The sequence below is a fragment of the Amborella trichopoda genome, chromosome 6 (assembly GCF_054954075.1).
Source record: "Amborella trichopoda isolate Santa Cruz 75 chromosome 6, AtrichopodaSantaCruz75HAP2 v2.0, whole genome shotgun sequence".
Lineage (NCBI taxonomy): Eukaryota > Viridiplantae > Streptophyta > Magnoliopsida > Amborellales > Amborellaceae > Amborella > Amborella trichopoda.
The window spans coordinates 10,703,565-10,775,653 of NC_142341.1; the positions used below are offsets into that span (position 1 = coordinate 10,703,565).

A 72,089-nucleotide genomic window follows, 5' to 3' on the forward strand; every position below is an offset into this window, starting at 1 on the left:
GTGTAGTCCCCAGGTGTATCTATAATTTAAACATAAAATATAAGCATGTATACTCCCAAGGGATTGTAATATTTTTTACTAAAATATTCCATGTTCTTTTCTTGAGCCAAACCAGCTTTGGTTCCACCAGGTTCAGGATATCTTAAACCGTCAATCCAAATATTGTGGGTTTTAACTTCATAGAGACTCAATTTCCAGAAAAACAAACAGAGAGAGAGATACTGAATGGCTCCCACGCTAGGTAGTTTCACAGAAGAGAGAGAAACCATGACGATGGCTACACAAAAAAAACAAAAGAAAGCAGGGAGAAACACCAGAAAGTGAAACATTTAAACAACCGAATCCATCTTCCATTTCCTCGTGGGAAAAATATATTAAAGATTACATTGGCTGCTAAGCTTTAAACTCAAAAAGGCAATAACCAAAAATGAACTGAATCCAAATAGCAATGGCTAAAGCCTAAACCAAATAGAACCTGCAACTAGTCCACCTACAAGCAAAAATTCCTCAGGATACTACAAATTAGACAAAGAAAGCAAATAAGAATTGCATATAGCAATCTCTAACATAAAAATGGGGACACCAGTAAGTAAGAGGGAAAGAGAGGAGCTCATTTATTTGGGTTTGGTGGGGGCTCCATTGGCAACTTCTTGGGGTTTAGAGGCAGAGCCCGCAGGTGGGTTGAGCTCATCCCAAGCTTCAATCCAAGTGACCATGGCTTCACTGAGCTTGATAAAATAGGGATCGACAGGTCCAAGCTTCTCTTTGACTTGCTTTGAGAGCTCAATGTAACATTTTTGAACAGTGGTGCAATCTTTAGGGAGAGTTGCAGATTGAAAGAAAGGGATGATCTCCTCTTGCCAAAATATGCCCTTGTATTCCTTTTTCAGGTTCACAAATGGGTTGCTTGCTTTGCTGTGCCAAATGTATGGCAACCCTGTCTTAACCCCAAGACCAAGATGGTCACAGATCACCTGTCAAATAAAACAGCCACCCATGAGAGAGAGAGCACATTTTCTAATGTATTCATGAAGGAAACAGTTATGAGCCACCCATGTGAGGGTTAGGTCTTAGTTATTTTTCAAAGGAAAAGGTGGCACAGAGAATCCCTGGTAATCATTCATATAGTAAAAGTTTGGGTATGATAAATGGGAAAGGGTAGGTCAAAAGAGTTCATGATCTTTCCTTTGTAGAATGATCAAGATACTGATTTTGAAATCGACTAAGATATAGAGAAACCAAATAAAAAAGAAAAAGAACCACAACTCTCAAATAGAGAGAGAGAAAAGAAACTTTATTTCCTCAAAGAGGAAGTATTATGTACAGATAAGAGAAAACTATGCCAGATGAATACAAGAGAGATAAAACCAAGTAACTCAAAAAGATCCAGATGTAAACAAGAGAGAGAAAACCAACAAGTAACTGAAGAAGATCCAGATGAAAACAAGAGATAAAACTAACAAGTAACTGAACAAGATCCAGATGAAAACAAGAGATAAAACCAACAAGTAACTGAACAAGATCTATGGAGAAATGAAGAAATTCTAAATCAGATTTGAAAACAAATCTATAAGAAAAAATACGGAGCAAAATTAGTTCAATTCTAATAAAAATCAAAATGCAGGTTCCACGATCAGATTTGCAATAGGAAATAGCAAATATGGTATAGTTGATCACAGATCAGATAAAAAAAGGCAATTTTTTTTCTAACAATTCAAGATTATATTACCTTGCAACACCAGCCAGCCCACATATCGTCATAACGACCAATGGGTTGGCCATCTCCCATCAAACCAAAATACATGGCAGCGCCAATGAGCTCCCTGTTAAATCCTAAATTCATCCCACACATTGGGAACAACGTGCCCTTTGGGATGGTGAGAACCGCATCAACATACCTTTAAATCACAAAAAAGGCAAAAATTAGATCATGAGAGAGAAACCAGCAAGATCTAAACCATTGAACACATAATGCCATAACGCAGATTTACATATTATAAGATGTGAATCTTCTGCGGGGGAGAGAGAGAGAGAAAACCTATTTGCATAATAAAAACACAGCGAGAGAAACTCAATTCTTATCAAGACAGAGAGAAGAAAGAAATAGATGAGCCAATTCATTTTAAAACACAGACATGAGAGGGACCGAACTGCATCCAAAAAGTTTAGAATTTATTTACACACAGAAAGACGATTTGTATCCCCACACACAAAGACCCAATTTGTATCAAAAAAGAGAGATACCAAATCCAAATTATATAACAAAGAAAACAGAGACATGATACAGAGAAAGAGAGAGACCTGGTGTTGCGTTCGAGGGGTTTGACGAGCTGAGTGGGTGCATCATAGTCAGGGATGTTGAGCCAGAGGCCATGAGAGATAGCAGTGGGGGCACCCTCCCTCAAGCTAAATGGGTAACCTCGAACGAAATCAGCACCTTCTCTATATGGATCATAGAGGGTGTTGAAGAAGAAAGGGGTTGAGGGAGTCAACAAGTTCTGAATATGTTGAGCCAAAGCATTGATCTCCTTCCCACTTGGATCCTTGGCCACCTGTAACATATTCCCAAATTAGAAAGAGAACAATGTGTATCAGAGATCAGAAAAAAGAGAGAAAAAAAAGTAGCCTCAAATGATATGCAAAAACACAGAGATCCAAAATCACAGAGAGAGACCCGAAGCGCCCCAAAAATAAAACCAAATCAAAGAGAGCGCAGAAAGTAGAACACAAAAGAGATAATAGAAGTGACCCAAATGCACCAGAAAAAAAAAAGAAGAGACCCAAAGAAATATTTACAAGAACACAAAAATATCCCAAATTGTAAATAAATAAAAAAGTGGGAAAACCCAACCAAAAAATCAGGCAGTATAAAAACCCAATAATTCAATCCAGTGAGAGAACAAAATAATGCAAATTGCACAAAAAAAAAAAAAAAAAAAGATAAAAAGAGAGGCAGTGACTGAAAATTCAAAATGAAAAGAGAAGAGAAGAGAAGAGAAGAGAGAGAGATCCAGTAGAAAATCGCCTGTAGTACAAAATCAACAAAATCCCCACTCAAAGCAAACCAAGCTATTTACAGGTTCAAAATCCCAAACTGTATCAAAACACCCAGATCAATGAGATATAGTCCATAAACTATAGCTCAAATACTGAATAAATCTTAATGAACCCAAAATCCCCAACTTGTACAAGATCCCAATTCTCCAGAAACCCCAATTGACAAAAAGATCCCAATTCTCCAAAAACCCCAATTCACAAGAAGAGATGTAGCAGAGACAACCCAATTAGATCTAAATAGAGAAGAGTAAGTAGGATCTTACAAAGCAATCATCATCAATGGTGAAGATGTACTTCTTCTTCGAAACCATGTATCCGAAGCACCGACACGCCGAATCCTTGAAGGAGATGCACGACGCCTTGGGTCCAAGGATTCGATTGATATCATTGCGATTATAGAGCTCGTAATCGAAACCTTCCGGGACCTTAATGACCTTTGATGGATCACCATCCTGAACTATGATCAGGTGATATGGTTGGAAATATGGCCGCCACATCTCCAAGAAATCAAGGTTTCTAATGGTGGGGATCACAATGTCAAGCTCATCAGCAAGACGAGGCTTCACAGGAGTTGGGTTTGCCATTGCTAGGCTGTAGAGAGAGAAAGAAGAGAGAGAAAGATGAGGGGCAGATGTAAGTTTTCTGTTGAGAGAGGGAGTTCCATTCAGAGGGTATTTATAGAGAGAGAAAGGAGGTTTGACCATTGAGAATAGCGCGGGATTTGTAAGAGGGAGGAAATTGGGCAGTAATTATTTTCCTTACAAAATTAAATATTCATTAAATACTACTGATGATATTATGGGGGTTTGTGATTTCTATAAGGCTGAAGCCATAAACAATCAAAATAAGGCGTATCTTCAAAGAGTGTAGAAAACTTCGTGATGGCCTTACAAATTTATTTTTATCTTTAATTATAAAAGTTAAAACTTTAACTACAGTGCATCTAAAAATATTTAAAAATCTTAAAAATTAACTGTCTAAAAAATGTGTTACGAGATATATTATTTTCAAGATTTAAAATTTATTTTTCTCATGTCCGTACATTTTAAGGATTTGTTAGGAGAAATTATAAAACATTTTTCCTATTTTATGTGACCTATAGTAATTAGGAAAAAGTTTACATAAAGATGCTACTTTATAATGTACAACTACGATGCCCTTCAAAAATCCATCGAAAAAGGTAGTTTTAATGTTAAAAAACCCTTTGATTGATCATCTCGACAACGAGATGTATCACTATGAAAATAAAAAGATTTCAAGTCTTAAAAATAGTACATTTTACAATATATTATCTACACCATCCATTTTCAATATTATCATATATTCGTAGATATATTTAATTTTAATTAGTTTTAAAATTTTATAATTTTATAATTAATTATAAAAATAGATTTTGAGAATATTTTACATCAAAATTATATACCATGATAAAATTTGAAGGTGCACCATACATGTATATATATATATATATATATATAGGTCCATATGGACGCTGCACCCATTATTTATTACCCCTTTTTCACCTGCTCGTGTCTATCTCTTTTCCTCTCCTCTTTTATATGCTCCTGCGGGAGTAATTAACTCTCGGGTAAAATCTCTTTCGGCAAATGATCATGTGGTCCCGCGTGAACAATTAACTAGCTCTCAATCCAATTGGGAGTACCAGCATCTTTTGCTGCCCCAATTTTGTGTGCTCGAATATTGGTACTAACATTAATACTTAAGCATGCCTTAAGAAATAGCGGAATATTCTTTTCTGAACTCGAGAGAAAAAATAATATCTCGATATCCAAAATTTAATAAGCACATATAGTATGCTCCCTCGGGAGGATAGTTTACTCCTACTTTCTTGGTGACATGATCATATCAAATTTGGAAAGCATTTAAAAATTACTAAGTGGTTATTCTAAATCGAAAAAAATTAAAATTTTGAGTTTTCTAACACTTATGTGTCAAGGATTTTATATTATGAGACTATTCATTTTTAGTACAAAAATGTCACAATTTTTTTCAACCATTAGATGTGAAATCTAACATATTAAAATGTATCATAATTTTTTAGAAAATTTGTTTCAGACTTTATGCTCAATAAGTGAGACATCACCACTCATCCCATTTCACATCCAAAGGTTGACAATGATTGTAATATTCTTGTATCAAAGTAAATGGTCTCGTCATATATATTTTCTATATCTCACATCAAAAAATTGGATGGTCTCTACTCAATCTCAACACATTATTTTTTTCAAGTACATAAAAGGTTCAATTAAGAAATTTTTCTTATTGACGGTAATCTATGGGCCAAAGAGATTATAACCCCAAAGTTTAGATTCCTAAAATTAATTATAGGTGCGGTTTTTACCCCGGGGAGTAAATGGGCATTGCATCCATTTAGAACCCGAATATCTTTTGGAAATTTAAATTTTTTACTTTAGAAACTCGAAATCCAAAATTTTCGGTATAGAAAATTCACTTAAAATTTGGTATTTTGCTTGAGGGAGTAGCTATACAAAATACTCTCCTATTAGCTTTTGGTTATTTTAGGGTAAGCTCTGTATTTTTATTAGTCACTATTGTCTTGCTACTGGAGCAAAGCAGAATGGCGGATTAGGATTTATACAACCAGGCTTAAATAGTTAAGAAAAATTATGATGATAATGGTGTATGGCCATCTTTCTCCAAATAGTTTTAAAATAGAGACAATGATGATGATGCAGTATTGATATCTTTATTTTTTAAAGGATAAAGTTTCTATAAGGTCTAGGTTTTATGAAAACAAAATAAAATCTCACTTCAAATCGTCATCTGAAAAGCACTTTAGGCATCAAAAATCTTCATGATAGCTCTAAAATCAATTTCCAAAATTTGAAACTAAAAAACTAATACATATCTTGCGAATTTGTTAATACTTATTTTTAAGAGAAAAATAGATGATTTGTTGTAATATATACTATTTTTAAAACTTGAAATCTAAATTTTTTTTCACAACTATAATTTTCAAATTGACATGGCTTTTCAACCCTTGAATTGTAATTTTTTATAAGTTATAAGGTGAAGCTTTACTTATTTTGACACACCAATCAACCCATATTTCCTTTTTAAGAGGTGATGGCTTTGCTGCATCGATTTCCTATCTAGCAAACACGCGTCATTCAATCCGGTTTTGGTGGGCAGGGTGTGGTGCTTCACTCTTTGAACGCCCGCTAAACGACGCCTCCCCCTCCGTCCACACATTCGAAATTGGAGCTACTAAGGTGGTCTCGCGTGACCGCCACTTCTTTTATTTTCTAAACAAGGTACTTGCCTTGAAATTAGGGTATCTTTTTTTTTAGAAAAAGTTTATATAAGGTCTCACGAACTACTTTTTTTTTTTTTTTTAAATAAGTTTATATAAGGTCTCAACATTATATTGTACAGGCACGATACACCAAAATAACCCACTAATGAAAGTTGTTTTTATGTTGAAAGCTCTTAAATCAATCATCTCAACCTTGAGATTCGTAAACATGAAAAATAAAATAAAATTTTTAGTTTTAAAAATAGTTCATCTTCTAATACATCCAAATTTCAAAATTTTCAAATGTTTATATATTTGCTTGCTCGTCTCTATTTTTGGAACTCTAAATTTCATAATTAGGAGTGGTAATGGTTGGGTCCTACAAACCCGGATCTGAATAGTCTTTGGGTCCAAAATTTGGATCCATACCCACACCCATCAGATCCTGGTTCTACCTGTCGGGTCCCAAGCCTCCGGATCCCAAGCCTTGTCGGATCCATTGCCACCCTATGACTGCGATGTTTTCTATTTTTTACTTTTTTTTTACCATCATATATCCTATAGTTATGAGCTTATTTTTATTTGTCAATAATACTATAAATATTATCAATATTGGGACAATATGAACACCGAACACCTAGTGAGCACTTAAAAGACATGATTGCCATCATATATCCTATGATTATTGACCTATACCCGAATAGTATTCTGGTTCAAATTTAGACTCATGCCTGGACCCGAGATCCGGTCTACCTATTGGCTCCCGGGGTTTGAACCCAAATCCTCAACTGATCCGAATTTGAATTGCCAACCCTGATTAGCTCAGTCGGTGACTGAATCTACCCGATCTGCGTTTTGAAACGTCAAAGAACATTGTTTGCTAGAGAGTGACGACTACTGGTCAGTTTGGACGTCTTCCTAAGGGTAGGTCCACTAACTCGGTCTTCTTTTTCAAGGAAAAGGCCAACACTTCGGTGCCTCAAGATCCCAACTCCACTAATCTTTTCTCTCTCTTTCTCAACCTCAACGTGTTTTTCATACCCTTTTCCCAAGAAGCCGTAAAATAACAAAACAGCAAACCGAACATTAGAAAATACTTTAATTTGTTGTGACCCTCATCCCACGGTTAGGGGTGGCAATGGACTTGGACCTAACCCGAGACCCGTTGGGTATACCCGATAAGGTCCAGATACGGGTCAAACATTTAAACCCGACAGGTCGAGTCCAAGTCCAAAACTTGGGCCCGAATACTATTTGGGTCCAGGTCCTGTTGTACCAGATGAAGATAAAATACCTCAAGCCTTATTGTATTGGGTGTTATTAATGATTGTATACAATAAGAACTCTTAATCATCTTTAGCTACTAAATGACAGATCACACATCTTGAAATCTAATGGCGGGAGATTGTGTCTTTGTTGTCAATAATATAGGTATATGATGGTAAAAGAAAAATACAAAAAAAAAAAGAAAAAATAAGCTCATAGTGAGGCTGGCAATGGACCCGACCAGACCCAGGACCCGACGGGTACGAGAATGGGTCCAACTTTTGGACCCCACAGGTCGGTCTGGGTCCAAAACCTAGACCCGAATACTATTTAAATCCAAGTCCGAGTCCAGCCGGACCCAACCCGCTGCAACCCCTATGGGCAATAGACCAGGTGGCCCAGCTTGGTCAGGTCCAGCTGGTCTAGCCCTAAAATACTAGGGTTTGAGCCACAAAATGTGGCCCAAGGGCTAGGTCATAGCTGAGCAACCACATCTGCGGGGTAGGGTTGGGTCGGGCTTAAGTTGTCCCTGATCAGCCCAGTACGACTCTCTCTTTTCTATTTTTTGCTTTTTATTTCATTTTATTTGGCCAAGATAGAGTCAGGTCCGGGCCAAGGCCAAGCTTCTATGGCCCAGTTAGGTCTAAGCCAGGCTAAGCCTAGGGCGGCCCTATGGGGAATAGGGCTGGGTCTGACCGACATCATTCCCGCCCCGGACGAGCCCATTGCTAGCCCTACTAGAGTGCACCACGCGGAGACAGCAGAATAAGTCAAATTTAAACGTGAATCGAATCATAGTTTTGAAAAAAGTCTTTCCCTATTTGCATGACTCGCCAACTCTCCCCTTCCACGAACACGGTTTCACGTAGACATTTCGATGCCCGGGCCCACTCCAGCTGCCCATTCTATGCTTTTGATTCCCTTCTAATAATATTATTATTTCATCTCATTAAAAAAAATTCACACCATAAATCAAACACTCTCATTGTGATTTTTAATGTTTAATCATTGAATTTTTTTTATCAGTAAAACACCCTTTACTATTTTTTTGAATGGTAATAAAACACCCTTTACTCTTGATGAATAATTATCCAAAGGGTGTGGTTTGTATAAGATTGCGAAACAATCCAATTAAGGTGCGCCTCCAAATTTTATTCAAAGATGTAATTTTAGTATCAAAAGTTCTTAAGATGACATTATAATCCCTTTCTATATTCAATTATGAATTTTTAAACTCTAAAAATGGTTAAAATCAAGTAGATCCATAAATACATGAAAATCTTAAAAATAGACGGTCTAGATAAATGTTTGTAAGATGCACTTTATTTGCCCTTGAAATCTTTATTTTTTCACATATTCATGCATCCGATATCACGATATCGAGATAATCAATTAAAGGGGTTTTCAACATCAAAACAACCTTTGTCGATAGATTTTTGAGGTGCACTTTAATTCTACATTTTAAAGTTGCCATATTATATAAACTTTTTCCTTCTTCAAACTGCCCCGTAAAATCAATAGTGATCATACTCTGTTTCTAATGACCCCTTTTTGAATGTCGATACTACCATCTTACTAAGTGAGACCAATAGGAAAAAAGTCTCGGCTTAATTGGTCAGCGCTTAACGATTTGCAACGCTATGTCTCAATTCCTACAAGGTAAGAGCCCTCTCCCCACTTACTCACCAAAAAAAAAAAAAAACAGACCACAAAAACTTGCTTCGTTCCAATTTTGTTGTTTGAGGAATATGCTTTTGAGAATGTTCGCAATGTCCCCTTGGGCAAAAGATTCATCTAGAATGGATCGCGCTCCGATCTGGAATGCATCACACCCCTACCCATCTAGATTGGATCGTACTCCCTGCATTAGGACTTCAACAACATGAAGTCTAGACCAAAATTTTTTATTTCTCTGAAGATAGATAAAGGAATTTAAATTACCCGAAATTCATACTAAAATTGGATCTAATGAATATAATAGAAAATTAAGCTATTCAATCCCCCAATATTATTACCATATAATCGTAACATTGCATCATGATCTAAAAATATAGGAAACACTTCTATATTATAAGATTATATTTTATAAGTCCTTATAAATTCCGGTTTATAACATTAAAAAACAATCTTTAAGGGAAATGATTTTACCTGGAATTTTGAAATTATATACATTAAATTCTTTTTATTAATAACAAATGAAAAAATATTGATTCATACATCATAGGTATAGATAAACTATATGCATAAAAACCCCTAATTTTTTTTAGTAAAATCTGTAAAATGGCGGATTTGTTTAAACTATGGAAAAAAAAAGGCCCCAAATTCGATAGATTCCTAACATTCCTATGCAACAAAAATTCATAGAAAAAAATAAGAAATAAGAAATAAATATACTTGCTTTATCGGGTTCTTAAAATTTCTATTGGCATCTTGATTTCCAGCAATAATATTTTGTGCAAAGATAGAGCAGTAATCTTCATCTAATCACAGAAATAAACACAATAATCTTGCGTAGGACTTGATTTCCTTCAAAATGAACCAAATTTCAAACAAAATAGTTGTGAATCAAAGCTGAAATCCGCACAATGGCAGATTTGTTTAAACTATGAAAACAGGCCCAACTTCGCTGGAACCCTAGCATTGCTATGCAATAAAAATTTTTATGGAAAAAAAAAAGAAAATAAATGATAAATGGTGATATTTCTTTAACCAACAAAGCTATGGAGATAAAAAAGCACGCCTTAATTTGATCGAAATTGAGCTGAAAATTATCAGGTTCTTAAAATGTTTATGGACGTCATGCTTTTCAACTACATCTTCGGGCATAGATCGAACAATAATCTTCGTTTAATCAAAAAAACAAACACAACAATCTTGTGAAGGACTTAATTTCCTTCAAAATAAACTAAATTTCAGGCAAAATAGTTACGAATCAAAGATAAATCCGCAAAATAGTGGATCCGTTAAAACAAAGATAAAAAGACCCCAAATTCGGCAGAAAACTTTTTTGATGAATTTTTCATTTGTGGGTTGCGCTCCCATAATTCAGAATTTGAAAACCTTATGAACTAGGGAAACCGGATCCACGAATCTAATGAATGAGCACTGAGATAAGTAGGGATTGAGATTCCTGTGCTCATCGGATTGAGAGTCTGAGCAAAGGGAACCGAGATCCCATGAAAAAAAAGATACCCACCATATTTGATAACGGAAAAGTTTATATACGGTTGCAACTTTAAAATGTAGAATCATAGATGCGTCTCAAAAATCTATCGGAAATGTTGTTTTAATATTGAAAAAATCAATCATCTCGACATCGAGATGTATGAATATAAAGAAAAAGGTTTTTGAGTCTCGAAAATAGTGCATCTTGCAACACATTATCTAGATCGTCCATTTTCAAGATTTTTATATATGTATAGATCTACTTAATTTTAACTATTTTTGGAAATTAAAATTTTCTACTTAGGTATGAAAATAGATTTTAAGATAATACTAAGAATTTTTTACAACAAAATTACATGTTATGATAAAATTTTAAGATGCGCCTTAATTGATTGTTTAAGGTTGCAACCTTATAGAAACCGCAACCACATATAAATCCCTAATATAAGGGATATCACACCCCTAATAATAGAGAACTCTTAGTATCTATCAAACTCTTAGTATCTATCAAATAGCTTTCCTATTTATTATAGGAACATTACTTCGCATACTTAACAATTATTTTTTTTTGGGTAAGTAAAACTCGGAAGTTAGTGGGGATTTGGACCCTACATTTTGGTGAGAATGGACTTAGAGAACGTACTTAACAAGCTGAAGCACAATGCTAATAAAATAAAAATAAAAATAAAACTAACTGAAGTACAATAACCGTTCTACTAACAACAGATTGAGCCCGATTAAACTCGAGTTTCGATCAGACATGCAGGTTCAACACATTTTACGCACTCTTAACTAAAATGCACTCTATAAATTCAATTAAAATTGCTTTGGTACACCTATAGACTTATATCAACGCAACCTTAAAATTAGTTTTAGTTCTGTTGTTTGAGTTATTTATGTTTGAAATGTCTATGCTTCTCTCAAATCTAGATTGTAAGCAAAAATTGCCATGATTTCTTTAACCCAATGCTTAAAAAATCCTGATACAAATTGGAAAGTGGAGATATGGACCGGATCAGCAAGAGAATAACTGGGTTCCAGTTTTGGGAGTCAATCCAATTTAGAGGGATCCCCTCTTCTAAGACCTGGTTCCCATCCAATTTATTTTTTTCATTTTCTTAGAAAAATAATATATATATATATATATATATATATATATATATATATATATATATATATAGAGAGAGAGAGAGAGGAAAATACTATGCAATGCCTATAGGCAAAAATGAACAATGATTTCGCCCACTCCTATCACTCTCCAAAGTTCATCGCACGGTCACGATTAATTTTATTTTTCATTTTTTTTTTACAAATCAGAATGACCTGAAATTTGGAGCGTGTATTCATAAAAAATAGGGGAATATTCAAAAATTATATAGAAAAATATTTTACATGAAAAATTTGACTAAAATACCCGCGAAAAGTTTTGAGGGTATTTTGGTCAATTTATTTTTCACGGATAAGTTTTTTAATATATTTTTATTAGATGCGCCTCAATAAGATGTATATATCCTCCAAATTTCAGGTCATTCCGATTTGTAAAAAAAAAAATGAAAACTAAAACACTACCGGACAATCATGACCACGCGATTAAATTTGGACGGTGATGTGGGTAGGTAAAATCACTATTTATTTTCACCTGCATTGAAAAGACTTTTCCATATATATATATATATATATATATATATATATATATATATATATATATATATACACACCGTTATATTTATTGTTATTATGGGATTACCTTCAAGTTTTTGTTATTACATTTATACCTGTTTTTTCAACTTCATAATATTTTTTTTAAAAAAAAATAGATGGAACTGCCCTTTTTTGAATTTTCAAAAATCCGAAATGTTTAAAACATTAGGGTTTCCAAAACTAAGAAATAAGTTTATTCCGTTATTCAAAAACTGAAAATTAGCTAAATTCGATTTTTCAAAAATTAAATTTTAAATTATCTTGAATATAGAAAATATGTTGATATTTTCCATTGGCCCGAAGAGTCGTTGACTTGGATGGGCCCAATAGCAAGCCTGTTAATCTAGCCATCCGGCTTTTTCAAAATGGTTCCTAGAAACTTCATGTGGTACGAAATTTGAGCTTTATAATGCATCAAGGCGTAGGAGTAATTTTGATAAAACTTCATGTGTTACATAAGTTAAGCCTTAATGTGATGATAGCGGTGAAAACATTTACGGATAAAGTATATGGAAATTAGTTTTGAAGTTTTGAATAAATTGTGGAGGACATTGCATCTCGAATTTGAATGAGATCATAGTTGTAATCTTGGGTTTTATCCCCATGTTTACAATTGTGCATCTAGAAAGTATTAATCGACTCCAAATAGTTGGAAAAAAAACTTGGATGATAATGATCTAGAAAGTATAATGGCCATTGCTTACTCACTCTAGGCGTCGTTATGATATTTTTGTTTTTCTTATGGGCTATTCTCTCATCGTTACTTTAATATTCTATTTTTCAATTCTTTGACTGACTAATATATGTACAAATATTCATTTTTTGATGCATTGCTTTAGACTTTCTATGAGTTGTTGACGAGTTTAGTGTGGAAAGTAAAATCACCATGGTACTGATGCATATCCGGTATATTTACATTTGGGAAAGTATACAAAAAGACTATATACTTTTAATTTAATACAAGGTGATCGCGCTCGCTCTTATCCATCAAACTGGTTGTGAATGTATCACTGACTAAAACCAAAGTTCAAAAAAAACGTTTCTCAAACATTTTGACGTACCTCAAACCATCCAATTTGACATCTAATGGCTAATGTCAATTGTAACATCCTTATACCAAGACAAATGATCTCGTAGAATACAATCCCTTTACATTTTTTCTCTCCTTGTTTTGAGAAAGTTTTTGGTCTTGTTGTAGCTAACATTGAAATCTTATGTTCACACGCCTTCATCCACCGTCCATTTAAATGGACCGTGTAGATTAGAGGAGTATGGTGCCACTCTTCTTTTTTTGAATGTTGAAAGTGGCGCCACTACTACCACCCAACCATTTCCTTCATCCACCGTCCACTTAAATGGACAGTGTAGATTACAAGAGAGTGGCGCATTACTGCCGCCCATAGTTAGCAATCTCCATTTAAAACATGATTTTCAAAATATCTTGGATTTTGTTAAATCGTTAAGAACTCCGAGTTTTTCAAAAGATCTTCAAATAATCGCATTTTTTTAATGAAAACCGATATAAATCCACATTTTATTTTTTTAAGAAAAAAAACTTCTTTCCTATAATTTTCTCTTTATTAATTTAATATTTTTGAGTTTTGGTTTACAAATAAGCATATTAAAAGTGAAAATTAAGAATCTTGATGTAACAAAAATTTTAATAAAAAAATTTCCCCAATATATGCCCATAAAAAAAGTGCAATGTATTTTTCAAAAAATAATCCATCAAAATAATTATATATCTCAAAATAATAAGTAGAGTTAGATGAAGAGCAACTCAATAAAAAATCTTGTTTTCGCTTAAACAGCAAGAGAGAGAGATCATGTGACAACTCAATATTTAGGCAGCTAGAAATTTAGGGTGAGCTTCATATTTGAGATTTGCTTAAGCATTTTGTTACGTTTTTTTTTTTCATAAAAAAAGTATGACTAATTTCACCCTTTTTTATTTTATTATTGCAACGACAGAGCAATTGAAATGTACCACTATTTTATTGTTTTTTAGATTTTTGTGTTTTAGTTTACTGTAATCCTATACTTAAAAGTCATTTATACTTTTTTCTTACAACAATAATTCCATACCCAACACTCCAGGGTTGCTTGATTTCTAAATGATTTGACGTTTCCTTTGTTTTCTATTGTAGCATGTTGTTGAGAATGCTAAAGAACATGGGGAGACGTTTTGAAGCGTTGGAATAACATTAGAGGCATAAATTTAGGTGGGGCGCCACCCACATGTAAGATACGCCGGAACAGTTAATCGAAAATATGGCCGGAAGCGGTTACTCATTACCAACCGACGAATTGGCTGATTCAACCGATCTAACTGACCAAGTTTCGAATGGTAAAAAATATGTTAAAAAAATATAAAAAATATATAATAAAATATAAAAAGTATATTTAAAACATGATTAAACAAAGCACATCCAAATGAAATTGAAACTAATAAAAAACTAAAAATGAACTTTAAAATCGATTTATACCTAGAACTATTTTTGAAATTTTTCACAAATGACGGCAAAATGTAAAAATAAATACTAATGCCAAAACCAATCTTCAATATTTGCCTAAATGATTAAAAACATTAAAATGATATTATAAACAAAATTCCTTACTTTTTGAAATTTTATATATATTTTTCTAGTTTTTTTGAAAAATACTTGACAGGTTGAAACTGAAACCGGCTACAAGGCAATTAGAATTTGATCTACCAAATTTTTCCTACACTGCCTTTAGCTACTAGCTGATTTCAACAGACGACTGAAATAGCTTTAATCATATTGTCACAAGTTAGTCTCCGAGCTTGTGATCTTGATAAGACGACTCAATGTTTTAGTTTTTTATTTTCAATTTACAAATCATTTTGACATAAAATTGGGTGTGCCCATTTATTAAAGGGCTGCAATTAATCAAAAAAATTCTAATAAAATGAATTGACCACAATGTCTTTGCAACTTGCAAAGGTTCTATGGTTGTTTCATTTTTTTAAAATAATATTTTATTTTTGTTGGGTACACCCTTGCCCCAATTTTACAGTAAGGTGATTTATATAAAAAAAATAAAGGAAAAATTTATATAAGATAGAAATCTTAAAATGTAGAATTACAGGTGCAACTCAAAAGTCCATCATAAAAAGTTGTTTGGATGTTAGAAAACCCTCTAATTGATCATCTCGACATTGAGATGTATGAAAATGAAGAGAAAACAAAAATCCAAGTCCACAAAATAGTATATCTTGCAACACATTATTTGGACCATATATTTTCAATTTATAGATCTACTTGTTTTGAACCATGTTTAGAGTTGAAAATTTTATAATTAGAGATGAAAATAAATTCTCAAGCCATCCTAAAAAAATTTTATATCAAAATTACATTTATGATAAAATTTAGAGCTGCACCTAAATTAGATTGTTTAAGGTTGCAACCTTATGCAAACCACACCCAAAAATAAAACAAATACAAATATTATAATCGAAGCTATCTCGGTAGTCCATTTAGATCAAATAACAAGAATTGCAAATATGTTTTACACGAGTGACTCAGCATGTAAAGGTTTCCCTACACCAAATTGAGATTTTAATCCAATTTCAGGGATCGCAATGGAATTATAAAGAACTGAACAATTTAATGCTTTCCTATTATTACGCCCCACACTGGTGCTGTCCTCAGGTCACTATTTGATGTTCTCATGCTATTACGCCCCACACACACTGCTGTCCTGACTGCTATTGCTAAGAACAAACTCTTTAAGTCCATGCTTAACTAAAGCTGTTCATGGGTGAAAAATTAAGTTTTCAATAACAAGATATGCTTAGATAAAAATGTTGCTGATTTCTTAGCGTGTTTGATAACGGGGACTAGAATGATCGGGTACAAGGATATCCTTATCAAAATCGGCATGCGGAAAAACCACCGGGGAGCAGGAACTCAAATGTACCATCATTTTAGGCTTTGGCAGACACCTGCCAAACGACCAACCCCTCCTGGATAACCTCTTCCCTAAGACATATTATCAAACAAATCATTCTCCAGCTCCAGACTTAATTACACATGGGTTTTCTACATCCTTTGTCAAATATGCCCTAAAGTTATTCATTATCTATGAAGCCCAAGTAGATTCTTTCATTCTAGAAACTATGCAGAATTTACACCAAACATTAATCTCACTTCAATAGCTTTGCCTCATGGAGTATTCTCCCTTGATAACTTCCGGCCAATACAAATAATTACTTAGATTCTACTGCAAAATCACTAGACAAGAACTAGGCTAGATCGAAGAAAAGGAAGCATATAAAAGAAAAGACAAAAAACTAAAGAAAATAGATCACTGAAGAAAGGATGTCCTACACCCTTTATAATTCAATGTTTTATAAAGGTGCAGTTTGCATACGGATGCATCCGTAGGTGTAAAGGTAAGGTGCACCTTCAAATTTCATCACGGTATATAATTTTGATGTAAAATGTTCTTAGGATTATCTCAAAATCTATTTTTATATCTACTTATAAAATTTTAAATTTCAAAAATGGTTAAAATCAAGTAGACCTATAAGGATATGAAAATCTTGAAAATGGACAGTGTACATAATATGTTGTAAAATGCACTATTTTTGAGACTTATAATCTTTGCATTTTTCATGGTCATACATCTCGATGTCGAGATGATCAATCAAAGGGTTTTTCAACATCTTTATATAAACTTTTTCCATTGTTAAAAGGAGGTATAGAAAAAAAAGCAAATATGTAAACATAACCTCTCATGATTGATGGTGTTTGTCATGTACCACCGAGCATAGAAAAAAAGGAACCCGCTATTCCAAAGAAATCATCTCCATTACTAAAAAATGTTATTGCAACAGACATATTTCTCCCTCAATAGCTTTGCACTATAAATTATTCTACCCTAATAACTTCCAGCCAATAAATACTTAGTTTCTACCACAAATTACTAAATAAAAGAACGCATCCGAGGCCTTACCAGTGACATACCTCCATCCACATAGATGGTGTTCCCAGTCATGTACTTAGACCCATCACCCACTAAGTAGAGAACAGTTGATGCCAAATCCTTCTCGGCATCTAGCCATCTTTGCAAGGGCACCACATCCTTGGTCGATTTCTCTGCCTTCTGCTTTCCTACGGATGATGGGAACCCATCATTCAACTGTAGTCCACGAGCCACACCATTCACTCTGATGTTGTACTTGCCCATCTCCAACGCAAATGCCTGAACAACACCCAGCATCAAAACCAGGAGGAATTTTCTCTTAGCAAAGAATCAACCTCTCTCTCTCTCTCTCTCTCTCTCTCTCTCTCTCTCTGACACACACACACAAACCCACCCCCCAAAGCAATTCCTCGACACTACTTATCGAAATGAAACCAGCCTCTCCTCATATACATGTGACCATTTTAAGAATCTACAACAAAGCGGTTGCCAAAAAGGAGAAAAACATAGACAAAAATGGAAGCACGCAATCCACCCATTGTCAATTTCCTTGAATCATAGATCAAGCCATTCATTTCACAACAGTTCTCCATAATAACAAGCTATAAAGGCAGAGGAGTTAAAGAAACCTCTGCCAGGAAAGAAGAATCCCTCAATGGTAAATGATTACTCCAATGCATTCCTCCAATACTAAACCTTGGAACTTATCATATTGAATACTAGCAAACTCATAATGCATGGGTAGAGAGCCACAATCTTGATTCTGTAACAGCAGTCCATAGTTCCTCTATTGTTTTGCATCATGCAAATCCTCAATCACATAAGGCCTGACAAAAGATGATGGGTGACGTTTGTATACGGTATTAACCTTATACTATGGAAGTAAGGTGCACCTCAAAACTATGCCAAAAATGCAGTTTCGGTGCAACAAAGCCTTGCGATGATATGAAAATCTATTGTTGCCCTGAATTATGAAATTTGAAGTTTCAGAAAAGGTGACGATCAAGCAGATCTATAAACAGTTGAATATCTTGGAAATGGACGGCCCAAATGAGGTGTTAGAAGATGAACTAATTTTGGGACTAGAAATCCCCCTTTTTTTCATTTCTATGAATCTTGAGGTTGAGATGATCGATTCAAGGGTTTTCCAACATAGGAACAACCTTCACTAGTGGGTTTCTAAGTGCACCTTATCCATACAATATAAGGTTGAGAACTTATATAAACTTTTTCCAAAGAGGATTCAACAAACTCGTAAGTAGCAACCAAGCTGAAACCATAACAAAACCATGATACAAGTGCAGACAAACAAAACCATCAGAAAATTCGAAGGATGACAAAGATCTGCCATTACACTGCCATTTCTTAATTAGTTAAGTGCACCAATTAACCATTCCCTTTTTATTCACAACAGACAAGGACCTATAATGGGGTTATCTACATCGCAGGGAGAACAGCAAGAAACTCGCAGAAGATAATTAAGCACTCAATTGTGATTTCCCGTGGACAAAAATAAACCCCAGCTAAGCCAATTGTACCAAGATTATGCTATGGTTATTTAGTTCCTCGTAGCATGTAAGAGCCATATATCGCATTGATACTATCAGAATACAAAAATTGATTCATCACCATCATCAAAGCCTTATCTTAACTATTTGGGGTTGGCTACATGAATCTTATTTCACCATTCTGCTCTATCGAGGGCCATACCCTAAGCAAGACCATATATCCTCATATATTTTCTCACTACTTTCCATCCATGTCCTTTTGGGCCTTCCCCTTGCCCTTTTAGAGCCTTCCAATTGAGCCAAATCGCACATACTAATAGTTGTTGTATTGGGTTTGCACTGCACACTGCACATGGCCTACTTTCCCTCATCTTATCCCCTATTGGAGCCACCCTTAAGTTCTCTCGAATATATTTGTTCCGAATTCTATCTTTTCTTCTCTTGTCACTCATCCATCTCAACATATTCATCTCTACTACACTCATCTTATGGGTATGTTGTTTCTTGACCACCCAGCATCTCGTCTCATAAAGAAAAGCTGGTTTCACAGCTGTCCTATAGAACTTCCCCTTCAGTTTCATTGATATTTAACGATCACATAAAATTCCGATCGCACATCTCCACTTCGCCAACTAGCTCTAATTCTATGGGTGACGTCTTCCTCAATCTCTCCATTTCATGTATTATTGACCCAAGATATCGAAAATACTCTCTTTTTGGTATTTCTTGGTCATCAATCTTAAGTACTTCCTCGTTTCTACTCCTATTATTACTAAACTCGTATTCCATATATTATGTCTAAGTCCAGCTAATTTTAAAACATTTAGATTCTAAACAATCCCTCCAAAGTTCAAACTTTGCATTGATGTCACTTCTAATCTCATTGGTTAAAACTATGTCATCCGATTAAACACATACCACAATACATCATTTTGTAGATGCCTAGCTAACTTGTCCATAACTAAAACAAAGAGATATAAGCTCAACGCTGACCCTTGATGTGGACCTATTGTTACTAAAAACTCACTTGTCTCTCCAATAGTTGTCTGTATACTAGTTAGCGTTCCTAACACCCACAAAATTAAATCTGTAAGTACCTTATCGTAAGCCTTCTCTAAATCAATAAATACCATGTGGAGGTTTTTTGCCTTGTCCCTAAACTTCTCAATTAGTTGCCTAAATAGGAAAATGGCCTCAATTGTTGACCTCCCTGGCATAAAACCGAATTCATTTTCAAAGGCACTCGCTTCTCATGGATTAGTCGTTGCTCAATCACTCTCTTCCACAACTTCATAATATGGCTCATAAGTTTGATCTCTTGATAGTTAACACAATTCTTTATGTCTCATTTTGTTCTTGTAAATAGGTACCATAGAACTTTTCCTCTGTTCGTTTGGCATTTTCTTTGTTCACCTTGTTGAACAGCTTGGTTAGCTAGGATCTACCAATCTCCCCAAGCACTTCCAAACCTCTATAGGATATCATATAGTCCTAAGGCCTTTCCTATCTTCATCCTCCTCAAAGCTGCTTTCAATTCAGATCATAGTTGTCGGGTGCAGGTGCATTCCCAAAAGCGGAGGCTAGCTCGAGTCTATAAAACCGAGGATTGCTAGAAGCTCCTTGTGGTTAGGATCGCCGTCCATATGATAACTATCCACCTTTCGTTGACATCGTCAACCTTCACCAAGACCCTCTAGTCCTCGCTCATAATGCAAATATGACCTACAATACAAAAATTGGTTATAGATAAAAAATCGAAATATAGGCATCTGGGAAACCATCTTAGAACTATTTGGCCTCTCAATGCTTTTTTCATCTTTTCGCTTTTCCTAATGCACATGGCACTTCAAAGTAAACGCTGATAAAGCACGGGGAATCCCATTATCCCTCCAACCACCAAGTACAATGGCATAACCTCCATTTCCGAAGGCCTTTCAAGTGATTTGGGAAGATCTAGAGCTCCTAGCAACAACCTCTAGAAAGGTCAAATAGTCAAGTGAACCCTTCTCCTCCCTCAAAAAGTTGTACTCAGGTAAAACCTTTCCTGCTTCATCTTAAAATACACCTCTAGTCAAAGAAGGTGGATAGCCCTCACCAATATATACAAGTTGCACTTGCAATAAATTCAATAAGGAAGCCTTGACTTCTGATGTCTAACCAGCAAAATTCTCGTCATATGTTAGTTAAAACCTCAAGCCTAGTCTGAATTTCATGGAAATAATCTAAAAGTGACATTCCGTGTAAAAACTCCGCACAACATTTCGTTGTTTGCCTTCAATCTACAACTCATTTGTGTTTCCTTGTAGCTTCATCACAAGATTGAGAGATAAACTTGTAACTGGAACTTAACACCACCCAATTCTCTATTGTTTCCCATAGCATTGAAAGGAAACAATAACCCAAACAAAAATGCAATCCGAAAAGAACTCCTAGACTAGATTCCAAACCCGCAGCAGAAAATAAGATGTCGGTTGCTGCTGGAATCCTAAATAAAGGATTGACTCGTTACTCAAATTATAAAATTGACCTCATTCATTTGAGTTCCTCTTACAAAACTCTCTTCCTTTCTCATACGCACATTGTTTGGGTTTTAACAACCTTGGCCCATTTTGGGGTTTTAGTCTCTCTTCCTCTCTCATACGCACATTGTTTTGGAGGGTGGATAAAATGACAAGTGGGGTCATCCACAATGCTTTATGCCCAATTTTGTTTTGGAGGGTGGATTGAGATTTGTATTTGAATAATCTGTTTTAGATTCTCATATAAGCCCTATCTCTGCTTCTAGCCTGATCGATGTAGAGCGACTTTAGAAGCGATTGTAGGCCTCGCAGTATATACTTACTCTTGTACCTCTCTCTCTCTCTTTAATGCTAAGTTAACTTCGATCAAAAAATAATAATCTGTTTTAGATTCACCTGATATTTTATTTTAAAAGATAAAAAAAATTAACTGTACAAAAAAATCATATTATTATAGGTAAAATTCATGCAATATTTTTGAAAAAAGTTTGTATAAAGTTGAGACCCTAAACAGTCTAAACTTAGACACACATAAAAAATTCACTAGAAAAAGTCGTTTTGATCCCAAAAAACTCCCAAATCCAAGCATCTCGATCTTAGATACATGAACAGACAAAAAAAAAAAGATATCAAGTCTTCAAAATAGTGCATCTTGTAATGTATTAATGTATTATCTTATAATGTATTTTCAAGATTTTGAATTGTTTATAGATCTATTTGATCTACACCATTTTTAAAGTTTTAAATTTTATATTTAGAGATGAAAATAAATTTTCTAGTTATCATAATGATTTTCAATACTAAAATGACATCTTTCGACACCATTTGAAGGTGTGTCTTACTTTGATTGTTTAGGACCTAAGCCTTATACAAACACCACCCAATATTTTCGAGCCAAAATGACGGTAATGTATTTCCCAGGTTTCTTCTAGACGTAGCCCAAACAATAGCAATGTAATCCCCAGGATGTATCCAGATGCTAACCAAATAACAATAATTCATTTCCAGGTAATGTATTGCTCCAGTAATTTATTACACCAGTAATGTATTTCACATATAATATATTTCCAAGTACCCAAACGGCTGCTTAGGTTTTAATGGGGAAAGGAGATCTTGGGAAACAGGGATTATGGAACTTAGTGGGGACTCAAATACTATTGCCTAGACGGGGACCATTATTGAAACACTTAGTTTCCAGTGGAATCCACCCCCCTTGTGGGTCCATCAAATGTTGATGAGACTTTCGTCCAGCTTTGCCAAACCAAGTTGTCCTTCAAAAGGACAACACGGTAAAGGGTGATCACAGTATCTCTTCTTGTCAAATAGACTATTCATAATTCACATATAGATAACTTTGTCGTATAATTTACAGTCCCTTTATGCTTTAGCCATGATATTTTACTTTAGTTTCTTCATTAATGAAACCCTGTTACACATTCAAAAAAAAAAAGCATACTTAACAAAACATAAGAGATAGTGAGACTGCATTGACTCCTGCTTCTTAATATGTGACCCACTCTCTGATCATCAAAAGATTTTTTTCCTGGTAGTTCCTGATAGGTGAACTGGTTCTACAAATGAACTGACTATACAATGATTCTGACGGTCTACTAATCAGCATTGTAGTATCCTTGCCTACAATCTTTCACACGCTTAGCTACTAAAGTTCCATCTGGAAGCTTGTGATTTTCTGAGCTCTAATCCCTTACTACCATTTTCACCAACAACGGCATGTTGAATCCTTTGCAAAAATAAAAAATTGTAACTCTCTTAGCTTTAAAAAGCACCAAAGCACCTCCTAAGAACGAGTAGAGCCTTCTCCATAGAGCTAGTCTTGCTTCATAGACTAGGATAATAAAAACCATAATTTACAATAGGCCGTGTGATGGACAAAGAAATTACGGTGAGGAACTCAAAGATCTAATGTCTTGATTGATTGCAAGAAAATGGAATCTTAGAAGTCAAGCTTCAATTGCTACTAACCGGGAAACACAGTATAAAATCTCAAGACTGCTTAATCTCCTTACAAATCCCTATTTACAGACCAAAGCTAGATTCCAAGAAATCCTAACCCTGAAACGACCACTTTACCCTGGATAATAGAAATAATTCCGTCCTAGACAAAAGGATAACACTACCCCTAACCTTGCACTAACTTTGGTAGCTGATGTGAGGCCTTTAAAGGATTTTTTCTGACAAATTTGGCTAGCAAAACCAGTGAAGTGGGATTTGCATATATAGAGCTCAATGATACCGCTGAAGGGGTGGTCATAAAAGAAATCGAATATACAAGTAAAACTTATGGCCTTTGGAAGGTGCAGTGCTCAAATTGGTTATATCAGCCTCCCCTGATTAGAGAGAACTCACCCATTGAGTTCAGTTCAACTGTGAACATTCTCCATGCTTCTGCATCCATCCGCTTCATATCCTCTTCTAAAATCCATGAATTCTCCAAATCCAGTATGTACTTCCACTGGACCAAGTACAGGCTATAAGATCCGTGTTGAGTAGTGCTGTTTCTAATGTCTAGAAAATATAGATCGGAAACATTGAAGATAGGACAGATACCACACGCCTCTGGAAGCTCCGCTTTGTATGCATTGTTGCTTATTTTCGAGATCACTTGACAGGGACCGATCTTCATTTATTTGAGATTATGATAGGTGCCATGTGGGAAATGCTCTCACTGTAGGCAGAACATCATCAAGTAACATTCACTATTACTCCTCTCGTCAGTGCTGGTCGGCATCAGCTATATACTTTGCATAGCTCTCTTGTGGCTTTCTCAGAGTTGCCTATGGGCCCCCTGGAGATGCTTTACTAGTGCCTTTGCATCATCATTGGTCTACTCCTTCTCGGGTAGAGGAATAAATCTAGCACTTAATCTCAAAGGAAAACCTCCTGTCGACCGATTCGACACTGCCATTGTAAGTGAACTCAGCATGAGGCAAATGTGAACCCACTGACTAGGATTGACTCCACAAGACTCCTTGAAGGAATCTCTGACTTTGATTCACAATCACGGACTGTCCGTCCATCTATGGATGGTCAATGCTACTAGTATTGCAATTTGGTTTCTAACTTCCTGCATAGGGTGCAACAAAAGTGACTCACAAAGCATCTAACCTAGGCACAAGTGAGTGTTCGGAACTCCATGAAGTCTAAACATCTCCTTGAGGAATAATAGATCAGCTGTACGAGTGGTGTTCATGGTCTTCTTACAAGGGATGAAGTGTGCCATCTTTGAGAAAGGATCCACCATGGTGATTATGGGAGCCCAGCCTTTGGCACTGCAAGGAAGTCCCTCCATGAAGTCCATACTGATATTGGTCCGAGTTGTATGAATAGGCGAGGAAGTGTATAACCCAGTGTTTTGAGCTTGGCCCTTCGCTAGTTGGGAGATCTTGCATCTTTCCACAAACCACCTGAGGCCTAGCTTAAGCAAAGGCCAGTAATAATTCTCTTCTACCAATGTAATCATTTTCTCTCATCCAAAATGTCCACTGAGACATTTGCAATACAACTCAATGATGATCTTGATGCGATGAGAGCCTCATGGGATGCAAAATTGACTACCTTGTGAAGGAAGTCATCTTGCAACACAAAGTCACAAGAAAAAACCATATTGATCAATATTTTACAAAAATTAGGGACAATAGCATATACTTGCCGTAGGATGTTGATTCCAACCACCAAAGTTGCAAAAGTTCCACATAAGTAGGATCTCTTGCTCAAATACGGCAGTCAAAGGGACAAATCGACCTGACTCACATCCAAGTTCCGGTCCGGCTTCTGGACCTAGTAGGTTGGGTCTGGGTTCAGAAGTATCGAACTGAGAGTTGGTATGGTCAAGTTCGCTTCGATTCTAACCTGGACCTAAACGGGTCGGGTCCAGGTCAGACCCAACCCCACCCAACCTGTTACTTTCTACCTATAAACACACATTTTATATTATAAACTATATAATATATTTTTATTTTTTATATTTTGACACAACCATACCAACCCATCGAGTCTGGTTCTGATCAATTTGGGCCCAACTGGGTCTAGGTCAACCCTTGAACTTGTCAGATCGGGTCGGGCCCTACCTAACCTAACCCGACCCGTTTCCACCCTAGGCTCTAAGCAGCAGTCACTTTATTTTTGAGTGTTTGATTTGTGTCGAATAATAAAAGAGATTGCTACATGTAGGATATCCACTTGGCATGGCACCTATTCAGTTGCTTTTGAGCATTCAAGCACCTCAGCGCCTCATGATATGAGAACAAAATGCACTCTCTTTGTATAAAGTAATATTGCCAATGACACAGCCTCAACAATAGCATAAAACTCCACAAAGGTGTCTTGGATTCGTTTAATCTATTAGCTTGCCTTCAGGATTAAGAACAGCCCTAAGCATTGCATTCCACTTGGAAGACCTGCTCAAAATCTATAGTGCTAAGACAGGAGCACTGGTCATCTTCTCCTTAATAAGCCAAAGCTCTCTTCAGCTGCTTTATAGCCCATTGAAAAACCCCCTTCTTCATACATTTACCATAGGTGCAAGAACATACTAAAATTTCTAATGAATCGCCTGTAAAAAGTGGCAAAACCACGAAAACTTCTCACCTCTCGTATAGTCTTTAGTGTAGGCCATTCTACAATTGCCTACACTTTAGCATGCTCCACTTTATCAATGCAACAAATCCTAAAATCACCAAGTGGTCTATCAGAAAACAAAAAAAACTTCTTTAGATTCAAAGGCAACTTATACCATCTGAGAGGTCCTAATGATCTCCTCAAATGGTTCAAGTATGTATCATCAGTCAAACTGTAAAAGGATGTCATCAAAGTACACAACTACAAATTTATCAATGAAGGGACAGAGCACCTGGTACATCACTCTAATAAAGGAACTTTGGGGCTTGGACAACCCAAATCACTCAATAAGCCATTCATACAATTTCTCCCGAGTCTTTGACGTTGTCTTCCATTCATCACCAGGGTAGATTCAGATCCGATGGTACCTGCTTCTTAGACCAAACCTCGAAAAGATTTTAGCGCCCACTAGCATGTCAAGCATGTCATCTAGACAATGAATTGGGAAGTGGTACTTCACTGATATTAATTGCCCTGTTGCGCACACACATCCATCGAGGTCAATCTTTCTTAGGTGACAATAAAGTAGGGACAAAAAAAGAGTCAAACTCTTTCTAATAACAAATCAACCCCTTGTTCAATAACTAAGGGGCCGTTTGGATCCCTGGAATAAGATTACCAAGAATAGTTCTCCCAGGAAATTGTCTATTTTCACTATTTAGATCCAAAATCTGGTATGGATCTTTTTTTACCAAAAATTGTTTTCTCTATTTTGAGCCCGAAATAGAGAAATCTATTTTCATGCCTTCACCCAAAAAATCTTTTTCCATTCCAGTTTTCTGTCACAAAGCCGAAACCCTACTCACTCAAATCCCTCCCTCCCCCCATCCCTCCACGCCGTAGATGGGTAGAGTCAGTTCCAGGACACAACTGGTCCAATCGGGTCCGGGTCTAGAAATAAAAAAATATTAAAATTATTTTATGTATTTTATAATAAATAGTTAATATTATTTATATGTATCTTATGCTTATATATACCAGGTTGGATCAGGTTGACCCTGACCCGATAGGGTCCAAGCGGGACCCAAACCCAGACCAGACCAGACCAGACCAGGGTCGGGTCAAGGTAAAGTGGATCCAGACCCGACCCATCGAGTCATTGTCTAAGTCTAGACCTGAATCCATTGAGTCAATAGTGCTTGGAAAAACCTGCTCCAATACCAGATGATGGATGATGGAGGTAGAAACAACGAAAAAAATTTATCAAAAGATCTAATGATTGATTGATTGGAAGAAAAGAGAAGCTTACAAGCCAAGCTTCAATAGCAAGCAAACCACGAAACACAAAGCACCCAAATTTTCAATATTATTATTCCACAAGTCTCATTTCCTTGATCAACAGATGGTCAATTGACCCATTCCTATACATCACCCTCCCATCCAATCTCAAAACAACATAAAGGAAGCCTCTACGTTGCACTAGAAGATACACCAATCAAGAACCTAACAAAGCAATATCTTAAGCTGCAAATTGGCCCCACTTTCTACCATAAAACTCAAAGACTTGTTCCAAATTTAACATCTAAAATCAAGTAACTCTGAAGCACTACAAATGAACCATTGATTCAAAAAGTGGTCCACCCAGTGCCTAGGCAGGCTAGTGGGACCTGGGTGCATCGCCCAAGCCTGGGCAGACAAACTAGATGGGTTGTCCCTGGACGCCGCCTTGTACCCCACCTAGGTGGGTGCCGTGGGCATTGCACCGCCTAGGTGTAAAAATACCCAGAGGGTAAGGTATTTTTTGTATTTTGTTTGGATTATAAAAAATCGGATGAATATGTATCTTTTATACAAAATTTGGACCTAAAACAGGATTACTGGACAACCCTTGTGCCCGCCTAGGCACTCGGTGGCCTAGACCCCCAAGATTACCTAAGCGCCACCTGACATTTTCTGGAATACTAAGTTGATTGAAGTATGCTAGAGTGAACTCCTCTCCAAGGAAATTTCAATTGAGAAGACAGCAATGACGGGAAAATGCCCCTTGAATTGGGGCTACTCAACTCCCATGGTGAGGACCTGAAAATTCTAATTCAGTTCTTAAGAATCCAACTAGAATATTCAGTAGATAGAATAAAGAGATAGGAGACATAAATACCCTCCAAAGGCCCTGTAGCAAACCAAGTATCCCCTCCCAGAACCATTCCCAGAAATGACAAGCCCAAACTCATAATGGTCTCAGGAAAAAAAATGCCACAACTGCATCGCATCATGGCAGCCAATTATGAAGTCTTATATACTGAATTGGCTTTCAATAAATAATGATGGACCTGATATAAAACCTCTATTAGCTATGAGTCCATCAAAGAGTAGACAAAAAGTGCATCCAGTTGAAAAATGTTCATTCAGGTGCACACATAAATGCGCATAAAAACACATATACACTCATCAGACGTCTACATAATTGCATTTCCTCAATTATGCATATAAAACAATTTCATGCCAATAAAACAATTCCTTGAGATGCATGGGAAATCACCAAATGAAATACATAACGTAGACCTCTGTAAGTTGACTCATAATGCTAAAGTAAAAAACATTGCAGGAAGGTAATGCTGCTACCTAAGACATCAAACATATGAAATTTAATGCACTTGAAGACACAGTGCATTTTATCTACTCATCTTATGGGGAAAACGATGTCATTTACTTCAATGATGAGTAGACTAGAAAAAGGAACAAATTCAGCAATTCATTTAATTTGCATTTTTTTAATGGACACAATTTCAATGAAACTACGGCATGCATCCCTATGCAGTAGAAACTATAGCAAAGCATTTAGGTGAAAGCGATTCTTCCAATTTTGAAAATAAAAAACTAATGCAGCTAAATGAAACAGTCCACTTACCCTTACTAAGTGATTTACAGCTGCCAAAGAAGAACCGTAAGCAGCAGCCCCAGGATAAAGCCCTCTTTCCATGCCAATGATGGATATCATAAGTACAATGGATCCTCCAAAGTGCTGCATCCTTTTACTAACAGCCTTCAAAAGAAACCATGCACTCATGTAGTTCATCCTAACTATCCTTCCAAACTCATCTTCTGGTAGGTGTTGAGGCTCACTGAGTTTCCCTAGCCAAAAGTAATCAGAAATAAATACACTAACTCATCTTAAAAATAAAATATAGGGAAACAATCATTAAAACAATAAAAAAACCTCAAAAATCACTAAGTTGGTCAAATCAACTAATTTATTTAGTAAGATCACTATGCTCAAGTACCTCATCAAGTCTTTTCTTAAAAGATACCTAGAATGACCCTGTTAAGAGTTTACAATCCTGAATAAGCAGGGGTGTTTTGGTTATTTCACCCATGACAAATGTGGGATAAAATTACCTAAATCCATCTACTTGTTCCAGATTCCTAACCTGGAACAAGAAATTTTAATGAGGCAAACACATGTTCCAGGTTTGGAACCTAGACCATGTGAGAGTAGCATTGTCATTTGGCTCAAGTCAGTTAAGCGCAGTCAAATGACACCCTTCTCATTCGGGGTTTCATACCTGGAAAAAGAAATTCTAATAGAAAAAATTCCATATTTGGAACCCAAAACAAGCCAGAGGTATTTATGATATTTGGTTTGGCATAAGTAGGGAAACTACCAAAATACCCCTGCTTGTTCAAGATTCCCAATGCAGAATAGGGGTATTTTGGGTATTTTAAAAAAACAGTTGTGGAGGTACTTGAATGAGATGACCTTTTTAAATTAACAACTTTGGTTGATAATAGGTAACCTTAGTATTTTTTGAGGTGGTCTGACCATTTTAATGATATTCTCTCTAAAATATAAAGAGACAAAACAAATATCGCAAAGGAATATCAAGTGGATATCAAGTGACTATCACAATCGTCACCGTACAGTTACAACTAGTAAAAGTCTGAGCTGACCAAAAATTAGATGCTTGCCATCAGTTTAAAAGATGGATGCACCACTAATGTTTCAGTATTTAAAGCATATGCTAAATAATTACTTAGAGAATGATATCATATGAAACTTAGCATAAATTTATGGTTTATAACATTTTAAGAAATATGATTATATGAGATAAGCCATATGATGAACATGAACCTCTTATTCATACGACAGAAAATACTATATCATCATCCTCATCATCCAAACTTTATCCCAATTATTTGGTGTCGGCTACATAAATGCGCGTAAACAATATTTAAAAGTTCCAAAAATACCCCTATGAACAATAAACCATAAATAGTATTTGTGAATAGTACTCATGAATAGCAATCGGCGGATAGTAAAAAATTTAAAAAAAAAAAAAAATTCATACACTAGAGATGTCATCAGCAGGACTGCATCAATAAGAAAGAGAGTAGCAGCCGAACAAAGGAAGAATTAACTAGCCCATATTAATAGTTATAACATGGAGAATAAAAACTACAGTCAAACATCTCCAAAATGTTATCAAAGATAAAGTTGATATGAATGAAGAAACGCCAACTACATGTTATCAAGGAATACAGCTCATACAAATGAAGAGCACCATTTCATTTTGACGAGATGCAAACCAAGCTAACCAAAAGGCTGGATAAGGAAACCTAAGAAAATCTTAAAAGGCTGGATAAGGAAACCTAAGAAAATCTTACTTTTCGAAACATGAACTGATCAAATTCAAGGGAAACAAAAAGTGTGAGCATTTTACTAGAGGTGGCGACATGGCAGTATTATGAAGGTATACTTTGCCAAATGTCTATGCTAGAAGTGGAACCCTATAAGTGATAACTAATCCACCAAAGTAGTATATGAGCCAATTGATGCACCAAGGGGTTCCATGATCCATGCCCTAGGCGACCACGTACCACTTGGCCTGAACCCATGCACAAGGCCACCTGCACCACACGCACCAGGCCTCCTGCTCTAAATGCACCAGACTACTTACACCAGGCCGTTCCATCGGGCTACACCACATGAGGCTTAGGAAAAAAGGGCCTGACAAACCTCCTCCACATAAGCTCCGATATCCGTTGGATGCTTGACCTTTGCCAGATTCCCATAAACCACAACTCCAACCAACGCCGATGCTCACCTAGACCAAGCCTCCTACTTAGTCCACCTCACACCTAGTTAGGTCCACTACTGCCACCAAGTCCCACTTGCTTATGCACACATGGTCAGGTCCTCCCGCTGCCACCATGTTTCAAGGTGCGTGCTAGGTCCGCTGCTGCCACCACGACCCTTGCCACCACCTGCAGCCTCAAGAGGATGGCCTTACATCAGCTTGACCACAAGTCGACCAATACATACAATCCTCGTGCCAGTTGCCAAATCTCCTCTTCTTAGACCCACTAAGACTAGGTCGATGGCTTGCCCCATCACAACTCCCACTAATCGAAGAGGCCTCTCCTATCGTTGAGTCAGAGGACTCCTCCCACTGACCTACTGCAATCTCTGATGTTTTCCTAATGATGACCCCATTTGAGTCATCACTTTACTTCGAAGAATCAGTAGTCTCATCACCTGATTTGGACTCCTCCCAATCCTGAGTCTTGGTTGAAACCAACTGTATTGTGTTGATCAACCATAGTCAGCCAATCTATGTTGGGGCCTCCTCATCCTCCTGCACAAGATTAACCATATTGAGGGCTTACTTCGTGGGCACACCCTCCGATGGTCCCCTCTGCATATGAAACAGCCCGGGAAGGCCTTTCGAGGTGCTTCTTTCTCTTTGGTCGCCCCTTTCTCAAGACTAGATCAATTGCGGTGCACCACCTTCTCACTATCCATCCTCTATTGACCATCCCTATGGTTTGACTCCACCGCCCCATAAAGATCAAAGTCTAATGGGCCCTCAGCTGCTACCATAGAAGTAGGCAAGTCATGCACAGCTTGCCTTCTCAACTCGGCCTAGGCGCATCCTTGTAACCCAAACACAATGTTGAATAACTGGTCCTCATCGATCATGGTTCGTATATCCAATATCAAGGATGTGAACTTCTTCACAGTCTCGCACCGAACATGTCTGGTGAAGCTTTCTCAAAGCTTCTCAAGCCACCCAAGCCGCATTGCCTGGCAAGAATTGCTCGTTCAGTTCTTGTTTCACGGCATCCCAAGTGCTCATCTTGGGCCTTGATATGTCCTCCACCCTCATCCTCCACTAACCTTCGCGTCTCCAACGAGGTACATCAAGTAAATGCCAACACAATCCTCCTCACAGGCATGAGCAGTCTCGAAATACTGCACTATGTCCCACAAAAATTATCCAACACCTTGGAATCTCTTTGGCCTTCAAAGACCCATGGCTCTAGCATCCTCACAGTTCGAGCATCCAGCGCGCCCATAATGTTGCCCTCTTGACAAGTGCCATATCCTCCTGCAAGGCCACAAGTTTGGTCTTGAGGGACTCAACGAAGGTCTTGAGGTCATCCATGAGCCCTCCCATACGAGCATCACAAGCACCACAATGGTCCTCCAACCTAACTTCCAAAGCACCGATTCGGGCCTCCAAGACAATAAGGATCTGCCCCGAGGTGCTGAATTCTCTTTCGAATAGGCCTTGGAAGGAGAAGGAAGGTTGGAATGCCATGCAATCATTGACCTCTTGCCAATTGATTCTGAGTAGCTTTATCGAGATCAGAAGTGGAATCTGCAAAAGGCTTCTAAGTCTGCAAATTGAGCCAGTTCCAATTTTCATTTGCCAGCTACCCACAATCTTGGACCCCATGGGTGCGAGCTTGCACATCAGCTATACCACCATTCCACAGTCACAGTCGGCTTTTTGCTATGATACTGACTATCATGGGGGAGATTTCTCACTACAGACCCAGTGCAATACCGAGACTCAGTTCTAGCACAACCAAAGCTAGGTCAGCCTTCCACGTGCCCATACAAGATAGACACAACACAAGCACATACGCACATACAAGGGTCACCGTGCACAAGCAATAGCTACAAGCCATCTCATATTTATTTCACTATTCATTTATAGTGTATACAGTCACGGACTCCTTCACCAAGGGCAGGCAAGGGGTTCTTATAGCCCCTAGTTACAATTTGAATTTCAAATCCACTATACACGTGTTGGACATGTCACCACCATGACTAGCATGGAGGCCACAATTCACCCATTCTCCCTCGATCTCGTCCCACTACGGCAAGAGCGTTGTAACAGTCCACCACTCAAGGTGGCTATTGCAACCACTTTCCCACTCCCTCAATTCACCGCCCATGTGGCTCTGTGATGGGAGGGGTCGATTACTCCTAGTCAGCCCACTCTTTAGGGTCATGACTAGCTATGCACCAGCATAGCTTAGTTACAATGGAACACACGTGCACTACCTCTAACACATGACTCATGGCCACTACACAAACCCAGTCTTGGTAGTTAAATATTCTGAACTCACCAAAACCGTCTCAATCTAGACTTGCCCAGCCCAGCATGTCGCTCACACCACTTGCACATGGTCTTCACACCATTAGCCCACATTGTCTTACCCAAGGTCTTACACCAAGGGTCTTTAAGCCACTAACTGTCTGTGCGCGCACCATACACCTAATGCCGCATACCCTGACCTCTCGTATGGTCAAGGGAGAGAAGCACGCACCAGTCTCATATATAGTTGTCGACATAAAGAACTGGAACCCTGTGAGTGACTGTTGATCCCACCAAAATAGAATATGTGTCAGTTGATGCACCAAGGGGTTCCTTGACCCACACCCTCAGCCACCTACACACCACTTGGCATGTATTCATGCACCAAGCTGCATGCACCACACGCACCGGACTGCCTGCACCACGTGCATCAGGCCACCTGCTCTACATGCATCACGCTGCCTACACCAGGCTGCACCATCCGGTATGCCCCACATAGGGATTAGGAAAAAGGGGCCTGCCAAGCCTCCCCCACCTAAACTCCAATGTCCTCGTCGGACGTGTGACCTTCACCAGGTTACCATAAACCAAGACTCTGGCCAATGCCCATGCTAGCCTACGCTGGCTTGTCAGGCCCCTTTTTCCTAAGCTTCATGTGGTGCAGGCTGGATGGTGCGGCCAGGTGTAGGCAGCCTGGTGCACGTAAAGCAAGCAACCTGGTTTGTGGGATTCAAGCGGCCTGGTGCATGAGTGCGAGTCAAGTGATGTTTGTGGTGCGTGGGTCGCTGAGGGCATGGGTTGAGGAAACCCCCTTAGGGCATCAATTCCCACATACGCTAATTTTGCAGGAATGGCTAACACTCATAGGTTTTCAGTTCTTTATGTTGACAACTATATATGAGAGGGGTACATGCCTCTCTCCCTTGACCGTGCGAGAGGTCAGGGTTTGTGGCATTAAATGCATGATGCATGCACAAAGGTCTGGCGGCTAAAGACCGTTGGTGCGAGACCTTGGGCAGAACTATGCGGGTTGATAGCAAGGCGTGACTACATGGCTCGACCTGATGGGAAATGGGTAACGAACATGGGCAAGAGGTGTGAGCCATACACCTGACTGGGCAGGTGTTCATCGAGACAATTATAGTAGGTTCACAATATGTAACTACCTAAACTTGGGCTTGTGTAACAGCCAGGAGCCATGTGTGAGAGATAGTGCATGTATGACTCGTTGTAACTGAATCATGTTGGTGCATGACTACTCATGACCCTAGAGAGTAGGCTAACTAGGGATAAACGACCCCTCCCATCAAGGGGCCACGTGGGTGTGAATTGAAGGAGTGGGAAGCAGGTGGCAACAACCACCATTAGTAGTGGGTTGTCACAATGTTCGTGCCTAAATGGCATGAGATTATGGGATAATGGATGGATCATGCACAACAACCCAGTGAGTTGGGTAGCCAGGTGGCTAGCCCAGAATGTGAGGTGGTCAAGTGGCCTCCATGCAAGTCATGGTGGTGGAATGACCAACACGTGCATAGTGTGTACTCAAAATTCGAATTGTAACCTGGGCTATACGAATCTTGTGGCCGGCCCTTGGTGAAGAAGTCCCTGGCTACATACAATGCAAGTGCATAATGAACTAACGGTAGGCTACGACCCTTAGTTGTTGCTTGTATGTCTGACCCTTGTGTGTGAGATTGTGCCTCATTTCTCTAATGTGGTGTGTGGAAGGCTGGCTAAGCCTTGGTTATGCTAGGACAAAGGCTTGTTGTCACACGGGGCATGTAGTGGGAAATCTCCCCCGTGACAGTTGGTATCAGACCCGAAAGTTGGTTGTGATTATTGTTGGTGGTATAGTTGATGTGCAAGACTGTGTCGACCACCTCGAGCAACTTACCCATGGAGTCTAGGATAGTGGGTTAGGCAGAACCTTACTGTTATGGAGGCACGGATCAATGATTTGAAGGGAACATGGGGGACCATTGTAGTTTTTTGTGAGGCTCGTATGGGAGGGCTCATGGATGACCTCAGGACCTTCACTGAATCCTTCAAGGCCAACCTCGTGACCATGCAGGAGGATATGGCACTTGTCAAGAGTGTGCAACACTAATGGTGGGGTTTGACTCTTGAATTCTGAGGGTGCCAGAGCCATAGGTATTCAAAGGCTAGCGAGACTCCAAGGTGTTGGAGAACTTCTTATGTGACATGGTGCAATATTTCGAGACAGCTCATGCCTACGAGGAGGATCGTGTTGGCATTTACTCTATTTACCTTATTGGAGATGTGAAGCTCTGGTGCAGGATGTGGGTCGAGGACACATCAAGGCCTAAGGTGAGCACTTGGGAGGCCTTGAAACGAAAGTTTCAAGGTTTAGCAATGCGGGAGCTAAACGAGAGTTTCTTTCCAGGCAATGCGGCTTGGGTCGCTCGAGAAGCTTTGAGAAAGTGTGGGAGTGGGACTATGTGAAGAAGTTTGCATCCCTGGTGCTGGATATTAAAACCATGACCGATGAGCCCAAACCGAGTTGGGAAGGCAACGATGGGCCCAAGCCGAGTTGAGAAAGCAACGATGGGCCCAAGCCGAGTTGAGAAGTTTGCATCCCTGTTGCAGGATTCTTTGTGTCTGGGCTGCAACGATAGGCCCAAGCTGAGTTGAGAAGGCAAGGTGTAGGTGACTTGCGTACTGCTATGGCGGCAACTAAGGGCCTAGCAGACTTTGATCTTCATGGGCAATGGAGTCAAACCATGAGGATGGTCCATCGAGGATGGATGGTGGGAAGGTCGTGTCGCAATGGATCTAAACATGAGAAGGGGGCGAACGAGAAATAGGCACCCAAGAAGGCCTTCTCGGGCTGTATCATATGCGGAGGGGACCATCAAGTGCGGGTGTGCCCACAGAAGCATGCCCTCCACACAGTTAGTCTTCTACAGGAGAATGAAGAGGCCCCAGCACAGGTTGGCTCAGTACGGTTGATGATCGCAATACAGTTGGTTTCGACCAAGACACAAGCTTAAGAGGAGTCCAAATCGAGTGAGGAGACCATTGGTGATGAAAGTGGGTTAGTTAGAGGAATCATCTGACTCAACAACTAGAGAGACCTCTTTGGCTAGTGGGGGGTGTGATGGGGCAAGCTATCAACCTAGCCCTAGCGGGGCTAAGAAGAAGAAATTTGGCAACTGGCACAACTATCACAAGTACTGATCGACCTGTGGTAAGGCTGGTACAAGGCCATCCTCTTGAGACTGCAGGTGGCAGCATGGTTTGTGGTGGCAGCATGGCCACCCAAACACATGGTGGTAGGGCGAGGACTTAACCATGTGTGCATAAGTGAGCGAGGCTTGATGGTAGCAATGGACCTAACCAAGTGTAAGATGGACTAAGCAAGAGGCTTGATCCAAGCGAGCATGGGTATTGACTGAAGTAGTGGTTTATGGGGACCCAGCGAACATCAAGCGTCCAACAAGGATGTCAAAATTTAGGTGGGGGAGGCTTTCCTTAGCTTTATGTGGTGCAAGCCAGATGGTGCAGCCTAGCGTAGGCAACTTGGTGCATGTAGAGCAGGTGGCCTGATGCGTATGGTGCAACCTTGATGTATGAGTGCAAGCCAAGTGGTGCACGTGGTGGGTGGTGGTCAAGGGCGGTGGTCGAGGAATTCCCCATGGTGCATCAACTATCACATTTACTACTTTGGCAGCATTAGCTATCATTCTCAAGATTCCAATTCTTTATGTCAACTATATACAAGAAGGGTGCATGCCTCTCTCCCTTGAATGTGCGAGAGCTCAGGGTGTACGGCATTAGGTGCATGGTGCGAGCATTGACAACTGGCAACTAAAGGCCCCTTGGTGGGAGACCTTGGGAAAGACGATGTGGGCTGATACCTAGGGCCTGACCAGATGGCTTGGCTTTACGGGACATGGGGGAGGACCATGTGCAAGAGGTGTGAGCCATACACCTAGCAGAGCAAGTGTGGATCGAGACAATTATGGTAGGGTCAAAATATGTAATTGCCCAGACATGGGCTTCGGCAACAACACCAGCCGTGAGCCATGTGTGAGAGGTAATGCATGTGTGACCCGCTGCAACTAAGCCATGAAAATGCATGGCTAGTCATGACCCTAGAGAGTGGGCTGACTAACAGTAACACACTCCTCCCATCAATGAGCTGCGTGAGCGTGAATTGAGGGATTGGGAAGGGGGTGATAACAACCACCATGAGCTATGGGCTATTACAATGTCCATGCTTTGATGGCACAAGATTGTGGGGTAATTGGCGGATTGTGTGTAACCGACTCAATGAGTGGGGTGGCCAGGTAGATGACCTAGAGTGTGTGGTGGCGCGGTGGCCTCCATCCAAGTCATGGCGGTGGGCATGACCAATACATGTATAGTATGTATTTGAAATTCGAATTGTACCCTAGGGATATAAAAACCCCTTGCCTGGCCCTTGATGAAGGAGTACGAGGCTATATATAACACAAGAGTATAGTAGAATAAAGGTAGGCTACGGCCGTTGGCTATTGCTTGTGTGTGTGATTGTGCTTCACTTCTCTTGTGTGGGCATGTGAAACGTTGGTTAACCGTTGGTTGTACTCGGATGAAGGCTTAGTGATGCACAGGGCGTGTAGTGAGAAATCTCCCCCATGACAGTTGTCATGCAAAAACATCATGGTATAGAAGTATATGTGCAGAAATAAGGAATTCTTATGAAAGAGTTACAAAGGGTTTCGCATGCATTAGTATAAGCCTAATAGGATTACAAAGATAACAAAGGCAAGAGCCATGGGATCAAATTCGTTGAAGAGAGAAGAACTTTGGACTTGATGGGAGACAATTGAAAGTTCACTTCCAATCAAACAATAAAATGTTTCAGAATTTTTGAAAGGATGTAATCACCAGAGTTATTCTTAAGCTTTCCATAGAACTTATAGAAGCAATCAAGGTTGAAGACCTGCATGGAACTAGGTTAAGATAATAGAACAGTGTCCACCAAAAACCAGATGGGGGATATGCATATCTTCGCAGAGTTTAGAGACGCAAAGAGAGAACAAGAATCAATTGAATAATCGCTTATTGTGTAACCGTGAAATCATCCTGAAAATTACTAGTCATGCATACTTACATTGCAGATCCACTTCTAAAATTGAAATCAAATGGAGAGAGCTAATTAGGCAAACCGAAAAATACGGAAAAAATCATAACCACAAACGAGGACAAGAGCTCCAACACTCTGGTTCCCCCAAAATGTCCTTAGATGTAAACTGTGTACTCTCTCTCTCTCTCTCTCTCTCTCTCTCTCTCTGAGAAAATTAATTCCAAAAAATAAGCACGATAATAATGAGTATTTTTCTCAATCATGTCACTAAACTATTTGGACTCTGGAATATCAGAATAATATTTTGAACACGCTCTGTTTTGCTTGTGATACCAATTATGCAAGATTTAAGCAACGACACTTACGCTTGTTTTTTATTTTTCTTCTTAGGATAATCTATGGACCACCACTTATCAAACAGTCGAATCCCTATACTAACCTCCCCAATAATAAATTACGAGCAATTAAATACAGGAATTATTTGTTAAGACCTTGGACTTAAGAGCAAATCGTATGCCCTTATGTGATATTACAAATGGCAGGAGAGAGAGAGAGAGAGAGAGAGGAGAGGGAGTTTTGAAAATACATCTCCGTGCTTGTAGACCTAAGCGACTAAAAGAATTTTTTATTCTGGTTCTTACAAATACTTTTATTGATAACGTTTTGCTCGGAAAAAATATATTTTTTGTTGATTACGAGAGAGAAACTTTTACCCACCCGAAAGAGAGAGAGACATTACCCTCAAGAGAGAGAGAGAGAGAGAGAGAGAGAGAGAGTAACGGCTAACAAAAGCATCCAATTTGAGAGAGAGAGAGAGATTACCCTCATAAGTGTAACAGTTAACAAAAGCATCCAATTTGCCATGACACTTCCAGGCCTTATCAACGGCCTCATCAAAAACCCTCTCTCTCTCCTCATTCATATCCAACTGAATCACTTCAACACGACCCCCATCCATCACAGAGTTCGCTATCTTACCGGCAACTTCTCGAAGGCGATTCTCATCGCCCATCAACACGAGTCTACCATCAAATTCAAACATCAGAGAACGGAAAACAAGACCAATTCGACAAAAATCATCTCAATCACTCCAATTAATGAAGAAAAATTCCCCAATTAAAGCAAATTCCCCAATTAAAGCAAATTCCCAATTTTCCCAAACAATTTTCATTCGAGTTTATTTGCCAAACCTAGAACCATTTTGCGCGAGAGCAAGCGCAATGTTGGAGGAAACAGCGTCGCCATTAGAGACAAGCAAAACGCTCCTGCCAGAAAGCTTCATGCTCTATACGACACCAATGAAAACCCTAAAACGTTTATCCAATTCAACAAGTTAAGGCAAAGTTAGAGCCCTACTGTTCAATCAAAACTCGAAGAGATCCATGGAAAAAACAAGGAAACTGAGGCACCAACCTGCTTATTCTTCTTAACGATAAATGAAGCTCTACTCAATGCGTTGATTGAGGCAGTTTTTCTAGGGTTGGGTACGGATTACGCATTAATAAAATAAATTTTCCAAGGCGCTATAAAGAGAAAACCAAATTACCGCGCGAAAAAAGTTGCAGAACTTCATACTTCACTGGTGCAATACATGTACGGACGAAATTTCGCCGTGAGTAAAATATCGGCGAAAAGGACTTCAGAGAAGGGGAAAACGTTGCGTCATATTTTCACTCCGCATGCGACGCGTGAAAATGATGCATCACGTTGCACGTGTTTTCAAGCGCTCTAAAATGAAATTAAATGATATTGATTTATATTGTATGAAATTAAAACATACACATGTTGATATTTTTATAAAAAGCTTGCAAATAGCAGATTTATTATTTAATGATGCACATTCTATGGAGTGAAAAAATAAATATTGATATGTATAACTAAGTTATGAGTTTCATTGACTCTAATAACAATAAAATTAACGTACCCAAAAAAATAAAAAGAAAATAAATTAAAACGTATAGCTACTTTAAGAGTCTCATTAAATGTAAGAAGAAGAAAGATTGAATCGTAGTTAAGATACATAAAGTATAATTTTATTTTATAAATGTGCACTTAAGCTTGTACAATTACGGTATTTTTTAGAAGTTTTTAGCACAATTTTGTAATTTTAGATAATGTTTATGATTTCAAGTTGTTTTCCTGATTTCTTTTAATGTTCTCTCTACCTACACTATCTTCGTCTCTCTTATATTATAATGATACCATGTAACATCATTATATTCTTATTGCGATGTTATTAATATCTTCAACATCATAGTATTCTTCTTTTATAATAACATTTATTATAATATAATACTATCATACAATAAACGTACTGTTATATAATATTATGTTACCATCATATGTTATCTTAATATATTAATATCACATATAATTCTTATTAGTATTATGATTATATAGCAATATTAATAAAAGGATAGTATATTATTATATAAATCATTATAAGTATTATTAGTAGTCCTTTATAATAAATAAAAGGTTGGTTATTTTTGGAAGGAGCAAAAAGTAATTTAATGATCCTTTAATACGATGCAAAATTTGGGCTTGAAAATATGGTCCTTTAGGAACATATTGTGTTCTTAATCCAACATGAAATTGAAAAACTTAGTAAATCTAAAATTTAGGGATATGTGATTATATGACTAAAATTTAGGGATATGTAATTATATGAATATTTAAAGGAAAAAGTTTATATAATGCTGCAACCTTAAAATGTAGAATTATAGATGCCCCTAAAACATCCATTGGAAAATATTATTTTAATGTTGAAAAGTCCTCTAATTGATCATCCGAACATTGAGATGTATGACTATGAAAAAAATAAATAAATTTTGAGTCACTGAAATAGTGCATCTTGCAGCATTTTATCTAAACCATCCACTTTCAATATTTTCATATGTTTATAGATCTACTTGCTTTTAACTATTTTTGAAGTTTAAACTTTTATAATTATATATGAAAAAAAGATTTTCACATAATCTTAAGAATTTTTTAGAGGCAAATTATATGTTATGATAAAATTAAAATTTGGAGGTGCATCTTAATTGGATTGTTTAAGGTTGCAACCTTGTAGAAACAACACCTATATTAAAAAAAAAAAAAAAAAAAAAAGATTTAAAAATTCAAAATAGAGTTTTCAGTTGATAGATCATACACATGAGGGTACACAATCAAATGATATTTTTTATATTTTAACACGTGAGATAGAGATAAATCGTATGATACAATTCGATTGACAGGTAATCACAACTCCGTTTTAGTAGATTTATTGATAAACACGTGGCAAACCTGACGCTAAATATTCTTCTCATCCGAACCTATCATAGTTCTCTTTATTTTCCATACCTCTAAACGTAAAGTGAATTTCTTGCTTGACACCTAGTTGCTCATGTAGAAGATTTTCAAGCCAAATCATTTGATGCTCCCTGGGGAGCACGAAACTCAATCCAAGAGCGCTTTTGCTTGGAGATGTAATTCAAATACAATCCACGAGCAATTTTAGACTTTTTAGTTTTGAGGATATATCCTTTCAACCTAGTAAATCTAGGACAAAAAAAAAACTATGCGTCATGTACCCCAAAAAAAAAAAAAAAAAACATTTTTAAAGATTACAAGATCTACTTTTATAGAAGGTCATAATTATTTATAATCATTTGGTGTGAAATCTAATAGCTACAGTGTTTTACAAACTTCGAGAAATTCCATTTGAATTTTTAGCTTGGTCAATGGAATAAATGCAACCGCTAATTTCACATCTAATGATCAAGATTAATTGTGACCATCTTATACCAAAGATAAATAGTCTCATTGTATGACTTTCCTCTAAAATAATAGTTGTCTTGGTCGAATCCCAAATTTTATATGGGAATCCTTCTAAATAGATCTCTTGCCTCAAGGAGTATATAAACCATATGAGGGGCAAGTTTTCTATGCTTCTCCTACAACATAAAACTTATATACCTAGGGCTAAGATTGCCCCAATCACAATCTCACATCTCTATATTATATTATTTTCAGATTTTTTTAAAAACTATTTTGACACCATATTTTGTACATCCAATACTCTATTGAACTTGCACTAGCAAAAAAACTTATAAACAAAATATTTTCAATAAAATAAAATAACCAAAATACCTCTGAAATTTTCAAGCGGTATTTTTGTCATTATATGTTATCGAAAATTTATTTTTAATATTTTTTATAGTCAGGGAAGCTTAGATCTTCTACGTTGTGGGGGAAGTATAGTAACATTTCCCTACTATTAAAGCTTATCTTTGTTTTTTGGTTGGAGTTAGTATTTTTTTGCTTGTGCAGGAGAGAATGATTTATAATTATAATTGGGTGTGGTTTCTATAAAGTTGCAACCTTAAACAATCCAATTAAAGCATACCTCCCAATTTTATCATAATATGCAATTTTTGTGTAAAACATTATTAGGATTATCTGAAAATCTATTTTCATATCCAATTGTAAAATTTTAAGCTCTAAAAATGATTAAAACCAAGTAGATCTATAAACATGTGAAAATCTTGAAAATGGACGGTTTAGATAATGTGTTGCAAGATGCACTATTTTTAGGACTCAAATCTTCTTCTTCTTTTTCTTCATATTTATACATCTTGATGTCGAGATGATCAATTAGTGGGATTTTCAAACATTAAAACAACTTATTCTAATGGATTTTTTAGGTGCATCTTTAATACCACATTTTAAGGTTGCAACCTCATATTTGTTTTTTCTTTTATAATTTATTTTTCTTCTTGTTTTTGTTTTGTTTGGGGGTACGATGTATAATTTTATTCTCTTATTTCCTTTTTCTTTGGTTTTTTTTAATTGTGGGTGGTTGGACCAAGAATTGTGAATGAAGTTTGAATCATAACGATATCGATATCTATAGTACATTATTAAGCAAGAGTTAGGAAACATTCCCCATATTTAGGGGAAGTGAGATACTAAAATTGTGTACATATAAAGTAGAGATTTTAAGAAGAGAGAGAAAGTAGAGATTTTAAAAAGAGAGAGGATATTGTTTTCATATTTTATTGAGAAATAGGAGAACTTTTTTTCCCACTTTCCTAAATTTGTGACTGAAGAGTAGAGAAAAGTGGATCTCATCACCATTTCTTAGTATTTTATGCGCAAAGAGTATATATTTTAGAAGAGAGAAAAAATAGAGATTTTAGGAAATGAGAGAAATAGAGATTTTAAGAAGAGAGAGAGAGATATTTTTTCAATATTTTAATTTGAGAAATACTATATTTGTCATATTTTTCGTCTATATTTTAATTCAAACTTCCTAAAACAAGTACGCCCCACCTTGTTTTATCATTCGAACTTCCCAAAATGAGGTCTGCCTTTGCTCTCATGAAAGTCTCTGGTTCCAGACTCTTGGGGGGATGATCTCTGCGACTACAGGCAGAAGGTTTATCTCACTCATCATGCTCTTTAGGCCCTTGGCTCTACCCACCTTCCCATTTTTACAGAGAATGAATTTAGAGTATTATACACCACTGGGTTGGGCTCAACTCCCTGGTTTTTCATCAATTGTGGGAGTTACTTGAAACCCATCAGAAGTGCTATTTATTGCCTACAAGCCAAACGTGTACTCTCTTTTTTCTTTTTTTTTTACAATGTTATGTTATTTTATTAATATAAATAATTGGAAACAAAGAATTACACATAAATCAAAACATTAATATAAATGATTGAAAACAAGGAATTATACATGAATCAAAACATTAGAAACTAAAGGAACATCAAGGCTCGCACCAATGGTCAAACCATCATCTTCAAAATTGGCCTTCCAATAAACATGTTGAAACGAACCAAACTTGGCTAAACCATCGGCTACAGAATTGGCCTCCCAAAGAACATGTTGAAATGAGACCATCAAATTCTCACATATATCCATGACCTCCGATCACATCGGCAAAATTTTCCATGGCAAATTCCAGATTCAACATGTTTTGCCAGTAAAAATCCCTGGCCAAGTCTACTTTCTCTCTCACTAAGACATTGGGGATTGAGTAGTACACCCTGGATATCATAGAAGAGAGAGAAAAACCCATTCATCGAGCATTATAGGTTTTGTCCATAATCACTGCTAACTAAAATCACAAATAAAATAAAATAAAAACACTTCCAAAAATCACAAATAAAAAAAAACATAATTCAACACTTCAACCAATCTAAATCAGAAATAAAATAAATTTTAATACAAGAAATCTGAATTTTACATAGTTATTTTCCACAATAGCTACTGAAATTTGCAACCATATGCAATGAAAAAACAATACGTTTATTTTTATTTTTAAAACTCATTCATTTTTATATGCAACCACAACTTTGAAGAATAATACTTAGGATAAGGTTTTATCTTGCACGAGATAAACCCTGGCAGAGCCGGGGATAAACCCAATATTTGGGATTTTTTTTTTTTTGGCAAGGAATGTAGTTTTTTGGAAAAAAAATAACACGATTTTTTAGGTTAGAAAAAAATAAAAATTAAAAAGAAAAAAGGTATATGGCGTTCAAAAAGAAACTTTATTGCAAGCAATAAAATGAAAGCTTTATTTTGAAATAGTGAATATAACATAAATTTGTAGGTTAGATAAAAATATAATTTTTAAAAAAAAAAGAAGGAAAAAGGACTATAGCTTTTAAAAAGGAAAAAGGACTCAGCAATAAAAATAAAGTGTTTTTTGAACCGTAGTTTGAAAAAGTGAATATAACATGATTTTTTATGTTAGACAAAAATAGAAATTTCAAGAAAAGGAAAAAAGTATATAGCTTTCAACAAGAAAATTGTTTGCAAGCAATAAAACGAAAGTTTTTTTGCATTGTATTTTTTAAAAAGTGAATATAAATCGTGTTAAACAATTTTCTCCAAGTATTACCTTTTTTCCCGCTATTTTAACAAAGATGCAGTTTTAAATGTATTAAAAAAAACAATTTTTTGACAAAACATGTGTTTAAATCCGCGATTTGGTAACTATTGTCTCTCTCATAGTTTTGTCAGGGAATATTAAAATATTGGCTCTCCACAAAATTAGAATTAAATTGGTTTTGGTCCAAAAAGTCGATCACAAAAATTGGGAACAAAAATACGGATCGACAAAAATATTGTATATTCAAATATATCGGATTGGATTGAGGAAATCGGTATGAAAAAATCGCGTATGTTTAACATTTCTAAATTTTAAAATTCTATAATTTAAAAATTTAAAAAAGTAATAAATAAACAATAATACAATTAAATAAATCAATTTAGATGTCTCATGATTCGCCTATGTATAGTTAAACACTTCAACTAATCCAAATCAGAAATAAAATAAAATTTAATAAAAAATCTAAAATTTACATAGTTATTTTCCACAATAGCTACTAAAATATGCTACATTTAATGAAAAAACAATACCTTTATTATTATTTTTTATTTTGAAAAAGAACCATACCTTTAGTAGGGAGCCACAACTTTGAAGAATAATACTTGGGATAAGTTTATCTTGCACGAGATAAACCCTAACAGAACCAGGGATTAACGCCATCTTTGGGGAAACAAAATTTTTGCCAAGGAATGTATTTTTTTGGAAAACTGAAAAACATTTTTTTTAGGCTAGATAAAAAAGAAAAAAGGTCTATAACTTTCAAAAATAAATTTTTTTGCAAGCAATAAAAAGAAAGTTTATTTTGAAAAAGTGAATATAACACGATTTTTTAGGTTAGAGAAAAATAGAAATTATAAAAGAAAAAGGTACATAGCTTTCAAAACAAAACTTGAAACTTTTTTGCAAGCAATAAAAGGAAATTGTTTTTAAACAAAATTTTGAAAAAGTGAATATAACATGATTTTTTAGGTTATATAAAAATAGAAATTTCATAAAAAGGAAAAAGGGATACAGTTTTCAACAAGAAGCTTTTTTGCAAGAAAATAAAAGGAAAGTGTTTTTTCACTGCATTATCGGAAAAGTGAATTTAACTCGTTTTAAACGTTTTTCTCAAAATATCACGTTTTTTCTCACTATTTTAAAAAAGACGCAGTTTTGAACGTATAACAAAAAAATGCTGATTTTTTTTGTTTTTTTGCAAAAAGCACTTTTTAATCGATGATTTGCTAATTATGGTCCCTACAGGGTTTGCCCTACCCTGGCAGAGCCTCATCAAGGCCAGCCCAAGGCAAATAATCCAATAAAAATGGAAACCAAAATTTGGGTAGGTAAAGAGATCAATGAACTTGCAATAAAATTAGTACTAAAGTTTAGGGAAACCAAAATTTGGGGATATGGAGATGTGTAAATAACACCCCCGACTTGAATAAACCATGAAATTGGGTAGGTACAGAGATCAATGAACTTGAAATAAAGTTAGTAATAAAGTTTAGGGAAACCAAAATTTAGGGATATGGAGATGTGTAAATAACACCCCCGACTTGAATAAACCATGAAATGCATATTGGAGGTCACTCCTAAAATACAGCCAGATCACATTAACCATACTCTGGTATATACTATGGTTCAATTAGAGATTGAGGGAGTGATAGAGGCCATCAAGAAAAAGGACACCGTGGGTCCTTGTGGAGGAAAACACACATTATATTACACGTCTTAAAAGTACATGAAATTGTGTGGATGTTAAAGGCTTCCAAGTAACCAACACATCAAAAAATGTGTCCTATTAATAAAGTGGCCATTTATCAAGACTCCCATGTAAGGAACTTATTGCCCAATGGTCCAAATGGACCAAATTATTGATATAGACCCTCATGGGTCTCATTAGGTATAAAACTGGAGTAATGATCTTATGAGCTCTTCCCACATGCCGGCTGCATAGGACAACCCATTGATCATAGAGAATCACAAATAAGGTGGGTTCATCACATAAAAAAAAGATAGTGGATAAATTAGAGAGAGAAAAAATATAGAGATGGTGGATTTGAAAATAGAGCAAGAGAAAGAAGGGGAAAAGAAGTGAGAAAGCCCAGTCAACATTTTCTGTTTCCGGACCATGAAAAAATTTTGGCTCTCTCTAGTTATTGGAACCATGACTATGCGTCATTGTGTTTCTTCGTTAACATTTTTGCTTATTTTTTTAGTCTTATCACACTAATTGTTCTTACTTTATTTAACATTTTTAATTTCTTCTCCTCTTCTTAAGTTCTTTAAACTCAAGCTAGAAATTTCGGCCACTATAGGTTCACCTTTTCCTCTTATTCCTATCACCTAAGAATATTTTCCAGTGGTATTTACTGTTAGGTTTGTGTGGCCTTTAAAGGCATTATGAGTGCTTGTGAAATGAAATGATACAGTGGAACATGAACTCATTAGGAGTGTGGTCCCTCTTGGACCATTCTAAACAAACGATGTTTGCAGATACCGGACTGTGCTTGATGATATAGGCCAGTCGGTTGAGAAAAAACCATGTTACTTGGGCATAAAGTACAAACCGAAAAGGGTTCTAATGGGTTAGCCCTTGATGAAGTCGGAGAATATTCCCAGATGAGTGAGTTGAGGGACTATGTGATCCGTATGTGTGATGGTGGCCTACAGCGACGGGGACCAAAGCCTCATCCATGTGCCATCATACGGCATGCATATCAATAGATCATTTAGGAAAGCCAGAAATCTACCTTTTAGGGTGAAGCGTATGTATATGCGAAAGATACCTCTATACACTATAGGAGTTGTAGTCGCATCAGGTTTTGGTGACATTGACTCGTTTCTAGGGGAAGACTTGAAATCCATAGACTGAGATTGCTACCCATTGGTTATCTGTCGGACTTTAATGACCCGCTAATGAGCCACTGTTTTGACTGTTGGTCATGGAAAACACTGGGTCGGTCTGATAAAGCAAGTGTGATGTGTAGTTCACAGTTGAAGGTGGAGTGCCCTATGATCGTTGATTTCTAAACCATATAGATCATTTTCTCATCAAATTAATTAATTATGTTTGTTTTATGTTGAAATTTATTTTAGAATTATTATTTGAATTTTTATGAATCCCTGGATATTTTATTTATAAAATTAAATATATTGATTTTACAATGGTTTAAATATTTAAATACTATTCTAAAATCCTTTTATTAATTTTAAATATATAAAAATATCATGGGGGCCCATTGTGGACATGGGCCTACCATATTTCTAGAAGGTACGGCCCATGAGTGCCTCCCTTGGGTGGCATGCCCCACCCTTATTCTCTTTCCTATTTTTGGGAGATATGGCGTGTGACATACGGTTGGAAGATATTGACTAAATATTGCTTTGATATATCTTTATAAGATTTTGTGAAAAGATTAAGTAAACTTGTGTTATTTTATGATATGCACAATATTTTGATTAGATTAAATTTATTTAATTTCTATTGATGGGAAAATGGTTTAGGAAAAGAGGATAATGGTTTATGCACATTCCATAATGTTGATGGTCCATCTATGGAATGAATGGCTCAAATTTCTCACTCCACAAGTCATCTAAGATCAATGGTTCATATTCAATCTCACAATAAAAAGTAAGCCAAAGAAAACCCTAAGAAACCTTAATCTCATACAAAACGTATAAAAAGAGATTGTTTGTACCTAAAAATCTCTACACTTTATTTCTTGTACCTAATTCCCATCTTTCTCTCACATATCCTATAAACGGGCACACTCCACTTAGAATTTTTCTCTCTCTCTTAAAAAAAGCTTCTCTCTCATAAAAGACAAAGGGGGCAAGCACCACTCTCTTATCTTTAATCTCTCTCCCACATTGTGAAATAACTTAAGGGTTTAAGTTATGGAGTTATTTTCTCTCTTATATTTCAACTATGGATTTATGGCTAGGGGCTTTAGGGGTAGCAAAATATAATTCATCTCTCTCAAACTAGGTTGCTAAGAGAATTCACCTAGGGTTTGATTTTGTGATCGAAGGGGTTTATGTTCTATTGGTGTGGCTTGGCCTAAACTTGCTTTCCCGATTGAGATTGAATATTGATCATTGATCCCGCACCATCGGATAGTGGTGACTCGGTCTGGGGTGTAATAAGCCTGGTTGAGGTATATTCGGCACTTTTCATTTTGTTTTTTGCAATCCTATCTTTTACTCTCAAGCATCGTGCATAGTTATTTCAATGATATCAAGTTGTTAAGATCTTGATTTTATTGTTATATTGATTTTATTTCAAAATTTATATTATTGTAATAAAGACTACCTGTAAGTTGTCTTTTACCAAAAAAAAAAAAAAATGAAAAAAAAAAAAAATTGTATTCCCCAATAAAAGGTCACATGGGTCTTTATCCAACCACTAGTCATTTTTCTGGTGACCCACTTGTTTATTCGGTACATGGTGGTTTTTTGTACTTGCTTGGGTTGGCGTTAAAAAGGAAGAGAGAGAGTTTTAGGGGTTTGGAGGAGGGGATGCTTGAGCCAAAACCACAGACATTGAGCTTAGACTAGATCCTCCTAGTGACCACTCGGCCATAAATTGTCCATCTCCAATTTTCAAATATATCATATTTTGTGGAGCAAAGTGCAGTTTTCATGACCCAATGACAGCAAACCCTGTAACTAATGAAAGCTAGTCTTTCATTTTTAGTGCGAAAAACCAAAATCTTTCATGCCAAGAAAAACAGCTATTTTTGCAACAACCAGCTTTCTCTCTCTACCAAAAATCTCGTTAATGAACAGACTAACTTTTTTTCCATCAAAACATGCCTCATCAATTCTAATGAGAGAAACAACGAGCCCAAAAATGGAAACACAAAAGAGAGATGAGACAGAAACGACTCCACGCATGTTTCTAGTGAGAGAAATAACAAGCCCAAAAATGGAAACACAAAAAAGAGATGAGAGAGAAGCTGCTCCATGCTCCTTCATGCAATCTCAAGAAACCATGTACGGGGAGCTCTCAACAGATGTATGGCAGTAAAAATAAAATATTAATTTCCTTACCTTTACCATTTCACTCGATTGAGTTTTACCGGTGACTTGGCACAACACGTTTATTTGGGATTAAAGAACCGGCATCAGAGTCTACAATCCGTATGTTTTAGGGGCTCATTACTCATAAAACTGTGGTGGCTTTTGGAAAACTTGTGTGTTTAGATGACTTCGTGCAATTTTTACCTTAAGAAAAGGGTGCGGTTTCTATAAGATTGCAACGTTAAACAATCCAATCAAGGCACACCTCCAATTTTTATCGTACCATGTAATTTTGGTAGAAAAAATATTCTTATGATTATCTCAAAATCTATTTTTATATCTTATTATAAAAATTTTAAACTTCAAAAATGGTTAAAATCAAATAGATATATGAATATATGAAAATCTTGAAAATGGACGGAAACGATAATATATTACAAGATGTATTATTTTTAGGATTAAAAATCTTTTTTTTTTTTTATATCCATACATCTAAATGTCGAGATAATCGATTAGATTTTTTTTTAACACTAAAATAATATTTCCCAATGGATTTTTGAGTTCCATCTATAATTCCACATTTTTTTCAGGGTTAAGAAAAAGAAGAGGTGTTTGTCCCTATTTCTTAAGTGAGAGGGGGATCATGGGGTATACATAGCCCCAAGGGGCTTACGTGGATTAAAAATTGAAGGAGACACTCCGTCTTTTTCCCTTTCAAACACACGAAACATTATTGGAAGTTAAAGTATATGTTGAATTCAAGATAGAGTGGGTTTATATTTTTAATTTGAAGGACATATAAGATGGGGTATTAGATGGGAATTGATGGTTGCGTAAATTTGATCAATGCACATTAAAACATTTAATTATTTTAAAATATGAATATTTAATTATTATATTTGTGTATGTTAAAACTATAGTTAGCAAGTCGGAGAATAATAATACATTGATAATTTTTAAAAAATCAGTAATAAATTGATTTTAGTTATAAAAAAAAAGGCAAAAAGTTGTGGTAAAAATACAAATAGCTAAAAATTAGATAAGCTAAAAAATTGTGAATATTTCGGATTGGACTAAAAAAATGGAGTGAACAAATTGGATATGTTCATGTACTTTAAAAAAATTACCATTTGCAATTATTGTGGGGATGCAATAAAGCATGCGAACAATATTTTTACATCATGAATCGGCAACATTGAGGGTCTTAATTGATACATTTATTGTCTCTTACTCCATTGTCACAACACAAAACATACAATAATTTTATGGGTTGGTATTGCGTCCACAACATGTGGACACTTAAAAGGTGCACACGCAGCTTTTAATAGTTTAGAGTGAACCATGATCATCCAAGGGCTAATTAATGAATTGCATTTTTATTTTAAATTTTTTATTTAAAATAATATTAATATGGAATTTTAGTTTTAGGTTCAGTTTTCTGAGTAAGATTGAATAAAATTACTAGAAAAATATTTTGAATAAAAAATAATACACTTATAATCCAAAATCCAAATAAGTATTCTATTTAAATAAAAAATAAAATATAAAACTAATTTTCTGTCGTTGGATATGGGCATTTGAGAATTGGATATTTTTCCTAATTTTATTTGGAGCATCTATATAAGGAAGTAATAAAAAAAGCTTACTTGTACCAAGCAAAAAAGTGTAAGCGATACCTATATATTCAAACCTCCCCTAATAATTCCCAATTGCCTAAATCTTTAATTGTGACCTAATCACGCTATATTCTTCTTGCCAATAATGCTCGTGTTTAAAGAAAAATGGATTATTCAGTGCGTTATTGTTTCTTTAATTACAACTTTTGGGGAAAATACAATTGTTTTGTGAACCTGTTTACGTAAAATACGTTTGTAATTATTTTATTAAAATACAATCTTTTTAGGGTAATATGTTTTTTTTTTTAAAATACTTTGGTAAAAATATTTATGAAAATTTTTGTTTAATCAAGAATCTTAATTTAATCTCATGCTAGTACACTTATCAAAACCAAAATTCCAGATTTCAAATAAACAAAGATAAAGAAAAATTTCAAGATTTATCCATCAGATAAATGAGGACAGTAATATAAGAAAGAAGTTTATTTGAAAATCTTTTTTGAAAATAGGTAAAATATGCATTTATATTACTTCTATTGAAAAAGAACGATTTTTTGAAAATCTTTTGAAAAACTCAGAGTTTTTACGTATTTAGAAAAAAAAAAAAAAATTTAAAAAAAATACCGTGTTTTAATTGGAGACTTGATAAGTATGTTATAGAGAAGTTGCATTACATTGTTCTCTATAATCTTACATCTTTTTTATATTGTGTTCTTATTACAGTGTGTTAAAAAAAATAAACACAGTGAAGGGGTTTTACAATAAGAATAGGGAAATTTACACAAAACCCATGAGAGAGGTATTATTCAACATTTTACACATTGTTTTCAAATTATGAGCAATTATATTTTGATGGATATTCGAAATCAAATAAAACAATATGAGCAAAAAGTTAATTGTTGATCTCTGTTTTTTGATAAATTTCCCATAAGAATATAATTTTGCTTGAAATATAGTAAAAAAGGGCCATGGTAATGTGTCTACGCATTTTTGCGAGACGTAGTTCAGTAGTTTGAACCCTTTAGCTCTCTCACCCAAACCAATGTGTCTATTACTAAGCTGAAATGTAAGAATACAAATAGCATGAAAATGTAGTACACATTAAACATATTCAATTCAGCCTTGTTTTTGTTATTCTTTAATGATAAATAAGCTTTGAAAACTCTTTTTACCCCACAACCATGCATCCTAAAAATCTTGAAGCTATCATTTTCTAAATAAAAGATAAACGGTCGAAAGAGAATAAAAGTTTTTTTTTTTGGATAATTCAGTGGGGATGACATGCCCCTACCCATTTCTTCATTAGATTAGGGAGTTACGTTTTGAAGGTGTTAGCAATAGGAATGGACACCACAATGTAGTAACTAGTGTGGGAATGCTACTAATAATGTTGGTATAAAAATAAAATGTGTAATTTTCAGTTGTCTTTTATTGTCATTTTATATTTGTGTATGGATAATATGCTCTATATTAAATTTGTATTTCTATTTTAACCCTTTCAGGGTTTCATTCCTGGTTAATGAGAATTGATCAAGAGAACACTCTCTCTAATTATATTCTATTTTAACCTTTTTAGGGTTTCATTCCTGGTTAATGAGAATTGATCAAGAGAACACTCTCTCTAATTGTTCTTGAGCTCTTCATCTTCTCTAAATCTAACATGGTATCAGAGCCAGAAAGATCCGATCATCTCTTTTATGTTGCTGCTTACAAATCACCATTTTTGTGAAGGACAATAATCAAATAAATTTTAATCTCCATCTTTTGTTTTATTTTACCTAATTTTCGTTAGTAATCGATCTCTCAAATTTTCATTAAAAATTTTCATAGCACATTTGCAAGTTCCGTTTGCATTTACAAATTTGAATTCGTTACATCCATCTACAAGTTTCCTTTTCAAATTCATTGCATCTATCACTAATTTGCAAAGTAGAAGTTTTTTTTTTTTCGGAAGAGTTGGTAACCAACCACTCAACCTACGTTTCATCCTATTATCTCTTTCCATCTCGACTTTCATTGCACCTGCAATTTCCGCATCCGCAATTTCGTTCAACCTGGAATTTCATACTATTTTCTCTTTCGATCTAAACTTTCTTTGCATCTATACTTTCGTCCTATTCTCTTTCTCTATCTTAAACTTTCCAATCATCAATTTTATTTATTTATTTATATTAATCATAAAAAGTGGCCGATTAGGCCTTCTCTCTTTAAAATTGAAACTGCGTCCCATTCTCTCTCGCTAACTAAATTTTCCTATAATCAATTTTATTTTTTATTTATTTTTATTAATCGTAAAAAGTGGCCAATTAGGCCTTCCTCTCTCTAAAGGTGAAACTCGAGCATGGTTTGTGAAGCTATCCTTATGAGCTTCAAATCAATAGAGAGAATTCAAAGCTTCGAGTAATTGATTGCTAAAAATAAATAAATTTGGTGCATCTTGGCCGATATTTTCGTGTTCTAGTGGCTTTGTTGTTGTGTTATTTTATCCTCTTGCAACCTCGTGTACTTCCTGTCAGCTATACCTTTTATCATCATAGAATCCAAGAATGATACAGATAGTGCTACTATTTATGTGCGTCTTGATGGAAAGAACTACTGCTTGTGGTCTTTCCAAATGCGACGTTTTCTCATGGGATGGAAGTTATTGGGATATATTGATGGTTCTATTCTCCAACCTAAGGATGAGAATGGGCTTAGTGATTGGCTTGCCATACATAACTCTATTCTGACATGGATTATGAACTTACTGATCCCAAAATTGGGCGCAACCTCATATATCAACCTAGTGCCAAAGCAATATGGGATTATTTATAGAAAATTTATTCTCAAACAAACACTACCCATCTTTATACCCTTGAACAGAAGAGCATGAAGACACAATAAGGAGACTTATTAATTTAAGATTATTTCAATACTCTATCAGGCATATGGAATGAGATGGACTCGATGGCGTCAGAGCCTCCCACTGAAGCTGTTAATAAAGCATGAAATCGATCTTGTTTATTTCATTTCCTTATGGCGTTGTGATTAGATGTAATAATCCTAAAATTTCAAAAAAAAAAAAAAAAAAAAAACAGAGAAAAGAAACTTTTAATAAGTGAGGGTCCATATGAGCATGTATCTTCAAAAGCTCTTAGTTTAAGCTTTTTCCTTTCTTTTACCACGTCCTTAGTTGACGTGGGCCTTAATCGTTTCTCGCATAATATTATGGTAGCACCTCATGTATGAGGTGGAGCCTAATAAAATAATATAACAATATATTATAAGAATTTAAATAGGAGAGGTAAGGACTCCCACCTTAGAAAATTTTGAGATATCTCTCTCTATAGTTGAAACGCAGTGAGCTCTTTCTCTCTCTAGCCGAATTTTTATCGGAGCTCCCTCTCAAATATTTTAGGTAAGTGGCTTCATTGTCTCGAAAAATAATCCATTCTTTTTGAAAATAAGATGAAATAATTACTTTTGCTTATTATCATGAATTTTAGGCGTGATAAATTTTACGCGCACGACCTCATTATTTTAAAAAAATAATCTTTTTAATAAAATTGTGATATTTTATCTATGTTAAAAATTTTAAATGCTGTAAATTTTTAGAAATAAATTTATTTATTTTTCTTATCCATTGTTAGAAAATTTTAGATACTGTAAAATTATTAAAAATAAATGTCATATTTCTGCTTTTAGTAAAATTGTGATATTTCTTTCTACTGTTTTCGAATATTTAGACATTGTAAATTTCATGTGCAAATGACTGCCTTATTATTTGAAAACTGATATTTTTGCATTTGATTATAGCATTGTCTGTGAAATGTTCATTTACGAATTGACATCCCATAAATTGTGATAATTCTGTATTCGTGAATTTCTATAAGAGCTTTTTCTATCTATATTAGATTGGCAATTATGCTAGAATGTCTTTACGAACTGCTACCTTTCTTCATTTTAGCCCAAATATTTGACTGGTTATTTTAGAAATGTTATTGAAAGTGATTGTTATTAATGGTTTCAGTGAAATTCATATTAATAATTTAAGTGATATGTTGAGTATATGATATTGCTGCTTTCGAATGTTTAAAGAGATTTAAAAATACTTTAAGTATGCAAGTGGACTCATCCGGTTCGCCGGTGAAGGATAAGTGGACCTTTCTGAGACGCCGGTAGGGATTAAATGGACTCATCCAGTACGCCGGTGAGGTATAACTAGACCTATCTGAGACGTCGATAGAGATTAAGTGGACCCATCAGGACATTGATGGGGTATATAGGTGACCTACTTGGAACGCCAGTAGGGTAAGTTGTGAAATCCTTTGAATTATGCATTGTCGTTAAAATGTTATACGCATTTCAATTATTCGAATTATACTTAATTATACAATTTTTTTTTTAAAGTGAAATTGTTAATGCATTTCTGTTAATAGATCTCCTTTTTGAAAATATTAATATCTTTCAATCATGATTATTTTTAGGATTATAATGATCACTTACTGAGTAGCCAAACTCATAAAATTTTGGTAAACATTTTTTCAGGATAACTGCGGTTTCATTTTGAGTGCTCGTCAGGATCAACTTTGGAAGATACTGTAGTTGTGCTTAAACTTTCATTTGTTACTTTGTAAGAATTCGCCACTGTAAATTTGTCCTATCAATGAGATGTATATATGTTTTGACTGTCACATCTCAGGAATATCAGTATTGTAAATTCTTGGGCCGTGACAATTATGTTATCAGAGCAATAGGTTTAAGATTCTTAGGAAATTTAAAAGAATGTACTTAAAATCACATTTATAGCGTGTACAAACTGGGACGAAGTCAAGATCCAGAATAGTTGAAGCTAATATGGAAGGAATTCACAAAGCCTTGGAAAATATGGTTGCTCTAATACAACATCAGATGGAAAACAACAATCCACCCAGGCAGTCAGTTACGGGAAATGGTGAGAGTAATATAGAACAATTTAAGAAATTGAACCCACCTTCTTTCAAGGGTGTTGTAAACCCACTGGAAGCCGAGGGATGGATTATGCAATTAGAGAAAATATTCGAGGTAATGGAATGTCCTGATGATAAGAAAGTGGCCTTGGCAGTCTTTATGTTAGAAGGTAAAGCACAACACTGGTAGCGAATGGCAAAAGGAGTATTGGTCAAAGAAAATAAACCATTGACTTGGGAAGTATTTTTAGAGGCATTTAATGAAAAATATTTCCCAGATTTTATTCGAGACCAAAAAGAAATGGAATTTCTGGAATTAATCCAAGGAAACCGGACAGTAGCACAGTATGAGGCCAAGTTTACTGAATTGGCTAGTTTTGCACCACATATGATTAACAATGAGGCAAGAAATGTGAAGAAATTTGAAAGGGGTCTCAGACCAGCTATTAGAAGTAGAATATCAGTCTTAAAATTGAGAACTTATGGTGAAATTGTGGATCGAGCCCAAATTGTCGAAAAAGATTTTGAAGATTACCAAAAGACGTAAAATCAGAAAAGTCGGGTTAGACCCACACCATCTAATCGACATCAATTTGAAAGAGCAAACAAAAAGCCAAAGCTCTTGTCACTTCAAAGCCCAATAGAACCATGTAAAAAATGTGGGAAAAACCATGGATCGAGCCCTTATTATTGGAATACTGGAGTCTATGTTAAATGTGGAAAATTAGGGCACCAGATTAGATAATGTCCTAGCTTACAGATGCAATAGCTTCCAAAGCAGGGAGAGATAGCTCAAAAGCCTCAGATGAAGGGAAGAGTATTTGCGATCACCTAGCAAGACGCTCAGGCCTCAAAATCAGTGATCCAAGGTACTCTTATTATCTTCCAAAAAGTAACTCATATTTTGATTGATCCTGGATCTACTTATTCATTTGTGTCATCACACTTTACATGCCACTTAAAGGTAGAACCAGAACAATTAGAATACATTCTAAAGGTAGCCACACCGATGGGAAATTCAAGCGACACCAATATAGTGTACAAATCCTGTGTAATAAATATAGAAGAAAAGGAACTATTGGTTGATTTAATACTCCAAGAAATTTAAGATTTTGATGTAATCTTAGGCATGGATTGGCTTTCTGCATACCATGCAAGTATTGATTGTTATAAGAAAATGGTTACCTTTAGTATTGCGAATCAACCAGTATTTTGATTCAATGGTATCAAAGAAGACTCCCCATCATATTTAATCTCCTGTATTCAAGCTAATCGCCTCCTTCGAAAAGGGTGTCAAGGCTTTCTTGAATATATCAAAGAATATAGGAAGGAATAAATAAATTTGGATACCACTCCGGTTATCTGAGAATTTCCCGACGTTTTCCTTGAAGAATTGCCAAGATTATTGCCTGATAGGGAAATTGAATTCTCTATTGAATTATTGCCAGGCGTAGCCCCAATTTCTAAGGCACCTTACAGAATGGCACCTGTAGAACTTAAGTAACTGAAACAACAATTGGAAGAATTATTAGATAAAGGTTTTATCAGGCCCAGTGTGTCACCTTGGGGTACTCCGGTATTGTTTGTTAAAAAGAAAGATGGGACCATGAGATTATGTATCGACTATAGACAGTTTAACCAAGTGACAATGAAAAATAAGTATCCATTACCTAGAATTGATGATTTATTTGATCATTTACAAGGATCACAAGTGTTTTAAAAAATTGATCTTAGATCTGGATATCATCAGCTTAAGATTAAAAGTAAAAATGTTCCCAAGACAGCTTTCAGAACAAAGTATGGCCATTATGAATTTTTAGTCCTGCCTTTTGGATTAACCAATGCACCGGCTGCATTTATGGATTTGATGAATCAGGTCTTTAAGCCCTTTTTGGATAAATTTATTGTGGTATTCATCGATGATATTTTAATTTATTTCAAGAATCAGAAGGAACAAGAGCAGCATGTAAGAATGGTATTGCAAATATTAAGAGAAAAGAAATGGTATACCAAACTTAGTAAATGTGAATTTTGGCTTGAACAAGTGACATTTTTAAGACATGTCATATCGAAGGAAGGTCTATCAGTTGATCCTTCAAAGGTTGAAGCCTTTGTTAATCGGAAACAACCAAGTAATGTGATTGAAGTTCGAAGCTTTTTGGGATTTGCAGGATATTACAGAAAATTTGCAAAAGGATTTTCTCGAATCGCAACCCCATTGACTCGATTGACACAGAAAAATGTCAAATTTGAGTGGAGAAGTGAATGTGAGGAGAGTTTTAAAGAACTAAAAGTTCGATTAACTTCAACACCTATTTTAACTATATTTGAGGGGAGTGGGGGATTTGTGATTTATAGTGATGCTTCACATAAAGGTTTGGGCTGTGTATTAATGCAATATGGGAAAGTAGTGGCGTATGCATCCAGACAATTGAAAGAATATGAGAAAAAATATCCAATTCATGACTTGGAATTGACTACAATAGTATTCGCTTTGAAAATGTGGAGGCATTATCTATATGGTGAGCAATTCGAAATATACACAGATCAGAAGAGCTTGAAATACCTATTCTTTCAGAAGGATTTAATTATGCGGCAGATAAGATGGATGGATTTCTTAAAAGATTATGATTGTACAATCCATTATCATTCAGGAAAAGCTAACGTTGTGGCCGACGCTCTAAGTAGAAAATCTAGGGGAGTCTTAGCTCATCTAATGATCCAAGAAATGAGATTGTTAGAAGAAATAGTGGATTGGCATCCGGCTCCGTCTATTAATGGTGTGGTAAGTATGAGCGCCAACATTAAAACAGAACCCCAATTAATCCAACAGATTCGATCAGTACAAAAGAAAGGCCATCAGCTTATAACAATTGTAGAAGAGGTGAAGTTGGGAAAAAGAGACGAATTCTCTATATGTGGTGAGGATTTGCTAAGATTTAAAGGTCAGATTTGTGTCCCGAATGATGAGAGTGTGGAGAAAACTATATTGGAAGGAGCACATCACTCTCGTTATACGATACATCCGAGAAGTATTAAAATGTATCAGGACCTGAAGAAAACCTTTTGGTGGAATAAAATGAAAAAAGAGGTAGCGTTATTTGTATCTAAGTGCCTAACATGTCAGCAAGTAAAAGGTGAGCATCAAAGGCCTGCTGGGTTGTTGCAGCCTTTACCCGTGCCAGAATGGAAGAGGGAGCACATCTTTATGGATTTTGTCTCTAGCTTGTCTAGGACAAATTCAAGACATGATAGCATTTGGGTCATTGTGGACCGGCTGAACAAAGCTGCCCACTTTCTGTCGATTCGCACGACGTACACTTTGGATCGACTGACCCAGTTGTACATTAAGAAAATAATGCGGTTGTATGGAGTTCCGGTCAGTATTGTATCGAATAGGGATACTCGATTTACTTCTAAATTTTGGGCTAGGATACAGTCAGCCATGAGGACGAGACTCACCTTTAGCACTGTCTTTCACCCCCAAACCGATGGATAATCGGAGAGGACCATCCAAACTTAAAAGATATGCTGAGGGCATGTGTCATTGACTTTACAGGAAGCTGGGATGACCATTTACCCTTGATTGAGTTTGCTTATAATAATAGCTTCCAAGCCAGTATCCAGATGATACCATATGAAGCCCTGTATGGAAGGAAATGCAGGTCACCCATCTGTTGGGACGAGGTTGGTGAAAGAAAGCATTTGGGGCCAGAAATTGTCCAGGTAATCACAGATAAGATAACATTAATTCGAGAAAGGCTCAAGACAGCTCAGAGTCGGCAAAAGAGTTATACCGATAACCGAAGGAGAGATCTGGAATTTGAGGAAGGTGATCGAATTTTCCTAAAAATCTCACCAATAAAAGGTATTATGAGATTCGGCAAGAAAGGAAAGCTGAGCCCACGTTACATCGGACCATTTGAAATCTTGGAAAGAATTGGATGTGTCGCTTATAGACGTGCCTTACCACCCGAATTGGCAAACTTCCATAATGTCTTCCATGTATCATCACTACGAAAATATCAGCCCGACCCATCCCATATCTTGAAATATGAACATTTACCTATCAGAAAGGACCTATCCTTCATTGAGCAGCCAATTTTGATACTGGATAGAAGGATACAAGTGTTGCGCAAGAAGGAGATTCCTTTGGTCGGTGTATTATGGCAGTACCATTCAAGAGAGGAGTTGACTTGGGAATGAGAAGACGATGTAAGAGAAAAATATCCCTATCTTTATCAGTAATCAGGTACACAAATTTAGATGACTAAATTTCTTCAAGGGGGGAAAAATATAATAATCCTAAGATTTCAAAAAAAGAACAAAGAAAAAGAGATAAAAGAAACTTTTAATAAGTGATGGTCCATATGAGCATGATGGTCCTTAGGGACCATCACTATCTTCAAAAGCTTTTGGTTTAAGCTTTTTCCTTTATTTTACCACGTCCTTAGTTGACGTGGGCCTTAATCGTTTCTCGCATAATATTATGGTAACACCTCATGTATGAGGTGGAGCCTAATAAAATAATATAATAATATGTTATAAGAATTTAAATAGGAGAGGTGATGACTCCGACCTTAGAAAATTTTGAGATCTCTCTCTCTCTAGTCAAAATGCAGTGAGCTCTTTCTCTCTCTAGCCGAATTTTTATCGGAAGGTCCCTCTCAAATATTTTAGGTAAGTGGCCTCATTGTCTCAAAAAATAATTCATTCTTTTCAAAAATAAAATGAAATAATTACTTCTGCTTATTATCATGAATTTTAAGCGTGGTAAATTTTACGCGCACGTTACCTCATTATTTTAAAAAAATAATCTTTTTAATAAAATTGTGATATTTTATCTATATTAGAAATTTTAAATGCTGTAAATTTTTAGAAATAAATTTATTTATTTTTCTTGTCCATTGTTAGACAATTTTAGATATTGTAAAATTATTAAAAATAAATGTGACATTTCTGCTTTTAGTAAAATTGTGAGATTTCTTTCTACTGTTTTTTAATATTTACACATTGTAAATTTCATGTGCAAATGACTGTCTTATTATTTGAAAACTGATATTTTTGCATTTGATTATAGCATTGTCTGTGAAGTGTTCATTTGCGAATTGACATCCCATAAATTGTGATAATTCTGTATTCGTGAATTTCTATAAGAGTTTTTTCTATCCATATTAGATTGGCAATTATATTAGAATGTCTTTACGAACTGCTACCTTTCTTCATTTTAGCCCAAAATATTTAACTGGTTATTTTAGAAATGTTATTGAAAGTGATTGTTATTAATGGTTTCAGTGAAATTCACATTAATAATTTCAGTGATATGTTGAGTATATGATATTGCTGCTTTCGAATGTTTAAAGAGATTTAGAAATACTTTAAGTATGCAAGTGGACTCATCTGGTTCGCCGGTGAGGTATAAGTGGACTTATCTGGGATGCCGGTAGGGATTAAGTGGACTCATCCGGTACGCCGGTGAGATATAAGTGGATCTGCAGGGATTAAGTGGACCTATCTGGGGGATTAAGTGGACCCATCAGGACGCTGATGGGGTATATAGGTGACCTACTTGGGATGCCAGTAGGGTAATTTGTGAAATCCTTTGAATTATGCATTGTCGTTAAAATGTTATACGCATTTCAATTATTCGAATTATACTTAATTATGCATTTTTTTTTAAAAGTGAAACTGTTAATGCATTTCTGTTAATAGATCTCCTTTTTTAAAATATTGATATCTTTCAATCATGATTATTTTTAGGATTATGATGATCACTTACTAAGTAGCCAAACTCATCAAATTATGGTAAACATTTTTTTAGGATAACTGCGGTTTCTTTTTGAGTGCTCGTCAGGATCAACTTTGGAAGATATTGTAGTTGTGCTTAAACTTTCTTTTGTTACTTTGTAAGAATTTGCCGATGTAAATTTTTCTTATCAATGAGATGTATATATGTTTTAACTATCACATCTCAGGAATATCAGTATTGTAAATTCTTGGGGCGTGACATTAGAGTTTGAAAACATGAGAGCATCAATCATTCACCATACTTCCACTCCACCATTGGATGATTACCTCTTAGATCTCCTTGCTGAGGAAACTCACTTAGGCTCTTTTGGAGTTTGAAAATCCACTTCACACAATGCCACTGATATGACATTAGCCACTTCCGATTTCCATAACAAGGATGTCAACTATGTCCAAGCGCAATACTACATATGCAAACAAAGAGGTCACACAACTGATGGGAGCAAAAAGTGCATTTTTTGCAATTACTATAAGAAGCTTGGGCATGTAATAAATTATTTTTGAAAACGCCCACGCCCTCAAGCACGTCGGAAGCCTCATGTACTTAGTCAAACTCAATGAACTGCAATCGTCTTCATTCCTAGTCCCACCAGCATGGAGGATGCCACCTTCAGTCACTTTCATTCTGTCGATGCCACTTCCAGTCACTCCTATTCTGCCACCACATTTGTTACCCCTGCATCCATGCCAGCTCTTCCCCCTATTGACTCAACTACACTCCAACAACTTGCTTAGGTTTTAGCTGCCACGGGTTTTTCAAGTAGCTCAAATCCTTAATCAAACACTTCGATCATAGACTCATGAGCATTAAATTATTTGACAGGACAAATTTTGTATTTATCCTTGGTAAAACCCCATTCTGAAAATATAACTTATTTCACTACTAATGGGTTTCTACTTCATGTTATCCATTTTGGCAATATCAATGTCCTTGGTCCATCTGGTAACTTATTAGCATTGAATGATGTCCATCATATTCCCAACAAGTCCATTGTTTTTTTTTTTTTCTAATAAACGTTGTGTGGTGCAGGATCTAACAACCGAGAAATTGATTGGGAGAGGTAATAAGCATGGTCGCTTTTCACAATTAGTTTCAGTGGAGGTCCTTCTCATTTTTCACAAGCTTTATCAGTTTATCATCTTTCCCCTTCTCCTCATGAAATAAGTCAATCAAATTCTCAAAAAATGCTTTCTCTTTTAAGCTCTGGGCTTTACTTGTTGTCTTCTCTCATAGAAAATTTGTTAAGAATATTGTTTGTGAGAGTTGCAAGTTGGCAAAATGCTTGGCTCAAACTTTTCCTCGTAGCAATAATAAAAGTATCTATCATTTTTCTTTAGTACACTATGATGTTTGGGGTCCTGCTCTTATTCCTTCAATTAGTGGATTTTCTTATTATGTGATATTTATAGATGATATTTCTAAATATACTTGGACTTATTTTATCAAACACAAGTCAAGTTGTGTTTAATGTTTTTAAAGACTTCTATAATATGATGAAAATTAATTTGAGAAAAAAATTAAACTTTTTAGGTTTGAAACTTTGTGGATATGTTTTAGGGTCTCTTTTGTGACTGCACAAAAAATTTAGATCAACATAAAATTTTTAAAAATACAAAAAAAAGATTTTTCAATTCAATTTGGGCTTTCTGTTTTTACTTTATTTTAATTTATTTCATCATAAATATTTTTATTTATCGAGTAGTCTTATTTCATCAAGATTAATAAAATAGAAATATAAAAAAATAAAAAAAATAAATTTTTTGGGCGACACCAGCCGTGTTGCCCACCCTGCAAGGGCGACACCAGTAGTGTCGTCTGGGCGACAGCACTCAGGTCGCCCAACTGCAAGTGTCTCAAAAAAATTCTGGGACCCCACAGGACTATTCTAGGGACTTTTGGCCCCATGTTGACCAATTTTTGACCTAAAATAAAATTTTAAAAAATATAAAATATTATTTTGCTTCAAATAGATATGTTTTGTTTCTGCCCTTATGATTTTATTTTAGTTTGTTAATTTTGACTGAAATCATATTTTTCCTACTTTCATCATGCTTAGTTTAACTGTGTTTCATCAAAATTAAAAAGATACAAAAATTAAAAAAAGAAAAGAAATACATTAGGTTTGCTTACCCCTCCAAACCTATACTCACTCTTGGTCCGAGCCGAGACTCGTGCACCATCTAGTTTAGATCTTAGTCTAGGTTTTAGCATAGGTCTAAGCATAGAGTTTCCTCTAGAGCTATACTAGGCTTACCTTAGTTCAGAGTTTGAACCAAAATCCATTGAGTCTAGCAAGTCTAGGTTCTAGTCTAGTCTTAGCCTAGGTCTTAGTTAGGGTTTTTGCCCCTAGAGTCAGTCTAGGTCTACACTAAGATGTCGAGTCTAGATCTCACCGAGTCTAGGAATCATGACCCAAGATCATAGCAGAGCAAGGTCCAACCCTATGACCCTAGCTCAGTCTGGATCTAGAGAACCTAGTCAATCCGAGAGGCACAGTTACAATCCCTCACAAATCATCCATAACACTTGTGTCAATGAGCCGACTCACGACCCACATAGAACCAAACCTAGCTGTCTAAGTCACCTTTAGGGCCACTTTTTAGAAGTCACGAGCCAACAGGTTGATAATGTTCGTAATACCCTGAATAGTTAGGGGTTCAGGCTAGGGGTAATCCTCCAAGACATAGGGGTTAACCTCAAATCCAGTTGGCATAGCTCCGACCCAAATCTCTGAGTCAGCCGATCTCAGCCGTGTGAACCTCGATAGTCAATTAGCAACCCAACATTCCAGTCTTGACAATCAGCCAATTAGTGGGCGTGTGGGTTCACATACATCTAGGGAAAGTCTACCCAAGCAACCCATCACTAGTGAAGATCAGGGTTTTGACCTAACTCGATATAAAGACAATCCTAAAGGGCATGATTACTTTCAAGACCTCCTCAATAGAGGATACACCATCCAACGCACTTAATCCATGAAAGTTAGGTCAGAAGCTCAAGCCTTAGGCCCTATCCAACATTTTGGTTCAAACTAGGATAATCCTAAGGCTGTTAGCCTACCAATCCAATCCACTACGGGCCAGAGGTCTAGTTTTAATCATCACTCGAGCCTAAGACTACCTAGAGGGTGGACTCCATCTTGCACTAGCTATGGCATTCCTTCACTCTTTCAGTCCAATGCTGAGGCAAGAGAATACCCTAACCCTAGGGATGGATCATCTAAACAAGGTCAGAGTCAGGTAGACCTAGCCACTCGAGGTCAGAGGTCTAGTCGTCATAGCAGCTTGAGTCGTCCATCCCAGTTTAGTGGTGATCCTATCCTGCAGGCCTTCTTGCGTGGTCAAGTTGTACAACCTCTGAGTAATGGGTATGCTCTAACCCAACTTAGCTCGGGTGAGTCTACAAGCCAACAATCGACACTTCAAGTTCAATCTCAGGCTCAGTCCTTAGAGCAACCCGCTACATGGGCCCAACAGCCAGTTTATATGAGCCACATACCACAAAGTCAGGTTCAATAAACCATACAACCGAGCCAGCTCACACTATAACGACGGCTCAATTCGCTCGTATGAAACACCTTTAAGACTCTTTAGAGAAAATGGGAATATGAGATTTCTCAACTCCTAAAGCTTATGTACAAGAAATTCTAAGACACCTAAAAGATCTACCAGTGGGATTTGTGATGCCACAATTCAGAAAGAAGATCGTGAGGCACACATCAATGCCTACTTATTGATGGTCCACACACTGCGAGACCGACCCAACCAACTTAAGGTCATGTTCTCGCATAGCTTATCAGAAGAACCCTTGATGTGGCACTAAAGATTAATGAAGGATGACCCTCAAGCAACTCTTGACGAAATATTCAGGCAATTTTCCTTCCGTTATAGTGGAGGAAGACCAAGACCCGTCAACCTTGGTGAGTTAAGTTCCACCAAACAGAAGTCACGCGAGTCTCCTTCCCTGTTTATAACCAGATTCAGAGAGGCCGCTATACCGGTTATTAAAACTCCACTCCTTGAAGCTGCGAAGATAAGCCTGACATCAGAGAACATGACTCTAGAATATGTCACGTTCTTCAGTATGGGGCAGTCCCTTATTCATTTAATGCTATTCTTGAAAGAGTATCGCGGTATGAGCGAGCTAAGGAATATAAGGCCGCAGCTGAAAAACCCTCTCAAGAAGGAGAAGTGAACATTATCAAGATAAGAAATCCTTTTGTAAACCATTCACAGGAAAAGACTAAAATTTATTCTACCATATGAAGAATGCAGACTTTCACACCAAGGGAATTCACTCCTATTGATGAGCCTATGACCGATGTCATGACGAAGTTGCTTATGGCAAGGCTTATAGAATTACCGACAGAAGTCAAGATTCCTCCTTTCCATGGACGCGATACATTTCAATGGTGCGATTGACATCAAAACTATGCCCATAACATTGAGGAATGTCGAGCTTTTAGACATAGAGTTCAGGACCTCATTGATAATGGCACGATAAGTGTAAAAAAGAAAGAGGTTGTTGACATAGAAAAACCAGAAACTCTAGATGCTTCGATAAACAAATTTGATGTCAACCTGATTAACTCTGGAGAATCACAAGTTATGCCCAAACTCGAAGACCATCCACAAGGGACTTGGAGTACAAGAAGAAATCAACTGGAAAGTCCAGTAGATGAAGAACAAAACGAGCATAACCTTACCCAGGAGTTATTGACTAAAGATAAAAGCAGCAAGGATGATCTTAGCTCCAAGCTCATAACCGAAGAAAGGGGAAAAGAAAGAGGTATCGCATATAGAATTCCACTCTAATATACACTCCAAAAGTGGCACAAGAAATCCCCATCATCGAGAGCCACACTAGGGCATATGAACATTTCAACACGTACGTCCAAGTTAACACAATAAAGGGTTCACATGTGTGTGGCAATGAATCAAACTCACTAGAGTAATATAAACTCGAGCATAAGCTCAACCAAAGTTTTGAAGCTATGGATTCCCAAGCCCATGACGACAAGAAAAATCTTAATTCTGGGACAATAACTCGTGACGGGGCAAATGAGCAAGTGCTAAAAGGAAGCCCTTCACCCCACAACCTTGATGACCTACCTAAGAGGGATCAATATGATGAGGACCACGTGTTAGAAATTGATGTGATCTAGATCAACGAGAAGGGATCATCTTTCAAATAATGAGTTAACACCCCAAAGTCTCCCATTACGCTTCCAAACAAGGGGTCAACACCTCAAAAGAAGTTGAACCTTTGAAAATTTTAAAGGGCCCACCTGGGCCATCTTCACCAACCCACCTATATGGGATGAGGAGCCAAGCTTAAAAGATTTAACCGAGTCACCTCTCGAGGTGAACCTAGTTATAGATGATGGAGAAGCAAAGAGCTCAAATTTGACTATTCCCAAAGATTTGACATCTTCACTAGAGTTGATAAAGTTCGAACCTTTGGAAATTTTAAGGGCCACTTGGACTACCTTCACAAGATTTTTTGAATGATCCATCAATCTGGTATCAAGAATTGAATATTGAAAGTCCAAGCATGTTACCTCCTTAAGAGTTAGGCTATCTAAAAGTCATTAACGACATGAGCACAACTCTGATAACCGGAGCACCACCATATCAAGAGAATTCATCATGTGAAGAACAAGTTTCCAACGGAACAGAAAACCCTGCAAGGGCAACCCCAGCAAAATATTCAATAGGGGCAAACTCCTCTTATGAAGAGGATACAATAGGGGCAACTAATGAGATTGAACCCTTTTTTGTTGACTCCCAACATGCGGTAAGGCCATCTAATACCAACTTAATCACTCTTCTGGTGAGAGAGTCTCACTTACGCTCGAGCACTGAGTAGGAGCCTACTACGGAGTTAACCTCCGAAAAGCAATTTGAAATTTGCAATGAAAAAGATTATCAAAAAGGAGTTGGGCGATCACCACCCCTTTCAAATAACCAAATGAGGCATTCATGGCTCATATTTCAAAAGGCATTAACGCCTAATGTGTAACATAAAATACTCCATTAACAGGAAAACCATTATGAGCCTATCCGTCTATACAGAAGACTGAGGGATTAGGAAATTGCGAGTGATTTGTAGTCTCAAAATCAATGTTCAAGTGGAGTAGTTTAAAGGAAAAATTCAACAGAAACTCAGCAACCATTGTCAAAGAGATTTTGGATGCCAACCTGGGTTTAGGGAAATCAGAGGAAGATCGATATTTGAACCTCCCTGCCACTTGGAAGAGGGAAATATGATCAAATTCTTATATGATCTTAATGTGAGTTGCTAAAAAAAAAATGGGGGCACCTTTGACTCTTCTTCTTCCTCTCCCTCTTCCTTTGTCACTGTTTTTTTCTTCAAAAAAGAAAAATAAAATCCGCTGGGTTGAAAATCCGAAAGGAACCCCAAGCGTTGGAAAAAAGGCTACTGGGCTGAACACCTGAAACAGGCCTCGGAGGTATAAAAAAAAAAAAAATCCGTTGAGCTGAAAATCCGAAAGGAACCCCAACTACCAGGTTGAATACCCGAAAGGGACCCCTGGGCGATGAAAAAGAAGAAGTTCTCTCCTTCCTTCTACTCTCCTAAGTCTTTTCTCTCTAAATATCTTCTCTTCCTCCCCCTGAGTCAAAGTGATGTTAAAAAAAAATCAATAAACATTAGTCTGATGGAACATTGTTAAGAACCTAGATTGTCTGAAACTTCGAAAGGTGAGTGGTGGAGGAATGAAATCGGAAATCCACAAAGATTCTGAACACCCAGGGGCGGTATCCTGTATCTTCAAGATTCTGTTTCTCTCGAAACTCTAGAGAACTCTCCTTGAATTGTAATACGAGAGCTGAGGTTGAAAGATAAAGAAATACTTGATGATTCCTCGTCCCGAAGATTCAAGCAAGGATACGATACGCTCATATAGGGACCACCAAAGGGGCCACATGTGGAGAAACTGTAAGGCCATCCCTTTTAAAAGCGGTTTTTCAATCTGATTGTTAAAACCCTCTATTTTCAAAACCCTTTTAAAAAGGACTGGTTATGTGCCTTGATCTCGCCCTCAAGATCATGATGATCGGGAGGCACATGTCTCGAGTTTCAGGGAAACCCAAGACTTTGAGATCGCTCTCTCGGGAACCTCGTTCTAGAACAAGGGCAGATATTACCAACCGATGAGAGAGAAATTTAAGGTGGGTTCGGGATTTACTCGGGTTGGCTCGCGTGGGCACCCTCTTAGATCACGAAGAAAGCCCCCCAGTCATAAATTTGGTTTGGAATCATCCCCCTTGGCTTGTATTCTCTTGTTTTCTACAATCACACATATATGACAAATATTATAAGACAGGTGGGTCGACAGACCTTATTTTGCTTTCAAGTGAACGTACAAAAGTGTGCATATTCAAAAAGAAGAAGAGAATAATGAGAGAAGAAAGATGGGGGAGAGAAGAACTTGATAGGCGGGGAGATCAACACAATGACTGAGCTGGTAGGTAATTGGCCTAACGTGGCAGTAAAATGAGCTCGATAACTAAGACCAGCTCAACAGAATTACTATTAGACGTCGATACTGATACTGACTAGCTAGACATGATAGTTAGTCAATCATGGCAATAAAATGGGCACATTAATTCTAGCACAACAACATTATGGCTAGATGACAAGACTACCAAGGAAGGCTAATCTCGACCTCTCTTAATCAAACGAAAGAACAACAGAAAGAATGGAGATCGTAGAGAAAGAATAAGGAATAGGATAAGAGAAGAAGAAGAGAATAAAAAAAGGAGAGGAAGAGAAAGAAAGGAGGGGAAAAGCATGAGAGAAGAGAGAAGGAAGGAGCAAAGATACATATGGCAACAAGAGGAGAAGAAAGAAAATTTGGTCGGCGATATGTCTCTACCGGCTATGACGAGTTAGGAGAAGAAGGTGAAGGCACAGGCGGCAATGTGCTCCCGCCAATGTGACAGAAGAGATAGAAAGAAGGGAACACAAACGACGCTTGACCTTCGCCGGCTGTGGCGGGGGAAGAGGCATGATAGCATGCAGGCGGCATTAAGCTTCGCCAATTGTGTTAAACAAAGAAGAAAGAGAAGATACAGGCGACGCTAAGCATCGCCAGTTGTGTTAAGAGAAGATGAGAAATAAGACACATGTTGCACTTAGCTTCGCCAGCTGTGTTAGAAAAAGAGAAGAGATAAGACACATATGGTGCTAAGCATCGTCGGCTATATTTAAGAAAAGAGGAGAGAGAAGGACACAGGCAACGCTAAGCATCGTTGGTTGTGTTTAGGAAAAGAGGAGAGAGAAAGACATAGGTGGTGCTAAGCATCACCAGTTGTGTTAGAAGGAGAGGAAAGAGAAGGACAGAGGCGACGCCAGGCATCGCCAGCTGTGTTTAAGAAAAGAGGAAAGAGAAAGCGAGATAGAGACAAGAAGAGAGAGAAAAAGAAAGATAGAGATGAGAAGAAGAGAGAGATATAGATGAGAAGAGGAGAGAGATAAAGATGAGAAGAAGAGAGAGATAGAGATGACAAGAGGAGAGAGAGATAGAGAGGAGAAGAAGAGAGAGAAAGAGAAAGAGGAGAGAGAAAGTTACCTTATCGAGGGGTACCTGCCCTCTTATTCTCTCTCCTCTCTCTCTCTCTCTCCAAGACACACCCACGAACTTAAGCAAGAATGAAAATTTTTATTGACTGATGGAAGAAATGAATCGAAGGTCCTTTATAATTGGCTTTGCATGTTTATATAGAATTGGGCCCAAACATGGGTGGACGTAAAAAAACTACCTAAAATTGACGATAATTACAATTTAATTGAATTAAAAGAAATTATAAAAATGGGTGCAAAAGGATTGTTTTGCCCCTGCCTAACAATGTGTGAAATTCCAGAACAGTTCATGCTGCTGCCCGAGAACTTACGTGATCTTCCATGACTGATCCGGGGTTGCTCTAATGATCGAAAGATGATTGTTTTCTTGTAGGGCTCGGCACGATGATCGATTTGATACAAACTGCGAATCATGAATTATGTTTTTGAGCCATGATCATGAGACTTGAACTTTAGATGAATCTTGAAAACTTTGGATCGATAGTGCACTCGTTCCTCGATGTTTTTCTGTTGTTTCTTCGATGAACCACATTAAGCATGCCATTATGATCACATTGCAACAGGCACGACTCGATTTCATGTCCAGATGAAGATTTTTTCGTCTTGAGTTTTTAGCTGGAATCTTAAAATTTGGTGGCTGGAATTTACAGCAACTTCAACGCCTCTGTGTGTGAAATCCAACCGTTCATCATATGCGAGGTTCGGACCAGAGATAGCCTTGGACCTTAGAC

The 72,089-nt window shown here is 36.6% G+C and overlaps 2 protein-coding genes across 2 annotated transcripts; both read right to left on the reverse strand.

Annotated features, from left to right (window-relative positions):
• Positions 1-328: 328 nt before the first annotated feature.
• Positions 329-3,704, reverse strand: LOC18438072 (putative UDP-arabinopyranose mutase 1). Its single transcript, XM_006848264.4, has 4 exons — positions 3,321-3,704; positions 2,302-2,552; positions 1,730-1,898; positions 329-974 (listed from the first exon to the last, which is right to left on the reverse strand). Exons 1-4 carry the CDS (start codon positions 3,639-3,641, stop codon positions 615-617), a joined length of 1,101 nt encoding a protein of 366 aa, XP_006848327.1. The 5' UTR covers positions 3,642-3,704; the 3' UTR covers positions 329-614.
• A 13,578-nt stretch (positions 3,705-17,282) lies between these two features.
• Positions 17,283-40,050, reverse strand: LOC18438073 (NAD(P)-binding Rossmann-fold superfamily protein). The gene is made up of 5 exons (XM_088869716.1): positions 39,915-40,050; positions 39,692-39,808; positions 39,324-39,523; positions 28,930-29,153; positions 17,283-17,695 (listed from the first exon to the last, which is right to left on the reverse strand). Exons 2-5 carry the CDS (start codon positions 39,781-39,783, stop codon positions 17,417-17,419), a joined length of 795 nt encoding a protein of 264 aa, XP_088725842.1. The 5' UTR covers positions 39,784-39,808; positions 39,915-40,050; the 3' UTR covers positions 17,283-17,416.
• Positions 40,051-72,089: the final 32,039 nt, after the last annotated feature.

Excerpts from the sequence above, each read along its gene's own strand:
- LOC18438072 (XM_006848264.4), bottom strand. The coding sequence starts at position 3,641 with ATGGCAAACCCAACTCCTGTGAAGCCTCGTCTTGCTGATGAGCTTGAC. Across the intron at positions 2,553-3,320 it reads CCATTGATGATGATTGCTTT|GTGGCCAAGGATCCAAGTGG; the intron begins GTAAGATCCTAC and ends AATATGTTACAG. Across the intron at positions 975-1,729 it reads GGGCTGGCTGGTGTTGCAAG|GTGATCTGTGACCATCTTGG; the intron begins GTAATATAATCT and ends TTTATTTGACAG.
- LOC18438073 (XM_088869716.1), bottom strand. The coding sequence starts at position 39,783 with ATGAAGCTTTCTGGCAGGAGCGTTTTGCTTGTCTCTAATGGCGACGCT. Across the intron at positions 29,154-39,323 it reads TAACTGTTACACTTATGAGG|GGAAACTCAGTGAGCCTCAA; the intron begins GTAATCTCTCTC and ends ACTTTTGGCTAG. Across the intron at positions 17,696-28,929 it reads CTGTAAATCACTTAGTAAGG|GCATTTGCGTTGGAGATGGG; the intron begins GTAAGTGGACTG and ends GGTGTTGTTCAG.